The sequence below is a fragment of the Ranitomeya variabilis genome, chromosome 3 (assembly GCF_051348905.1).
Source record: "Ranitomeya variabilis isolate aRanVar5 chromosome 3, aRanVar5.hap1, whole genome shotgun sequence".
Classification (NCBI taxonomy): Eukaryota; Metazoa; Chordata; class Amphibia; order Anura; family Dendrobatidae; genus Ranitomeya; species Ranitomeya variabilis.
In genome coordinates, this window is record NC_135234.1 from 345,068,197 (window position 1) to 345,140,285 (window position 72,089).

A 72,089-nucleotide genomic window follows, 5' to 3' on the forward strand; every position below is an offset into this window, starting at 1 on the left:
AAAAGAAATCAGGAACAAAAAATGTGGTAGTCAGTAATGGTTACTTTTTTTAACCAAGCATAGGGGAAAAAATATGGAGTCACTTAATTCTGAGGAAAAAATTATGGAATCATGAAAAACAAACAAACAAAAAAACACTCCAAAACATCACTAGTAGTGATGAGCGAGCACTTAAATGCTCTGGTGCTCATTGCTCGGGTCAAGCAGATTGGAATACTCGGGTACTCGGCCAGAACAACGAGCCCTATGTAAGTCTGTGGGAGACCCGAGTATTTTTACCGCGATCCCCCTGGGGGTCCTTTTAAGGTCTAAAAATGTCTGAAAATGATGGAAAAACTGCTCAAAAGACACAGGGACATCATGGGGATCGTCCCTTGAAGCATTCCTGATTCCTAGTTCACAGCTGTAAACTTTTTTTCCGAGATTCATGCCATTTTTCCCGGTGCCACAAAAAACACACTAAAACGAAACCAAAATGGGTTTTGCTTGGAAATATGTCAAGGTACATCCTTTCTAGGTTAATGACTTGCCTGTAAGGCCAAATATTTAACCCCAGACAGAAAATTTCCTCCCCCACTTAGGCTTAGTTCAGACGCAGCGTTTTTCAACTTTAACATTGCTTTCAACCACTACAAATGCATTCACTGTGAAATGTCATTGTAACATTTAAAAACCCTAGCTGGCCATGTGGTGTGTGACATATAAGCAGACCCATCTTGTTTCATTTATGAAGGAGGGACTCTTAAAGTCACTGAGCCTATTTTTACTGGTGCATCAGGCGGCATTAATCTTCTTAAAGGGCCATTATTAAACAATGGGTCTCCTAAGCTGTCGTAGCCTAGGCAGTGAGTGGATGGGCTGCCAAGAATTACGACACAGCACAATACCCCTTTCATAAAATGCCCAGGGGGGATTCCTGAAAAAGTACTGCATTGAATTCAAGGCCTGCCCTGCTACCAATTCATATGCACCCCAATAAGCCTTTGAACAAACATACTGGATGGGCCCCTGAAAATCCACTTCATAATATGCATTTTGTACTCCATACTCCTTTGTTTTACACTTTGGCAGCAAAGCCAGCCCCGCTGCATAGTCAGTCATATGCACCCCATTACACCTTGGAACCGACATACTAGATGGACCCATGAAAATCCACTTCACAATATGCATTTTGTACTCCGTACTCGTTTGTTTTACACATTGGCAGCAAGGCCTGCCCTGCTGCATAGTCAGTCATATGCACCCCATTAGGCCTTGGAACCCACATACTGGATGGGCCCATGAAAATCCACTTCACAATATGCATTTTGTACTCACGTACTCCTTTGTTTTACACATTGGCAACAAGGCCAGCCCTGCTGCATAGTCAGTCATATACACCCCATTAGGCATTGGAACCCAAATACTGGATGGGCCCATGAAAATCCACTTCACAATATGCATTTTGTACTCCGTACTCCATAGTTTTACACATTGGCAGCTAGGCCAGCCCTGCTGCATAGTCAGTCATATGCACCCCATTACGCCTTGGAACCCACATACTGGATGGGCCCATGAAAATCCACTCGCATTGTTTAATAATATGATGGTTCCCTCTTTGCAGAAATATTTACAGGAAAATTTGGCAATTTTATTTGCCATGTTTTTAACACTAAGTTTCAGATACAGCTTTAAATAAGGCTAATACTTGCAATTTTATTGCAAACTACAAAATTCAAAGAATAATATGATTGAATAGTGAGTGCGTACAGTTTTGTATATGTTAACATAAAAATGTTAGTAAGTACATATAAGGATTAAATACATATAGTGATTACTAGGGTTGAGCGAAACGGGTCGGCAATTTTCAGAAGTCGCCGACTTTTAGCAAAGTCAGGTTTCATGAAACCCGACCCGACCCCTGTGTGGGGTCAGCCATGAAGTCGGCGATCTTCTGAATCTGGAATCGGAATTCCGATACCGATTCCCGATATGTTTAAGATATCGGGAATTGGTATCGGAATTCAGATTTAAGTGTAAAATAAAGAATTAAAATAAAAAATATCGCTATACTTACACTCTGATGCGCCCTGGAACTAAGCGCGAACCTTCCTTCCTTAGAATCAGCCTTCCAGGACCTTGCGGTGACGTGGCGGGGAAGTCGCGACTTGTGATTGGTCGCGCGAGCGGTCACATGGGCGGCCGCGCGACCAATCACAAGCCGCAACGTCGCCGTGACGTCACCGAAGGTCCTGGAAGGGCTGATTCTTAGGAAGGAAGGCTGCCGGAAAGAAGCAGGGCATGTCCGAGGGTGAGTATATACCTAATAGGAATATACTCACCCTCGGCTTCTTTCCGGCAGCCTTCCTTCCTAAGAATCAGCCCTTCCAGGACCTTCGGTGATGTCACGGCTTGTGATTGGTCGCGCGAGCGGTCACATGGGCGGCCGCGCGACCAATCACAAGCCGCGACGTCCCCGCGACATCACTGCAAGGTCCTGGAAGGCTGATTCTAAGGAAGGAAGGTTCCCGCTTAGTACCAGGGCGCATCAGAGTGTAAGTATAGCGATATTTTTTATTTTAATTCTTTATTTTACACTTAAATATGGATCCCAGGGCCTGAAGGAGAGTTTCCGCTCCTTCAGACCCTGGGAACCATTGGAAACCCAATGCACTGCATTGGGTTTCGAGTTTCGGCCGACCCCGACCCCGACTTTTTTATAGGATCGGCCGATTTCACTCGACCCGACTTTTGAAAAAGTCGGGTTTCGTGAAACCCGACCCGATCCTATAAAAGTAAAGGTCGCTCAACCCTAGTGATTACGTATATATGAAGATTAATTAGAAACAGTATACTTACATCATCCACTAGAGGCTTTTAAACATCATTCGTCTGGAATATCAGAGAAGCAACACCAAGACAGAGAACCCCTAGGAGATTAACTACACTGCATGGGTGTCCCCAATTATGCAGGTATCAGCACACTGTACATGTACGCTGCTGTGGGAGCATGGCAATTATGTGGTGCAGAGTGCTCCGCTGTTCCTGAGCACTTTGAAACAGGTCTTTTTAGGACCTCAAGTCACCCATGACACGGCGCTCCAACTGCTGGCATTAACTCAGGGTGAGTCCTTGGTAGGCCATTTTGCCATCCGCTTTCGTACTTTAGCTTCTGAGCTGGAGTGGTCGGATAAAGCCCTTATCCCCATATTTTGGAGGGGCCTGGCTGATCACGTTAAGGACGCTCTGGCCACTAGGGAGATTCCTGCCACTCTGGAGGAGTTAATAACTGTCTCTACTCGAATTGACCTCCGTTTTAACGAGCAGAGGTTAGAGCGAGCCCAGTATAGGCAGAGGTTTCGGCTGGCTCCCAAACCTCTGGAATCTCCAGTCCTGGTTCCTGAGTCACATGAGGCCATGGAAGTGTCACGAGCGGGATCTAAGTCCCGGACTGCTTGTGCACTCAAGGTCTGTCATGTTTGCCAGCAGTCAGGACATCTTGCCACCAGATGTCCCCAGCGGTCGAGGAAACGTCAGCGTCTAGTGGTAGTAGGTGGAGGTACACTAGACACGGCGACGTTTGCCTCAAAATTGTCCTTTAAGGGGACAATTATTATAGGCTCATCCACCCACTCAGTAGAGCTCTGCGTGGATTCTGCGGCGGAGGGCAATTTTATGTCTTCTGCCTTCACCCAACGTCACGCAATACCCCTGGTTATGCTAGCTCAACCAGTAACGGTACGAGTGGTGAATGGGTCGACACTGCCCTCACAGATAACACACCAGACCATCCCTCTTACTCTGTCCATGTCGCCATCCCATCAGCAGATCATATCTCTGCTCGTCATTCCTGAGGGAATTGATGAGGTCCTGTTGGGGATACCTTGGCTACGGTACCACTCTCCTCATATCGAGTGGTCCTCAGGCAGAATTCTGGGATGGGGTGAATCTTGTGGGGGTAGGTGTCAGAGGGAGTGCGTTCAGGTTGCGACTACAGAGGTACCCACAGATCTATCCTCTCTCCCCAAGCAATATTGGTCTTATGCAGACGTGTTCTCCAAAAAGGCGGCGGAGACCCTTCCGCCCCATCGCCCCTATGAATGTCCTATTGATCTCTTGCCTGGTGCTGAGCCTCCCCAGGGTCGAGTTTATCTGTTATCTCTCCCGGAGACGGAGGCAATGTCTCAGTACATTCAAGAGAATCTGGCAAGAGGGTTCATCAGGAAGTCAGTGTCACCTGCTGGGGCTGGGTTCTTCTTCGTGCAGAAGAAGAATGGGGAACTGCGTCCATGCATAGACTACAGCGGTCTTAACGCCATCACCGTTAAGAATAAGTATCCTTTGCCCTTGATATCAGAGCTCTTCGATAGGCTTCAGGGAGCAAGGGTGATTACTAAACTAGATCTGCGGGGTGCTTACAACCTGATTCGCATCCCTGAGGGGGACGAATGGAAGACGGCTTTTAACACCAGGGATGGGCACTATGGATATCTGGTGATGCCCTTCGGGCTCTGTAATGCCCCAGCCATTTTCCAAGACTTTGTGAATGACATCTTCCGGGATATGCTCACCACCTCGGTCGTAGTCTATCTGGATGATATTCTCATCTACTCTCCAGATATTGACTCCCACCGGAGAGATGTTTGCAAAGTCTTCGACCTCCTACGGGCAAACTCCCTCTATGCCAAGTTGGAGAAGTGTATGTTCGAGCAGGAGTCCTTACCTTTCCTAGGCTATATCATCTCCGCCCAGGAATTGGCTATGGATCCTGCCAAACTACAGGCTGTGATGGACTGGCAGGAACCCCATTCTCTTAAAGCGGTGCAGCGCTTTATGGGGTTCATTAATTATTATCGCCAGTTCATTCCGCACTTCTTAACTTTGGTAGCTCTCTTGGTTGCCCTCACCAAGAGGGGGGCAAATCCCAAATTGTGGTCTGAGGAGTTCTCCAAGGCCTTTATCTCCATAAAGTCACACTTTGCTAGCGCTCCCATCCTACATCGCCCCGATGTAGATAAGCCATTTATCATGGAGGTGGATGCCTCATCTGTTGGTGCTGGAGCAGTCCTCTTCCAAAAGGATGCTCAAGGTCGGAAGCATCCTTGCTTCTTCTTTTCTAAGACCTTCTCACCAGTAGAGAGTAATTATTCTATCAGGGACAGGGAGTTGCTAGCCATGAAGTTGGCTTTCTCAGAGTGGAGACATCTCTTGGAAGGAGCTCGTTTTCCCTTCCAAGTCTTCACAGATGATAAAAATTTGGTGTACCTGCAGACAGAGCAGCGGTTAAATTCTCACCAGGCCAGATGGTCCTTGTTCTTCTCTCGGTTTCATTTCACCCTCCATTTTCTTTGTGGGGAGAAGAACATTTGTGCCGACGCTCTCTCTCACTCTGTTGTGTCATCTGTGGAGGAGGAAGAGGAGCTTCGGCTTATTGTCCCCACCGAGAGCCAGAGGACTGTGTCCCCGGTTTTGCTAGAGTCTGTGCCTCCGGGCAAGACTTTTGTACCATCCAGTTTGTGACCAGAGGTTCTCTCTTGATCAGATACTGCAGCTAAGGCCATTGGTCCTTCAGGAAGGTCCTGTAGGTGCTCATGCTCTGTGGCAGCCTCTCATTGGTCCTTCTCGGAAGGTCCTGTACATGCTGCAACTATTTAAAGGGGTTGTCCACTACTTTCAATTATCCCCCCAATGTATCCCCCCGGGGCCCCTGATGAATTGTGTAAATACCTTGCATTGCCTTTTTCCCCTGTGAGTGGCGCTATGCTGGTGGCTGAGTCCGGGTCACGTGACCCCGAGGCTGCAGCCACCGCTAATTTCCGCTGACATCATGTCAATTTCCAGACTCTGGAAATTGACGTGACGTCAGTAACAGGCGTGTCCCAGCTGCACAGTCAGCAGTCACTCAAGAGTGACTGGGCTGTGGGCAGGACTGTGCTGTGCTGGGGGCGGGCGGGACTGTGCTGTGCTGGGGGCGGGCGGGGCTGTGCTGGGGGCGGGCGGGGCTGTGCACTGCAGGTTTCTGGTGCTGGGATCTGCTTGCCGAGATGTGCTGCGGCGGCGGCTGATCCCGTGGCTGCGGCCGGTCCCGCAGCAGCTGGTGCGGCGGCGGCCGGTGCCCTGGCGGCGGCCACTGGTGTGTCGACGGCCGGCCCCGCCGCGGCGGCGGCTGCCGGTGCTGAAGGTGGCTGTGCGGTGGTGGTGGAGGCGGCGTTGTCTCTGTGTGCAGGCATGTCCGATGGGACTACAAGTCCCATCGGGCTCTGCCTGCTACAGTGACAGTGAGTGACACATTAGCCAATGATGGGACAGTAGTAGTCCCATCATCCGGCTAATGTGTTGAATGTAAAAAAAAGAAAAAAAACAGATATACAGTACGTACATACATAGAACACATACAGAACATGCGCCATGCGACGACATGCTGCATGCGACGACATGCGCCATGCGACGACATGCTGCATGCGACGACATGCGCCATGCGACGACATGCACCATGCGACGACATGCGCCATGCGACGACATGCGGCATGCGACGACATGCTCCATGCGACGACATGCTGCATGCGACGACATGCGCCATGCGACGACATGCACCATGCGATGACATGCGGCATGCGACAACATGCGACGACATGCGCCATGGGATGACATGCGCCATGCGACGACATGCGCCATGCGACGACATGCGCCATGCGACAACATGCTGCATGCGATGACATGCGCCATGCGACGGCATGCGGCATGCGACGACATGCGACAACATGCGGCATGCGACGACATGCGACGACATGCGGCATACGACGGCATGCGCCATGCGACGACATGCGCATACAGTACATACATACAGTACATACATACAGTACATACATATAGACATGCAGTACATAAAACATAGAGTACATGCTCACCATCACTTGTCACTTTGATCTCCGAAGCCATTGTCATCTGTAAAAAATATTAAAATAATAAACAAACACTATACTCCCTGATCCGCAGAAATCCAATTAAAACGAGTGTCCCACGACGATCTCCAGTGGAGAGCAGGAGCATCAGCTGACGCAACCACTCTCCAGGGGCTCCAGGAACACAATGAGGGGAGGAAGGTATCCTTCCACAATGTATTCCCCACAATGTATTCCTACACCCCTGTGAGAAAATAGTCCCTAGTCTCACTTTATGGCATTACTGTATGAGAAAGTTCCCACGCAGCTTTTTGCCATAAAGTGAGACCAGTGAACTTTAGTAACCTCAGTGATGCACTACAGGAGCCATTGTCTCCTGTCAGTGTGTCACTGAGGATCCTATAGAGCAGTGACATCACCCGATGTCACTGCTCTATAGGGGAGATCGTCGTGGGACACTCGTTATTAATTGGACTACAGCAGACAGGTAGTATACAGTTTATTATGTTACGTTTTTTGCAGGCGCTGAAGTATGGTAAGTATGGTTAAATGAAGAATATTAAAATACTTTTTCCTAATGTGTGTGTGTTTTATTAACCCTTTTTTAGTATTGGATTAATAATGGATAGGCGTCTTATTGACGCCTCTCCGTTATTAACCCGGCTTAATGTCACCTTACAATAGCAAGGTGACATTAACCCCTTATTACCCCATATCCCACCGCTACACGGGAGTGGGAGTAGAGGGGCTAAGGCTGGTTTCACACTTGCGTTTTTATCTGCGTGCGTTTTTAAAAAACGCATGGGTGAAAAAACGCATGTAAACGCGGTAAAACACTGCGTTTTTTTAGACGCATGCGTTTTTGCATGTAGAAAAAAAACGCGGCGTTTTGCCGCGTTTACATGCGTTTTTTTCATGCGTTTGCGTTTTTAAAACGCATGCTGAGAAGTGTGTGACAGCTGCCAATCATCAAAATCCACAAGAAAACCCACTATAAATAGAAATAGCTATGATTAGGGGTAGGTTTAGGGCCTAACCCTAACCCTAACCCTAAACGTGACAGAAATATGTGGCACTTTAATACGTGACACTGAAATACGTGGCACGTGGCACTTACATATGTGGCACTTAAATCCGTGGCACTGAAATACGTGGCACGTGACACTGAAATACGTGGCACTTACATAGGTGGCACTTACATCCGTGGCACTGAAATACGTAACATGTGGCACTGAAATACGTGGCACTTACATCCGTGGCACTGAAATACGTGTCACGTGGCACTTAAATATGTGGCACTTAAATACGTGGCACTTACATACGTGGCACTTACATATGTGGCACTTACATACGTGGCACTTATATATGTGGCATGTGGCACTTACATACGTGGCACTTATATACGTGGCACTTACATACGTGGCACTTATATACGTGGCACGTATATACGTGGCACTGAAATACGTGGCACTGAAATATCGTGGCACTATGACTGTCAGAAAATGTTCATTAAACGGTTAGGGGTGAGGTTAGGGGTAGGGGTAGGGTTAGGGTTTGGATCCCTTTATCACCCTGATGGTGGTGGGTGGTTTTTCAGTGTTTTTTTCTATAAAAACGCATGCGTTTTTAACGCAAACAAACGCATGTGCTTAAAAACGCATGCGTTTACATAGACAGCAATACATTTTTTGCCGCAAATAAACGCATGCGGTTTTTTGCGGCAAAAAAACGGCGCTAAAAATTACTACAGGTTGCATTTCTGCAAATGAACGCGCACGTTCAAAAACGCATGCGTTGCCGAAAACGCGTCAAAACTCATTCGAAAAAACGCATGCGTTTTTAATGTTAAGTATAAGGGAAAAAACGCATGCGTTTTTTAGCGCTAAAATGCAGCGTCCAAAAACGCAAGTGTGAAACCAGCCTCAGTGCCGGAATTGGTGCATCTTACAGATGCGCCATTTCTGGGGTGGCTGCGGACTGGTATTTGTAGCTGGGGGGGACCAATATCCATGGCCCCTCTCTAGGCTATGAATATCAGCCCGCAGCTGTCTGCGTAGGCTTTCTGGCTATAAAATATAGGGGGACCCCACGTCATTTTTTTTGGGGGGGTCCCCCTATTTTAATAGCCAGTAAAGGCTACGCAGACAACTGCGGTCTGATATTTATAGCAGGCTACAAATATTGGCCCCCGGCCGTCGGCTTTCCCCCTCTTGCGCAGAAAATTGCGCGGGAGCCCATGCCGTTTTTTTCTGTTTTTTAGTAAATTAAACGCTCATTAAGGCCTGTTTCACACTTGCGTCGGCACAGGTCCATCGCTATGCGTTGGGCCGAAGTACCGACGCACGTTGTGAAATTTGTGCACGTCGTGGGCAGCGGATGCAGTTTTTCAACGCATCCGGTGCCCTTTCTGAAGTCCAGGGAGGAGGGTGCGGAGTTTTGGCCACTCATGCGCGGTAGAAAATGGCAGACGCGACGGACGTGCCAACGGTCCACCAAAACACGACGGATCCGTTGCACGATGGACGCGACATGTGGCCATCCGTCGCGATCCTTCACTAATACACGTCTATGGGTAAAAAATGCATCCTGCGAGCACATTTGCAGGATCCGTTTTTTTCCCAAAAAGACGGATTGCGAAAAACGCAAGTGTGAAAGTAGCCTTATAGAAACATCGGCCTTTCTATTATATATCTATGGATATATCTATCTATAGATATATTTATAGATAGATATATCTATAGATACATAGATGTATCTATCCATATATTTGGGTGCTTTCACACATCAGGTTTTTGCCGTGAGGCACAATCCGGCGAGTTTTGAAAAAATCGTCGGATCCGTTTTTTTCTCATAGAGTTTCATCCGTTTTTTGCCGGATCCGTCAAAAAAGCTGTTTCCGCCGGATGGAAAACACATACAGAGGAACGATTTTTCTGTCCAGCGAAAAAACGCACAGCGACGGATCCGGCAAAAAAACGTATGAAACTGAGCTGTGAAATGATGAATCCGGCCTTGGAATCCGTTTTTTCATGCATGTTTCCATTCAAATCATACACATTTTCCGTTTATTTACTTATTTCCAAAAACGTCATTAAAACCGCGCATAAACCGCACCAAAAAAAGCATCAAAACTGCACCAAAAACTGCACCAAAAACTGCATCAAGACCTGGTGCAGTTTTGCAGTTTTGGTGCGGTTTTGATACAGTTTTTGGTGCAGTTTTGATGCAGTTCTTGGTGTGGTTTTGGTGCGGCTTTTTATGCAGCATGTGCACAACAAGTCTGCGGCTCCCATAGACTTACATTGGTTGTACACTACACTGCGGATTTGATGCAATTCAGTGCAGCAAAAAACGCTGCGGATCTGCAATCAGATCCGCAACGGGTGCACACAGCCTTAGCATTTAGTGAACCTAGCCAAAAAGCCAAGCAAAAAACAAGTGTGGGATTGCACTTTTTTGCCATTTCATTGCACTTTGAATTTTTTTCACATTTTCTGCTACACGACATGGTAAAACCAATGGTGTCGTTCAAAAGTAGAACTTGTCCCGCAAAAGATAAGCCCTCACATGGCCATATTGACGAAAAAATGATGGCTCTGGATAGAAGGGGAGCGATAAATGAAAACAAAAAGCTCCAGGGGTGAAGGGGTTTAGAAACATGGATATGGACATACCTATGGAAATAGACATAGATATAGATATATCTGTATGTATTCATCTATCTATCTATCTATCTATCTATCTATCTATCTATCTATCTATCTATCTATCTATCTATCTATCTGTCCATCTATCCATCTATCTATCTATCTATCTATCTGTCCCTCTATCTGTGTGTAATGGAGTGTGGGTTGGACAAATGTAAAAGAGGAGGTTGGACAGAAATGACATCACAAATCTTTTTGAAGATAGAGGAGGGAGAGGAGGGAGGGGTTTGGGTGTGTTTTGGAGTGGGTGTGGTAGATTCGTGCTTAGTAGCAGTGCAATGCATCATGGAACTTGTAGTATTAGGGCACAGTAACTCAGGAGAAAGGAAGTTGTCGATTAACCCCATGAGAGCTGAATCCAGCACTAAAGATGTGCTGCTACAGCATGATAAAAGGTAATATTGCTAAAATAAACACAGTAGATGTTTTCAGTGGCCCATAATAGCAAGATTTATGAAAAAAAAAAAAAGGTTATAGTAGTGGACAACTTCTTTAAGGCTCGCATGGCCGCACGGCCATGCGCAAGTACTGTTCTTTGTTATGTGCTTTGCGCCAGTGTGGTCACATGAGAGTGTGTTCAGGGACCCGGCTGAAATAAGCCCCTAGAGTGCTGGCACCTCCGGCGAGGAGTTTGTGTTTGTATGTATTCAGGGACCTGGCTGAAATATTCACCTAGAGTGCTGGCACCTCCGGCGAGGAGTGTTGTGTGCATGCGTGACCACTGACTACTCTCTGTTTGGGCAGTTAGCCTGTGCCTCTGTGAATTCTAACAGGGCACAGTGCTTTGCTTTCATGGCTACTCGGTGTATTAACTGAGTTAGTCCATACCGCCATATAGTGCCGCCGTTTGCTAGCAGCAGGTACTCCTGCACGGTGGACCCCGGGCTGCGAACACACCAATATCAATAAAAACATCTCTATTTACTCGGTGCGTTCCGCTAGCCCTAACAGCATGAAACTGAGATATCATGGAGTCATCAGACGAGGGGCCATAAACCCCTAGAATATAAAAGCCACAAGGATTTAGATCAAACCACCACAGGCAGAGTTTCAGTAAACCTTAATGTTTTACAATGACAAACAGCAAACATATAGAGACTTAAGGTACCTTCACACGAAACGACTTTACAACGAGAACGACAACGATCCGTGATGTTGCAGCATCCTGGATAGCGATATCGTTGTGTTTGACACGCAGCAGCGATCTGGATCCTGCTGTGATATCGCTGGTCGTTGAATAAAGTTCAGAACTTTATTTGGTCGTCAGACCGGCGTGTATCGTCAGGTTTGACACCAAAAGCAACGATACCAGCGATGTTTTACGCTGGTAACCAGGGTAAATATCGGGTTACTAAGCGCAGGGCTGCGCTTAGTAACCCGATGTTTACCCTGGTTACCAGCGTAAAAGTAAAAAATACAAACAGTACATACTCACCTGCGCGTCCCCTGCCGTCCGCTTCCTGCTCTGACTGAGCGCCGGCCCTAAAGTGAAAGTAAAAGCACAGCGGTGACGTCACCGCTCTGCTGTTAGGGCCGGCGCTCACACAGTACAGGAAGCGGACGCCGGGGGACGCGCAGGTGAGCATGTACTGTTTGTTATTTTTACTTTTACGCTGGTAACCAGGGTAAACATCGGGTTACTAAGCGCGGCCCTGCGCTTAGCAACCCGATGTTTACCCTGGTTACCCGGGGACCTCGGCATCGTTGGTCGCTGGAGAGCGGTCTGTGTGACAGCTCTTCAGCGTCCAAACAGCAACGCTGCAGCGATCGGCATCGTTGTCGCTATCGCTGCAGCGTCGCTTCGTGTGAAGGTACCTTTAGAAATGTTTGTGAAGTGAATAAACAAACATTTTTCAAGGTTGTGTCACAATGAGCATTGTCTGTCACATCTGTAAATGTTTTACAAGAAATGCAGCTATGTGATTGTCTGAATGCATTCTGTATACAGTATTTTAATCTGGATTCCAAATTGCCATTTGTATATTCGCCATTTGTACATTTGAGGCAGCCAAATTTATGGCTCTCAAGGAGAGACAAGGAAATGTTTGTAATGAATGCAAATGTTTGTAATGAACTACTGAGCCAAACTAGCCAAACTAGCAGCATTGCTTTATCAAATTTATATGAAGTGTATTGTGTCCAATGTGAGCAACCCGGCAACACAAAAAGGAGCTTTTCAAGTCAGCTCTTTACAGTACACAAATGTTATGAAGTATTTGCCAACAAGGATGTGGTTTCACCAATGGGGGAACCTTTTTTAAAAATATACTATTGGCATCACAGCCCCCCTTGCTCAAAATTCTGGGTCCTATAAAAGTACAGAACACGTTCACCCAGGTCATGTCGTCTGAGATTAGGAAGAAACATTGCAGGAAACAGAGTTAAGAAGTAGGCCCATTGGAGGGGTGTGGGTCTTTGAGACTTGTAATGGAGGGCATGAGCTGACAAACAATTCTCCAATGTGGGGTCCTTTCTCTACTAAATAAAATAGTGCCATCACAGCCTCCTTGCCCAAAATGCACCATACAGAGCACGCTCACCCTGGTGATCTAGTGGCACTTAAAGGACACATTGCAGGAGACAGAGTTAAGAAGAAGGCCCAATGTAATGTCATGCCCAATTCCCCAATGTGGGGTCCTTTCTTTGCTAAATAGTGCCATCACAGCCCCCTTGCCTAAAATGTATCGTACAGAGCACGTTCACCCTGGTGATCTAATGGAAGTTAAAGGACACATTGCAGGAGATAGAGTTAGGAAGTAGGCCCAATTTAAAGTAATGCCAAATTCCTCAATGTGGGGTCCTTTTTTTACTAAATGAAATAGTGCCATGACAGCCCCCTTGCCCAAAATTCACCGGCCTATAACCGTACAGAGCACGTTCACCCTGGTCATCTAGTGGTTCTGAATGTGGAGGATGAGGATAAGAAGGAGGATAGCAAACAACAGACCAAATCTGGAAGTGTATACCCACGTGTGTTTGTGAAGAGGTGTATGAGAATACACCTCCCCAAAAGAAAGAATGTATTTGAGGTTATGTTTCAATGTTTTCACTTGGTGGTGTACAGAAGTCTTTCCCAATCCAGCCCATTTTTATAAGACTCAGCCTGTCAGCATTTTCAGTTGACAGGTGGATGCACTTATCTGTTGTAATTCCACCAGCGGCACTAAAAACCCGCTCTGACAGAACGCTAGCAGCGGGGCAGGTCAGGACCTCCAAGGCATAGAGAGCCAGTTAATGCCACGTGTCCATCTTGGATACCTATTAATTAAAAGGCACAGAGTAATCACGGAGAATGTTTGTACGATCTACAAGGTACACCCCCTCACCATCTTCCCAAACATTGCACTTCTTGTGACAGCACCCCTTGGTGAGGGGCACGATGGGAGGGTCTGAGAAAACTGTCACAGAACTTTGCTATTGTTCCCCTGCCTGAGCTGGATTGTACTTCTGTCTCTCTCGCTTGGACTCCTTAGTTGTAAACTCTGATGTCTGCTGCCAGCGTTCTCACATGGGAATTTTAAGTAATTCTGCTACAAGGGCCCTCTGGTACTGCAACATTTTAGTACACCTCTCTGCCTCTTGTAGAAGAGATTGAAAGTTCTCCTTGTAGCGCGGGTCTAGAAGTGTCACCAACCAGTAATGAGTGTCACCCAACATTTTTATAATGTGAGGGTCATGTGAAAAGCAGCGCAACATAAAGTCAGCCATGCATGCCAGACTGCTAACAGGCAAGACTTCTGTGTCCTCACCAACACGACAACTGTCCATGCTGTCCTCCTCCTCCTCTTCCTCCTCCTTTCTGTCCTCAGGCCATCCCCGCTGAACAGACAGTATGACAGCTGTGTTTGTAGTACCATCTATAGCGCATGAAAGTAGCTCCTGTTCTTCCTCCTCCTCCTCCTCATTGCCTACCAATCCACCTTGAGAAGACATGAGGCTGGGCTGAGTGTAACCCCCTGTATGGTTCCTTGCTCCATTTTCTCGTGCTCTGCCTGCAATGCATTCTCTTTAATTTTGAGCAGAGAGGTTTTCAGAATTCTGAGAAGGGGGTTGGTGATGCTAATTATGGCATCATCGCCGCTCACCATCTTGGTGCAGTCCTCAAAGTTTTGGAGGATGGTACATATGTTGGACATCCATGTCCACTCCTGAGGTCTTATGTGTGGAGTATGAACTGAATATCGATGGCCTTGTTGATGTTGGTAGTAAATATTGTCCCTATTCTGCTCACAAATCCTTTCCAACATATGCAGCATACAGTTTCAGCGCGTGGGGACATCACACACCAGCCGGTGAGCTGGAAGCTGCAAACGCTGCTGAAGAATGGCAAGGGCGGCTGAAGCTGTAGCTGACTTTCTAAAATGTGCCGACAGATGGCGTACTTTCACTAGCAGATCCGGCAGCTCCGGGTAGCTTTTCAGAAAACGTTGAACCACGAGGTTAAGCACATGGGCCAAGCAAGGTATGTGTGTGAGCTCACCTTCCCTCAAAGCCGCCACCAGGTTACGGCCATTGTCACACACGACCATGCCTGGCTGAAGGTTCAGTGGTGCCATCCAAACATCTGACTGTTCTTTCAGTGCTGTCCACAACTCTTCTGCATTGTGCAGTTTGTCACCTATGCAGATTAGCTTCAGCACAGCCTGTTGCCGCTTGACTGAGGCAGTGCTGCAGTGCTTCTATTTTCTGACTGATGGGTTGATTTCAGAGATGTAGGATGAAGAGGAGGAGGTGCAGGATCTGTAGATTGTGAGGGCAACCCTGACGTAGGACCAGCAGCGTGGGGAGGATGTGTTCCATCCCAAGGTCTGACTGGGTTCTGGCTTCTACTATGTTAACCCAGTGTGCCGTCAGTGAGATGTACCGTCCCTGCCCACAAGCACTTGTCCACATGTACGTGGTTAGGTGAACTTTCCCTGTAACAGCATTGCTTAGGACATGGGTAATGTTGTGGGACACGTGCTGGTGTAATGCTGGTACGGCACACCGGGAGAAATAGTGGCGACTGGGGACCGAGTACCTTGGGAGGCCGCCGCCACCATCAGGTTGTGGAAAGCTTCTGTCTCAACGAGCCTAAAAGGCAGCATTTCTAGCGCAAGCAAAAGAGAAACATTAGAACTTAGGAATGTGGCTGGGTATTTCCTCTTCCGTTCCAAAGACTGGGTTATAGACAACTGAAGGCTGTGCTGGGACAAGCACGTGGACGGGCTTGATGATGGTGCTGCTTGACTGTGGGTCACAACAGGTGCAGGGCTAGAGGCATCTTCACATGCAGGGTTTACTGGGGATTGGCTTATACGCAAAACAGTGGAAGAAGCAGTGATGTGACCTGCAGACAATGGTCCTGGAGCCTGGGGTTCGGCCCACAAAGTCGGGTGCTTTGCTGCCATGTGCCTGATCTTGCTGGTGGTGGTCAGGCTGGTTATAAATAGTGCTGTATATAATTACAGTAACAGACAGCAAAAAAAGTGGTCCACCGGCCTACAATGCCCAAACTTGGAACACACAGATATATGAGGGTTGTCATGGAAATACCACACTGGCAAATATATGGCCTTTTTATGTTTTTTTTATGCTAAATAGTGCTGTATATAATTAGAGTAGCAGACAGCAAAAAAAGTGGTACACCGGCCTACAATGATATATGAGGGCTGTCACGGAAATACCACACTAGCAAATATGTGGCCTTTTTATATTTTTTATGCTAAATAGTGCTGTATATAATTACAGTAACAGACAGCAAAAAAAGTGGTCCAACGACCTACAATGTCCAAACTTGGAACACACAGATATATGAGGCCTGTTTTTTAATGCCAAATAGTGCTGTATATAATTATCGTAACAGACAGCAAAAACAGTGGCAAAATGGCCTAAAATGCCAAAACTTGGAGCATGCAGATATACAAGGCCTTTTTGGTGAATTTAAAACAGCAAAAAATAAAAAAGTGGCACAAGGCTAGCACACACAATTATGCTACATGTGCCTGACAAACTATGATTTTTAAACAGGCCTCAGTCTCACAGAACACACTGTATATTTTTTTGGGGGGAGGTGAATTTTTGGGGAAAATAAAATGCAACTAGGTATATAGTAAAGAAGCTGCAGCAGCAGCAGACAGTTATGGAGCTTTGGGAGGGATGCAGTGGGAGCTATGTTCGCACATACAGTGCCTGCAGGCCTTGCACTGATGTGGATATGCTGTGCCCTGCCTACCTAGCGCTGCAATATCGGGACCCACAAATTAGTCCTAAAAAGAACTGTTGGTTTCTCTGGAGTTGTGGATTTAAGAGTTGCAGACCTACACTAACTCTAAAAACAACAATTTTGACCCTATCTCGGCAGCAGCTCTCCCTACTCTCACTGAATTCGGAGCAGAATGCGGCGAGCAGGGTGGCGCCAGGTCTCTTATACTCGGGATGATGCTGTGCGGCCAAGCCAATCACTGCACAACCACTACAAAGATGGCTGTGGCGTTTCATGGCCTGGCAGACAATTCCTGCAGCCTGATTGAGTCTCTAAAGTCCGCCAAAAATGCTGGGTGGAGACACCAGTTACCTCCAAATAATCCCAGAAATGCTCAGTGCTTGCCGAGTACACCGAGCATAGTGATACTCAGGCGAGTAATGAGTAGTGGCGAGCACGTTCGCTCATCACTAATCACTAGTATTTTGTTGCACCACCTCTGGTTTTTATGATAGCTTGCAGTCTCTGAGGCATGGACTTAATGAGTGTCAAACAGTACTCTTCATCAATCTGGCTCCAACTTTCTCTGATTGCTTTTGCCAGATCAGCTTTGCAGGTTGGAGCTTTGTCATGGACCATTTTCTTCAACTTCCACCAAAGATTTTCAATTGGATTGAGATCCAGACTATTTGCAGGCCTTGACATTGACCTTATGTGTCTTTTGTCAAGGAATGTTCTCACAGTTTTTGCTCTATGGAAAAATGCCTTATCATCTTGAAAAATGATTTAATCATCCCCAAACATCCTTTCAATTGATGGGATAAGAAAAGTGTCCAAAATATCAACATAAACTTGTACATTTATTGAAGATGTAATGACCGCCATCTCCCCAGTGCCTTTACCTGACATGCAGCCCCATTTCATCAATGACTGTAGAAATTTGCATGTTCTCTTCAGGCAGTCATCTTTATAAATCTCATTGGAATGGCACCAAACTAAAGTTCCAGGATCATCTCCGTGCCCAATGCAGATTTGCGATTCATCACTGAATATGACTTTCATCCAGTCATCCACAGTCCACAATTGATTTTCCTTAGCCTCATTGTAACCTTTGTTTTTTCTGTTTAGGTGTTAATGATGGCTTTCCTGTATGTAAATCTCATTTCCTTTAGGCGGTTTCTTACAGTTCGGTCACTGACATTGACTCCAGTTTCCACCCATTCGTTCCTCATATGTTTTGTTGCGTATTTCCTGTTTTGGAGACATATTGCTTTAAGTTTCCGGTCTTGATGCTTTGATCTCTTCCTTGGTCTACCAGTGTGTTTGCCTTTAACAACCTTCCCATGTTGTTTGTATTTGGTCCAGATTTTAGACACAGCTGACTGTGAACAACCAACATCTTTTGCAACATTGCGTGATGATTTACTCTCTTTTAAGATTTTGACAATCCTCTCCTTTGTTTCAATTGACATCTCTCGTGTTGGAGCCATGATTCATGTCAGTCCACTTGGTGCGACAGCTCTCCAAGGTGTGATCACTCCTTTTTAGATGAAGACTAACAAGCAGATCTAATTTGATGCAGGTGTTATTTTTGGGTATGAAAATTTACAGGGTGATTACATAATTTTTTCTTCAGAATTGAGTGACTTTAGTTTTGTGCCATGTCTGTGATCTGCTTTTTTTCTACAAAATTAAACAACTGAATGAACATTGTCCAAGGCCGGTGATTCCATAATTTTTGCCAGGGGTTGTATTCATTGTATCGTAAGTAGTGTTGAGCGATACTTTCCGATATCGGAAAGTATCGGTATCGGAAAGTATCGGCCGATACCGTCACAGTATCGGAATCCAATCCGATACCGATACCCGATCCCAATGCAAGTCAATGGGACTCATGTATCGGACGGTATTCCTGATGGTTCCCAGGGTCTGAAGGAGAGGAAACTCTCCTTCAGGCCCTGGGAACCATATAAATGTGTAAAAGAAAGAATTAAAATAAAAAATATCGCTATACTCACCTGTCCGACGCAGCCGGGACTTCAGCGAGGGAACCGGCAGCGTTGTTTGTTTAAAATTCGCGCTATTACTTGGTTACGTGAATTCCCGGCTTGTGATTGGTCAGGCCGGCCATGTTGCCGGGACGCGGACCAATCACAGCAAGCCGTGACGAAATTACGTCACGGCTTGCTGTGATTGGTCCGCGTCCCGGCAATATGGCCGCCCTGACCAATCACAAGCCGTGACGTCACGGGAGGCTGGACACGCGCTCATTTTAAAATGGGCGCGTGTCCAGCCTCCCGTGACGTCACGGCTTGTGATTGGTTGCGCCGCGGTCAACCAATCACAAGCCGGGAGGCTGGACGCGCTCATTTTAAAATGGGCGCGTGTCCAGCCTCCCGTGACGTCACGGCTTGTGATTGGTCAGGGCGGCCATATTGCCGGGACGCGGACCAATCACAGCAAGCCGTGACGTAATTTCGTCACGGCTTGCTGTGATTGGTCCGCGTCCCGGCAACATGGCCGACCTGACCAATCACAAGCCGGGAATTCACGTAACCAAGTAATAGCGCGAATTTTAAACAAACAACGCTGCCGGTTCCCTCGCTGAAGTCCCGGCTGCGTCGGAGAGGTGAGGATAGCGATATTTTTTTTTAATTCTCTCTTTTACACATTTTAACATTAATGTTGTTGCGATACCCGATATCCGATACCACAAGAGTATCGGAATCCCGGTATCGGAATTCCGATACAGCAAGTATCGGCCGATACCCGATACTTGCAGCATCGGAATGCTCAACACTAATCGTAAGCACTGCAAAAACTGAATAGATTGTCAATCATTAGAAATATGGCATATCAACAGAAAGCTACATGGAAAGAAAAATTGCTTTTACAGATTACATTGTTATGTGGACCTGCAGGTTTACCATATGAGTATATTCATATTTCTGCATGAATAATTCCTTACCTAATACCAGCTATAATAGAAAATAAGCTGCAAACTAGACGTTGGAAGTGGACCATAATATACCACTGGCCCAAACCATAAAACTCTAAGTAGAAGCAACTACTACATGCCGCTGAAATATGCTATCACTTCAGATTGGTGTGAATCTGATTGCCAGGAATGTACTGAGCCTCTAAATGAAGAGGGATCATTACTTTTCCATGCTTACCTCATCTGGCACTGGCTACCACCATTGCCTGCCTCCAAGGCCAGATCCCTGTTTAGAGATGAAAGGATTTATTTCCTTTACTGACTTACATAGCACCATTAATGCCACAGCGCTTTATAGGTATCAGTATCACGGTCCCTATTGGGGCTCATAAACTAGATTCTCTATCACTATGTCTTTAGAGTATCTGGAGGAAATCCACACAAACTCTTTACCGATGTTGCTTTTGGTAGGATTTTAAACCAGAACCCCAGAGCTAGAAAGCAATAATGCTACCCACTGAACCACTGTTTCTAAATATTGAAACCATTTGGGCTTTATAAACTTGTTACTGTAATGTTTTTGGTTGACTTATCTGGGTCCATAAAAGGAGTCTTTACAATGCTTTACATCCAGCTCTGGCAAAAATTAAGAGACCAATGACGTGCCCACAAAGCCGTGGGTACTCGGTATTGGGTCCTGCGGATCACAGGGGGATGTCACGGTGGCAACCTGGTCCGTGGCCTTGGACATTAACGTTAAAGGGAAAGGTCTTTAAAGGGAATAAAGTTCGTGTTCTGGGCCTGAGTTTGGGTTCAGTCTCCCCCCAAAAAAGTGAGATTGAAATTCTCACAAAGTGGATATACCTCAGTCCTTTTAGTTTGTGGTGTATCAGCCAGCCACTTGCTGCCACTCACATTGCGTTGTAAAATACACAGGGCCTGAGTTTGGGTTCAGTCTCCCCCCCAAAAAAAGTGAGATTGAAATTCTCACAAAGTGGATATACCTCAGTTCTCTTTGTTTGTGGTGAATCAGCCAGCCACTTGCTGCCACTCACAATGCGTTGTAAAATACACTGGGCCTGAGTTTGGGTTCAGTCTCCCCCCCAAAAAAAGTGAGATTGAAATTCTCACAAAGTGGATATACCTCAGTCCTCTTAGATTGTGGTGTATCAGCCAGCCACTTGCTGCCACTCACATTGCGTTGTAAAATACACACGACCTGAGTTTGGGTTCAGTCTCCATCCAAAAGAAGTGAGATTGAAAATCTCACAAAGTGGATAAACCTCAGTCCTCTTAGTTTGTGGTGTATCAGCTATTAGTATTAAAACAAATTACATTCTGGGAATTTATAATCAAAACTTAGTGAACATGTATCCCCTTAAAAAAAGATTTTATTACAAATTTTATCCAAAAAACACCACACCCAGTGTTTTTGGCAAAAATCTGCCTAAAAAGTACAAAATAAGAGACCAAGGTCTAGCACATACCCTACAATAACCTTTCCTGTCCCCTGCCTGGCTGTGGAGGTTGGCACCCTGGTAACGATTTTTTGGCGCCCCCACTCAACGTAGGCTATCCCTCACTGCCCTAGCCCACCCTATTATGCAGGTGAGAAAACAATAATATAAGAACAGAGATGAAGAAAGACAAAAAAAACGGTCAAAAAAAATAAAAAAAACTAATTATAAAAAATTAGCAAAAGAAGGACCACGGCAAAGAACAGGATAAATACTTCCATCTCCTTGCAGGGATACAACCCCTACAGTAGTCTATCACTATTGACTGCTAAATTGCAGTGAGTATGTTACCAAATATGCCACATACATAAAATGTTTAGCAAGGTATATAAACTATTGTCCATATCTCAAAATACATATCTTATAAGCTGTCAAACCACTTTTGATACAAATATCATTTATAGGGCCAGTACCTGCCCAACAATAAGGTTGACAGCATCAATAGTCATTATAAAATGCCCACACAGATACACTGGGTAACATTGCAAGATATGTCAATAGTAAGAAACACTGAAAATCACAAAGGCGCTGAACACATGTGCCTAGAAAGGAACAGCAGCAGGCAAACCAGCCAGTAAGGTGTGCAGAACTGTCAGAAGGTAATAAGCATATATAAAAAGTGGTTGCCGCGCTGAAGGCACTTACAATTTGAAGTGTAGTCCTATGTAGAAAATGTCCGTATTATACAGCAAAACTCTTCTCCACTATTCAGTGGTACTCAGCAATGGGAGCGTCCTCCCCGTGATTGCAGTCCCCCGAACGGTACCCGCCGCTGTGTATCAGCGGTAGCCTCGGCCGATGGCGCCGCTGTAGCGTGGCAAGGTTAGCGGGGGGCGTGGTGTGTTGGTGATGTCAATAGTGTTCGCGATATTGCATATTAGATATATACGTTACGCCTCAACGCGTTTCCCCGTGGTTCGGTTCATCAGGAGGCACATTACAGAGGATGTCAGTGTATCTGTGTGGGCATTTTATAATATAATAGTTATAATATAATAATAGTAATTTTAGATAAAATTTGTAATAAAATCTTGTTTTAAGGGGATACATGTTCACTAAGTTTTGTTGTGTATCAGCCAGCCACTTGCTGCCACTTACATTGTGTTGTGTTATACGCTGGGCCTGAGTCGTGGTGCAGTCTCCCCCCCAAAAAAAGGGAGAATTCAATTCTCAACAAGTTTATATACACCTTCTACCTTGTTTTACGGTACCATATAACAGTTGTTATTTTGGTAACATTTTCCCAAAAATGAGGAAGTCTGGTGGAAGAGGCCGTGGGCGTTCGTTGGCAGCTAGTACTGATGGTGGTGGTGGAGCATCTGGTGGCAGTGGGAAAAGCAAAATAGTAGCTAAGGCTGGAGGTGTTGAGCCAGAGTCATTGTCTGCCTACACAAGGCCTCGAAGGCTCCCTTATCTGGGAGTAGGAAAACCGCTTTTAAAGCCGGAGCAGAAGGAAAAAGTTTTGTCTTTCCTTGCTGACTCAGCCTCTAGCTCTTTCGCCTCCTCTTCCGACAGTTCGAAATATAAAAGCAGCGAGTTGTCAGTGGATGCTCTCGGTCAGGAACAAGTTGCTTCCTTGTGTCCTTCACCCAAACCTAAAGTGAAGGATGCGGCAGGCTACACTACAGTTTACTCCATGGAGCTCTTTACACATACCGTGCCTGGGTTAGAAAGGGAAATTGTTAACAGCCCATTACAAGATGAATCGGACATGGAGTGCACTGATGCACAGCCACACCTAGATTATTATGCAGTTCCATTGACTCAGATCACTACATTGCCCCCGCAGTGTACTGAGCCAGAAACTGACCCTGATGAGACTATGGTGCCCCGTCCCGAACGCTATAGCACCTTACACGGTGACACAGAGAAAGGTGCACATGACATTGAAGAGGAGGTGATAGATGACCCAGTTGTTGACCCAGAATGGCAGCCATTGGGGGAAGAGGGTGCCGCTGACAGTAGCTCAGAAGCAGAGGAGGATGATCCGCAGCAGCCATCAACATCACAACAGCTTTCATCTGGCAGGCCCGTCTCAGGCCAAAAAAGTTTGTCAACCAAAAAAACAGTTTTAGGACAGCGTGGCCATCCAGTGAAAGTAGCACACCATGCAATGCCTGAAAAGGTATTGCTTAGTAACATAGTTAGTAAGGCCGAAAAAAGACATTTGTCCATCCAATTCAGCCTATATTCCATCATAATAAATCCCCAGATCTACGTCCTTCTACAGAACCTAATAATTGTATGATACAATATTGTTCTGCTCCAGGAAGACATCCAGGCCTCTCTTGAACCCCTCGACTGAGTTCGCCATCACCACCTCCTCAGGCAAGCAATTCCAGATTCTCACTGCCCTAACAGTAAAGAATCCTCTTCTATGTTGGTGGAAAAACCTTCTCTCCTCCAGACTAAAAGAATGCCCCCTTGTGGCTGTCACCTTCCTTGGTATAAACAGATCCTCAGCAAGATATTTGTATTGTCCCCTTATATACTTATACATGGTTATTAGATCGCCCCTCAGTCATCTTTTTTCTAGACTAAATAATCCTAATTTCGCTAATCTATCTGGGTATTGTAGTTCTCCCATCCTCTTTATTAATTTTGTTGCCCTCCTTTGTACTCTCTCTAGTTCCATTATATCCTTCCTGAGCACCGGTGCCCAAAACTGGACACAGTACTCCATGTGCGGTCTAACTAGGGATTTGTACAGAGGCAGTATAATGCTCTCATCATGTGTATCCAGACCTCTTTTAATGCACCCCATGATCCTGTTTGCCTTGGCAGCTGCTGCCTGGCACTGGCTGCTCCAGATAAGTTTATCATTAACTAGGATCCCCAAGTCCTTCTCCCTGTCAGATTTACCCAGTGGTTTCCCGTTCAGTGTGTAATGGTGATATTGATTCCTTCTTCCCATGTGTATAACCTTACATTTATCATTGTTAAACCTCATCTGCCACCTTTCAGCCCAAGTTTCCAACTTATCCAGATCCATCTGCAGAATACTATCTTCTCTTGTATTAACTGCTTTACATAGTTTTGTATCATCTGCAAATATCAATATTTTACTGTTTAAACCTTCTACCAGATCATTAATGAATATGTTGAAGAGAACAGGTCCCAATACCGACCCCTGCGGTACCCCACTGGTCACAGCGACCCAGTTAGAGACTATACCATTTATAACCACCCTCTGCTTTCTATCACTAAGCCAGTTACTAACCCATTTACACACATTTTCCCCCAGACCAAGCATTCTCATTTTGTGTACCAACCTCTTGTGCGGCACAGTATCAAAAGCTTTGGAAAAATTGAGATATACCACGTCCAATGACTCACCGTGGTCCAGCCTATAGCTTACCTCTTCATAAAAACTGATTAGATTGGTTTGACATGAGCGATTTCTCATAAACCCATGCTGATATGGAGTTAAACAGTTATTCTCATTGAGATAATCCAGAATAACATCCTTCAGAAACCCTTCAAATATTTTACCAACAGTAGAGGTTAGACTTACTGGCCTATAATTTCCAGGTTCACTTTTAGAGCCCTTTTTGAATACTGGCACCACATTTGCTATGCGCCAGTGCTGCGGAACAGACCCCGTCGCTATAGAGTCCCTAAAAATAAGAAATAATGGTTTATCTATTACATTACTTAGTTCTCTTAGTACTCGTGGGTGTATGCCATCCGGACCCGGAGATTTATCTATTTTAATCTTATTTAGCCGGTTTCGCACCTCTTCTTGGGTTAGATTGGTGACTCTTAATATAGGGTTTTCATTGTTTCTTGGGATTTCACCTAGCATTTCATTTTCCACCGTGAATACCATGGAGAAGAAGGTGTTTAATATGTTAGCCTTTTTTCCTCGTCATCTACAACCATTCTTTCCTCACTGTTTTTTAAGGGGCCTACATTTTCAGTTTTTATTCTTTTACTATTGATATAGTTGAAGAACAGTTTGGAAGAGTTAGTAGGAAGAGTGGAGTGTGGCAATTTTTTAACCAAGATCCGAATGATCAGTGCAAAGCTATCTGTAAGAAATGCTCAAAGACCTTTAGCAGAGGGAATAATCCCCTTAATTTAAATACAACATGCATGCGTAGACATTTAACCAGCATGCACTTGCAAGCCTGGACTAACTATTAAACGTCCTGTACCATTGGTGCACCTGCTCAGAATGAAGGTAGTCAGCAACGCTATTGCTTCCCTCACTGTAAACCCACCAGTTAGGACACCACCAGCAGCAAATGTGGAGGTATCGTCGCAATGCCAAAGCAGTCAGGGTATCACAAGGTTTTTGGTAGGAAACACTGTATGTAGGTCAACATCAAGAATACCATCACCAACCCTCTCTCAATCGGCCATGTCCACCACCACCACCGCTAGTTTCACCATATGCACCTCTCCAGTCCAGCTCACCCTACAAGAGACTCTCGTTAGGAAAAGAAAGTACTCATCCTCTCATCCGCGTACACAGGGATTGAACGCCCACATTGCTATACTAATCTCGTTAGAGATGATGCCCTACGGTTGGTTGAAAGCGAAGCTTTCAAAACCCTGATGGCCTACTGTTGTGAATTTGCTTTTTGCTCCCTCTAGTGGTTACTAGTTTTTTGACTCTGGTTTTTCTGTCATTCCTTTTATCCGCACCTGGGTCGTTAGTTAGGGGTGTTGCTATATAAGCTCCCTGGACCTTCAGTTCTATGCCTGGCAACGTAGTTATCAGAGCTAGTCTGCTGTGCTCTTGTCTACTGATCCTGGTTCCAGTTATATCAGCTAAGTCTGCCTTTTGCTTTTTGCTATTTGTTTTGGTTTTGTATTTTTGTCCAGCTTGTTCCAAATCTATATCCTGACCTTTGCTGGAAGCTCTAGGGGGCTGGTGTTCTCCCCCCGGACCGTTAGACGGTTCGGGGGTTCTTGAATTTCCAGTGTGGATTTTGATAGGGTTTTTGTTGACCATATAAGTTACCTTTCTTTATTCTGCTATCAGTAAGCGGGCCTCTCTGTGCTAAACCTGGTTCATTTCTGTGTTTGTCATTTCCTCTTACCTCACCGTTATTATTTGTGGTGGGCTTCTATCCAGCTTTGGGGTCCCCTTCTCTGGAGGCAAGAAAGGTCTTTGTTTTTCCTCTACTAGGGGTAGCTAGATTCTCCGGCTGGCGCGTGTCATCTAGAATCAACGTAGGAATGATCCCCGGCTACTGCTAGTGTTGGCGTTAGGAGTAGATATATGGTCAACCCAGTTGCCACTGCCCTATGAGCTGGATTTTTGTATTCTGCAGACTTCCACGTTCCTCTGAGACCCTCGCCATTGGGGTCATAACAGTTTGCCAGGCCCGTATTAATTTTAATGCATTGCAGAAGAGGGATTATAAGAAAGAAGATTCTGAGTTTTTTTTTTTTTTTTTTTCTTCTTCCCCTTTACCTCAGAGTGGCTATGCTTGCTGCAGACATGAATGTCCAGACCTTGATTACAAGTGTGGACCAGCTGGCTACTCGTGTGCAGGGCATACAAGACTATGTTATCAGAAATCCTAGGTCAGAACCTAAAATACCGATTCCTGAACTGTTTTCCGGAGACAGGTTTAAGTTTAGGAATTTCATGAATAATTGTAAATTGTTTTTGTCCCTGAGACCCTGTTCATCTGGAGACTCTGCTCAGCAAGTAAAAATTATTATTTCGTTCTTACGGGGCGACCCTCAGGATTGGGCTTTTTCGCTGGCACCAGGAGATCCGGCATTGGCTGATATTGATGCGTTTTTTCTGGCGCTCGGTTTACTTTATGAGGAACCCAATCTTGAGATTCAGGCAGAAAAGGCCTTGCTGGCTATGTCTCAGGGGCAGGACGAGGCTGAAGTGTATTGCCAAAAATTTTGGAAATGGTCCGTGCTGACACATTGGAACGAGTGTGCACTGGCCGCTAATTTTAGAAATGGCCTTTCTGAAGCCATTAAGAATGTTATGGTGGGTTTTCCCATTCCCACAGGTCTGAATGATACTATGGCACTGGCTATTCAAATTGACCGGCGGTTGCGGGAACGCAAAACCGCAAATTCCCTCATGGTGTTGTCTGAACAGACACCTAATTCGGTGCAATGTGATAGAAAAACCGCAAATTCCCTCATGGTGTTGTCTGAACAGACACCTGATTTAATGCAATGTGATAGAATCCTGACTAGAAATGAGCGGAAAATTCATAGACGCCGGAATGGCTTGTGCTACTACTGTGGTGATTCTACACATGTTATCTCAGCATGCTCTAAACGTATAGCTAAGGTTGTTAGTCCTGTCACCGTTGGTAATTTGCAACCTAAATTTATTCTGTCTGTAACTTTGATTTGCTCACTGTCGTCTTATCCTGTCATGGCGTTTGTAGATTCAGGTGCTGCCCTGAGTCTTATGGATCTGTCATTTGCTAAGCGCTGTGGTTTTACTCTTGAACCATTAGTAAATCCTATTCCTCTTAGGGGTATTGATGCTACGCCATTGGCAGCAAATAAACCGCAGTATTGGACACAGGTTACCATGTGCATGACTCCTGAACACCGCGAGGTGATACGTTTCCTGGTTTTACATAAAATGCATGATTTGGTTGTTTTAGGGCTGCCATGGTTACAGACCCTTAATCCAGTCCTGGACTGGAAGGCTATGTCAGTCTCAAGTTGGGGCTGTCGTGGTATTCATGGGGAGTCCCTGCCTGTGTCTATTGCTTCTTCTACGCCTTCGGAAGTTCCTGAGTATTTGTCTGATTATCAGGATGTCTTCAGTGAGTCTGAGTCCAGTGCACTGCCTCCTCATAGGGACTGTGACTGTGCTATAGATTTGATCCCAGGCAGTAAATTTCCTAAGGGAAGACTGTTTAATCTGTCGGTACCTGAACATACCGCTATGCATTCATATATCAAGGAGTCTCTGGAGAAAGGACACATCCGTCCGTCTTCTTCCCCTCTTGGTGCGGGATTCTTTTTTGTGGCTAAAAAGGACGGATCTTTGAGGCCTTGTATTGACTATCGGCTTTTAAATAAGATCACTGTCAAATTTCAGTATCCTTTGCCGCTGTTGTCTGACTTGTTTGCCCGGATTAAAGGTGCCAAGTGGTTCACCAAGATAGACCTTCGTGGTGCGTACAACCTTGTGCGCATTAAGCAAGGTGATGAATGGAAAACCGCATTCAATACGCCCGAAGGTCATTTTGAGTACTTGGTGATGCCTTTTGGGCTCTCCAATGCGCCTTCAGTTTTTCAGTCCTTTATGCATGACATTTTCCGGAAGTATCTGGATAAATTTTTGATTGTTTATCTGGATGATATTTTGGTTTTTTCTGAGAATTGGGATTCGCATGTGGAGCAGGTCAGGTTGGTCTTTAAAATTTTGCGTGAAAATTCGTTATTTGTCAAGGGCTCAAAATGTCTTTTTGGTGTACAGAAGGTTCCCTTTTTGGGGTTCATTTTTTCCCCTTCTGCTGTGGAGATGGACCCAGTCAAGGTCCGAGCTATTCTTGATTGGACTCAGCCCTCGTCAGTTAAGAGTCTTCAGAAGTTCTTGGGTTTCGCTAACTTCTACCGTCGTTTTATCGCTAATTTTTCTAGCATTGTGAAACCTTTGACGGATATGACCAAGAAGGGCTCCGATGTAGCTAACTGGGCTCCTGCTGCCGTGGAGGCTTTCCAGGAGTTGAAACGCCGGTTTACTTCGGCGCCTGTTTTGTGCCAGCCCGATGTCTCACTTCCCTTTCAGGTTGAGGTGGATGCTTCAGAGATTGGAGCAGGGGCCGTTTTGTCGCAGAGAGGCCCTGGTTGCTCTGTTATGAAACCTTGTGCCTTTTTCTCTAGGAAGTTTTCGCCTGCCGAGCGAAATTATGATGTGGGCAATCGGGAGTTGTTGGCCATGAAATGGGCATTTGAGGAGTGGCGTCATTGGCTCGAGGGTGCTAAGCATCGTGTGGTGGTCTTGACTGATCACAAAAATCTGATGTATCTCGAGTCTGCTAAACGCCTTAATCCGAGACAGGCCCGCTGGTCATTGTTTTTCTCCCGCTTTGATTTTGTTGTCTCGTATTTACCAGGTTCAAAGAATGTGAAGGCCGATGCTCTTTCTAGGAGCTTTGTGCCTGATGCTCCTGAAGTCGCTGATCCTGTTGGTATTCTTAAAGATGGAGTTATCTTGTCAGCTATTTCTCCGGATCTGCGACGTGTGTTGCAGAGATTTCAGGCTGATAGGCCTGAGTCTTGTCCACCTGACAGACTGTTTGTCCCGGATAAGTGGACTAGCAGAGTCATTTCCGAGGTTCATTCCTCGGTGTTGGCAGGTCACCCGGGAATTTTTGGCACCAGAGATCTGGTGGCCAGGTCCTTTTGGTGGCCTTCCTTGTCAAGGGATGTGCGGTCATTTGTGCAGTCCTGTGGGACTTGTGCTCGAGCCAAGCCTTGCTGTTCTCGTGCCAGCGGTTTGCTCTTGCCCTTGCCTGTCCCGAAGAGACCTTGGACACATATCTCCATGGATTTCATTTCTGATCTTCCGCTATCTCAGGGCATGTCCGTTATCTGGGTGATATGTGATCGCTTCTCCAAGATGGTCCATTTGGTTCCTTTGCCTAAGCTGCCTTCCTCTTCCGATCTGGTTCCTGTGTTTTTCCAGAACGTGGTTCGTTTGCACGGCATCCCTGAGAATATTGTGTCAGACAGAGGATCCCAGTTCGTTTCCAGGTTCTGGCGATCCTTTTGTAGTAGGATGGGCATTGATTTGTCGTTTTCGTCTGCCTTCCATCCTCAGACTAATGGACAGACGGAGCGAACCAATCAGACTTTGGAGGCTTATTTGAGGTGTTTTGTCTCTGCTGATCAGGACGATTGGGTGACATTCTTGCCGTTGGCTGAGTTTGCCCTTAATAATCGGGCTAGTTCCGCCACCTTGGTTTCGCCTTTTTTCTGCAACTCTGGTTTCCATCCTCGCTTTTCTTCGGGTCATGTGGAGCCTTCTGACTGTCCTGGGGTGGATTCTGTGGTGGATAGGTTGCAGAGGATCTGGAATCATGTGGTGGACAACTTGAAGTTGTCACAGGAGAGGGCTCAGCGCTTTGCCAACCGCCGCTGCGGTGTGGGTCCCCGACTACGCGTTGGGGATTTGGTATGGCTTTCTTCCCGCTTTGTTCCTATGAAGGTCTCCTCTCCCAAATTTAAACCTCGTTTTATTGGGCCTTACAAGATATTGGAAATCCTTAATCCTGTATCTTTTCGTCTGGATCTTCCTGTGTCGTTTGCTATTCACAATGTATTTCATAGGTCCTTGTTGCGGCGGTACATTGTGCCTGTAGATCCTTCTGCTGAGCCTCCTGCTCCGGTGTTGGTTGAGGGCGAGTTGGAGTACGTGGTGGAGAAGATCTTGGATTCTCGCCTCTCCAGGCGGAGGCTTCAGTACCTGGTCAAGTGGAAGGGCTATGGTCAGGAGGATAATTCCTGGGTGGTCGCCTCTGATGTTCATGCGGGCGATTTAGTTCGTGCCTTTCATGCCGCTCATCCTGATCGCCCTGGTGGTCGTGGTGAGGGTTCGGTGACCCCTCACTAAGGGGGGGGTACTGTTGTGAATTTGCTTTTTGCTCCCTCTAGTGGTTACTAGTTTTTTGACTCTGGTTTTTCTGTCATTCCTTTTATCCGCACCTGGGTCGTTAGTTAGGGGTGTTGCTATATAAGCTCCCTGGACCTTCAGTTCTATGCCTGGCAACGTAGTTATCAGAGCTAGTCTGCTGTGCTCTTGTCTACTGATCCTGGTTCCAGTTATATCAGCTAAGTCTGCCTTTTGCTTTTTGCTATTTGTTTTGGTTTTGTATTTTTGTCCAGCTTGTTCCAAATCTATATCCTGACCTTTGCTGGAAGCTCTAGGGGGCTGGTGTTCTCCCCCCGGACCGTTAGACGGTTCGGGGGTTCTTGAATTTCCAGTGTGGATTTTGATAGGGTTTTTGTTGACCATATAAGTTACCTTTCTTTATTCTGCTATCAGTAAGCGGGCCTCTCTGTGCTAAACCTGGTTCATTTCTGTGTTTGTCATTTCCTCTTACCTCACCGTTATTATTTGTGGGGGGCTTCTATCCAGCTTTGGGGTCCCCTTCTCTGGAGGCAAGAAAGGTCTTTGTTTTTCCTCTACTAGGGGTAGCTAGATTCTCCGGCTGGCGCGTGTCATCTAGAATCAACGTAGGAATGATCCCCGGCTACTGCTAGTGTTGGCGTTAGGAGTAGATATATGGTCAACCCAGTTGCCACTGCCCTATGAGCTGGATTTTTGTATTCTGCAGACTTCCACGTTCCTCTGAGACCCTCGCCATTGGGGTCATAACAGCCTACGCAGTCAACACTTCTTTGCGAGAAAAGCCATCCCAGCCCTCCACCAGCATGTCAAAGACCACATTGTCCATGCACTGAGGCAATCAGTCAGTAGAAAGGTGCACCTCACAGCAGATGCATGGGCCTGTAGGCATGGCCAGGGACGTTACGTGTCCATCACGGCACACTGGGTTAATGTGGTGGATGCAGGGTCCACAGGGGACAGCCATAGTTGGACAGTTCTGCCTAGCCCACGGTCTAGGAAACAGTTGGCTGTAGGCGTTTGCCCCTCTTCTTCCTCCTCCTCCAGAAGCGAGAGGTCGTCCACATAGCGCAGTCGCTTGACCACTCCATCGGCAGCTGCCAGTGTTGCACACGAGGTGTCCCATTGTGGAACAGCTAGTGGTAAGCGTCAGCAGGCTGTGTTGACCCCAGTGGACAGGGTCTCAGAGGAACGTGTAAGTCTGCGAGATTCAAAAATCCAGCTCATAGGGCTGTGGTAACTGGGTTGACCAAATAGCTACTCCTAACGCCAACACTAGAAGTAGCTGGGGATCATGCCTACGGATCGCTAGATGACTCGCGCCAGCCGGAGAATCTAACTACCCCTAGGAGAAGAAAACAAAGACCTCTCTTGCCTCCAGAGAAAGGGACCCCAAAGCAAGATACAAGCCCCCCACAAATAATAACGGTGAGGTAAGAGGAAATGACAAACACAGAAATGAACCAGGTTCAGCAAAGAGAGGCCAGCTTACTAATAGCAGAATATAGCAAGATAACTTATCTGGTCAACAAAAACCCTATAAAAATCCACGCTGGAGATTCAAGAACCCCCGAACCGTCTAACGGTCCGGGGGGAGAACACCAGCCCCCTAGAGCTTCCAGCAAAGGTCAGGATACAGATTGGAACAAGCTGGACAAAAATACCAAACAAAACAAAAGCAAAAAGCAAGGAAGAAGACTTAGCTTGAAATACAGGAACCAGGATCATAGGACAAGAGCACAACAGATTAGCTCTGATTTCAACGATGCCAGGCATTGAACTGAAGGTCCAGGGAGCTTATATAGCAACGCCCCTGAACTAACGGCCCAGGTGAGGATATAGGAAAAGACAGAAGCTCCAGAGTCAAATCACTAATGACCACTAGAGGGAGCAAAAAGCAAAATCACAACAGTGTTGGAAATGAAGTGTTTGGGCGACAACAGACACACCGCGGAAGTTCTGGCTGAGTACTTGCAGCAAGAAACTCAGTCATGGCTGGGCAGTGTACATCTTGAGGCTGGCAAGGTAGTCAGTGATAAAGGAAGGAATTTTATGGCTACCATAGCCCTTTCAGAACTGAAACACATACCTTGCCTGGCTCACACCTTGAACCTGGTAGTGCAGTGCTTCCTGAAAAGTTATCCGGGGTTACCAGCCCTGCTTCTGAAGGTGTGAAGACTTTGCTCGCACATCCGCCGGTCACCCATACACTCCAGCCGTATGCTGAACCATCAGCGATCGCTGAGGCTTCCCCAGCACCACCTAATAATTGATGTTGCAACAAGGTGGAACTCCACACTGCACATGCTTCAGAGGCTGTGCGAACAGAGGCGTGCTGTAATGTATTTGTGGGGGGATACACATACACGGGCAGGCAGTTGGATGGCAGACATGGAGTTGTCAGGTGTGCAGTGGTCGAAGCTACAAGACCTCTGTCAAGTCCTTCAGTGTTTTGAGGAATGCACATGGCTGGTAAGAGCAGACGACGCCATCATAAGCATGAGCATCCCACTAATGTGTCTGCTGATGCAAAGTTTGATGCACATTAAGGAGCAGGCATCTGCAGCCGAGGAGGAGGGAAGCCTTGATGACAGTCAGCCATTGCCTGCTCAGGGAACTCTCCTGGACGAGGTGGTGGATGAAGAGGAAGAGGAGGAGGATGATGGGGATGAATGATTATGGGAGGATGCTTCTCAGGGGGCAATAGAAACTAGTGGCATTGCAAGGTCAGGTACAGGGTTTTTGTGGGAGACAAGTGATGTTGATTTGCAAGAAAGTGCTCCTCAACCCAGCACAAGTAGTGAATTGACACCTGGAACATTGGCCCACATGGCTGAGTATGCCTTGCGTATCCTAAAAAGGGCCCCCCCGCATTATCAAAATGATGACTGATGATGATTAGTGGTTGGCCTGCCTCCTGGATCCACGATATAAAGGAAAATTACAAAATATCATGCCACATGAGAACCTTGAGCAAATATTTGCTACCAAACAAGCAACTCTTGTAGACCGTTTGGTTCAGGCATTCCCAGCACACAGCGGCGGTGATGGTTCTCACACGAGCTATAGGGGGCAACATGGCAGAGGTGCTAGAGGTGCACAAATCAGAAGTGGCGTTGGACAGAGGGGTTTTATGACCAGGTTGTGGGGTGATTTCGCAATGACCGCAGACACGACAGGTACTGCTGTATCGATTCAAAGTGACAGGAGACTGCATTTGTCCAGTATGGTTACGAATTATTTTTCCTCCCTTATCGATGTTCTCCCTCACAGGTCATTCCCCTTTGATTACTGGGCATCTAAAATAGACACCTGGCCTGAATTGGCAGAATATGCATTACAGGAGCTCGCTTGTCCTGCTGCTAGTGTGTTATCAGAAAGAGTCTTCAGTGCTGCTGGTTCAATACTGACCGAAAAAAGGACTCGTCTGGCTAACCAAAATGTTGATGATCTAACCTTCATTAAAATGAACCAATCATGGATTTCAAATTATTTTGCACCACCTTCCCCTGCTGACACGTAGCTTGCCTGGAAAATGTCTTGCTTTTGGCCTCCTCTGACTGACTGACCCAATTCCTCCATTTGCAGCTGCTGAATGTCCACCATAGGCCATTTTTTTACCTCCCTAAATGGGCTGACTCCCCCCACAGGGCCGTGGTCACCACCTAGCGCAAGCACTAGTGTTGAGCATTCCGATACCGCAAGTATCGGGTATCGGCCAACACTTGCGGTATCGGAATTCCGATACCAAGATCCGATACTTACCGCATATCTGATACCGGAATCAGAAGTTCCCAGAATTCAAACAGCACGAATTCAGCCAATGAGGAATGATTACAAGTGTGGGCACATCCTGTTCAGCATGGTGGGCATGTAACTACTGGCAAGGCTGTGATTGGCTGCTGAAATGATGTCATGATGCACTATAAAAAACGCTGCCGCCCTTTCTGGCTCACTCTGCTGTGAATTCAGTTAGGCATAGGACGCTGTGTTCCGACTGAGGGCCAGTTGAGATAGCGAATTGCTTCTTTGTGCTTTTCCCAGGCTAATTTAGCAACCGCTGTGTGTTCACCTTGCTTTTGCCTTGCAGCGCTGTTTTCACAGTGATTTGCAAGGTCTCTGTGTGTGTGTGTGTGTGTGTGTGTGTGAGTGCAGCCCACTCTCTAGTCTGTGTGCAGCCATAGCCGGTTGTATTCAGCACAGGGTGGTTCACTGTCTCATACTTTTCTATCCATTCCATTGTCCTTTTTTGCAAATAGTGCAGCCCGCTGCACATTTTTTCATATACTTCCTATTAGTGGCTTTCCACCCATATCTAGCTAAATTGTGGAAAAACACTACACAGGATAACGTAGAGGAGGTTTTTTGGGCCTTGCAGCACCATTTAAGGCTGTCTGACGGTCTCCGTGTGAGTGCAGCTCGCCCTGTAGTCTGTGTGCAGCCACAGCCAGTTGTGTCCAGCTCAGGGTGCGTCACTGCCTCATACCGTAAAATACATTGTCCTTTTTTGCAAATAGTGCAGTCCGCTGCACATTTTTACAAATACTTCCTATTAGTGGCTTTCCACCCATATCCAGCTAATTTGTGGAAAAACACTACATAGGATAACGTAGAGGAGGTTTTTTTGGGGCCTTGCAGCGCCGTTTACGGCTGTCTGCACGGTCTCCATGTGAGTGCAGCTCACCCTGTAGTCTGTGTGCAGCCACAGCCGGTTGTGTCCAGCTCAGGGTGCGTCACTGCCTCATACCGTAAAATACATTGTCCTTTTTTGCAAATAGTGCAGCCCGCTGCACATTTTTTCAAATACTTCCTATTAGTGGCTTTCCACCCGTATCCAGCTAAATTGTGGAAAAACACTACATAGGATAACGTAGAGGAGGTTTTTTGGGCCTTGCAGCACCGTTTACGGCTCCCTGCACAGTCTCCGTGTGAGTGCAGATCGCCCTGTAGTCTGTGTGCAGCCACAGCCGGTAGTATCCAGCTCAGGGTGCGTCACTGCCTCATACCGTAAAATACATTGTCCTTTTTTGAAAATACTGCAGCCCGCTGCACATTTTTTCAAATAATTCCTATTAGTGGCTTTCCACCCGTATCCAGCTAAATTGTGGAAAAACACTACATAGGATAACGTAGAGGAGGTTTTTTGGGCCTTGCAGCGCCGTTTACGGCTGTCTGCACGGTCTCCGTGTGAGTTCAGCTCGCCCTGTAGTCAGTTCAGCCCCCAAAAAATAAATAAATAATAAAGTTCACCAAACACACCACTTTACAGTTGTGTAGGCCACATTAAGTCATATTAAAGTCTTGTCCACACTTTAGAAAATTAGTGTTTCTTATACCTGTTAGGAGCTGTTCAGGAATAAGCACACTAAACCGTTAGTACTTTTCTGCTTATCTTTTTCAGTCAACCAAGATAAAGAAGGCAGGGAGTAAGGCACGTGGGCGTGGGCGCGGAGCAGGGAGAGGACGTGGGGTTTCTGTGCCTGCTGCGGGCACCGGTGACTCATCATCACTCAGTTTCAGCAGGGAGCAGTCCTTCATGCGCAGCTTTGTCGGGGAGCGCCGTACACCGCTGCTGCGTGAAGACCAAATTGAAGCCATTTCGGATGAATGGCAGCTAACGCATCGACTTCAATTAGTGCCACATCCTCTCAGGCACAGAGCACTGGAGAGCACCCATCTGTCTCTTCACCACCTGCCAAATTGCCCAGGCAGTCAGAGAGCCCAGCACAGGAGCCGTCTCTACTTCTGTTCTCTGAATCTCTTGGCTTGGAAACAGGGTGCCAGCCAAGCAGCATTGGAGAAATGGAAGAAGATGCAGTGTGCAGTGATGCCCAACAGCTTTTTCTCTCTGAGTCTGAAGAGGCGAGTGGGCCAGTGCCTCCGGCCACCACACCGCAGTACGCATCCGCTGATGACACTCAGGTGCCACTTTCTGGTGCGTGCTTTGCTGCTGAGACTACCCAGGAGGAGCAGTTGGGGGCAGAGGGTAGTGTAGATGATGAGGTCCTTGACCCATCGTGGCGTGAGGGACAGGAAGGTGGTGGGAGCAGCTCTGAGGAAGAGATTCCCCGAACGGGCCAAAGAGGGACAGGGAGGGGGAAGACTGCAGAGCCTGTAGCCTCCACTTCGGCACCTGTTAGGAGCATGCCTCTTCCAACAGCCAAAAAGGGCGCTCCCAAGACTTGCAGTGCCTGGGCCTTTTTTGACACAGTTGCAGATGACATTTGCTTTGTCAAATGCAAGGTGTGTCATCAGAAAATCAAAAGAGGGAGAAATGTCACCAGCCTCAATACCTCAAATATGTGGAAACATGTGCGGACCAGGCACGTGGCGGAGTTACAAAAACACACTGAAGAGCTAGGCCAACCAACAGCGGCAGCTACCACCACTTCAGCTCGTGTTGCCGCTTCCTCCAGCTCACACACAGCTGGTTCGGCTTCCTCTCAGGATCGCCATGGAAGAACCTCTGGCACTGTTGTCCAGAGACCCACTGTAATTCCACCCGCAGCACCACGTTCCCAGTCATCCTCACACTCCCAGCCCAGTCTACAGCCATCGGTAGTACAGGCATGGGAGAAAAGGCGGCCATTCTCGGCAAAACCACCCACGAGCACAGGCTCTGAATGCAGGCATTGCCAAACTTCTGTCACTGGAAATGCTGTCATTCAGGCTGGTGGAGACTGACAGCTTCCGTGACTTGATGGCATTGGCAGTCCCACAGTACAATGTGCCGCTTTTATTTCAGCAGGTAAGCTGTCCCTGCCCTGCACAAGCATGTGGAGGGACACATAAAACACGTACTACTGAACGCCGTCAGTAGCAAGGTCCACCTCACCACCGATGCGTGGACCAGTCACCATGGACAGGGGCGATACCTTTCCCTCACTGCCCATTGGGTTAATGTTGTTGAGCCGGGTACAGATCATGCGAGTGGCGCAGGACGTGTCCTGCCCACTCCAAGGATTGCAGGAATCCAGTCTGTACGCATTGACTCCTCCTCATACACAAGTTCCTCAGAATCATCGCTGCAGGAGCCGTCACAGTCCACCTCCACATGGACCCGTGAACGTTTACCTGTTACGACCGACATGAACACAGCCGTGGCCAAACGTCAACAGGCCGTATTGAAATTAATTTCTTTGGGGAATCGAAGCCACACAGCGCAGGAGCTCTGGAATGCCATCAAGCAGGAGAGCGATGTGTGGTTTGTGCCAGCGAATCTCCAGCCAGGCATGGTAGTGTGTGACAATGGCCGAAATCTGGTGGCAGCTCTGGGCCTCGGCAACCTCACTCACATCCCATGTCTGGCACATGTGCTCAACTTGGTCATGCGGAGTTTTTTGAGGGACTATCCGGATCTTGATGCACTGCTGCACAAGGTCCGCCTAGAGGGTGCTCACTTGCGGAGTTCCAGCACGGCAAGATGGCGCATTGCAGCTCTGCAGTGCCGATTCCGCCTTCCGGAACATCGCATAATATGTGACTTACCTACCAGGTGGAATTCCACGTTACATATGTTGGAGCGGTTGTGTGAGCAGCAGCAAGCAGTAATGGAGTACCAGCTGCATCAGGCACAAAGAAGTCGCACACTGCGCCGTTCAGACTTCACAACCACAAAGTGGGCTACTATGAAGGACGTCTGCCAGGTTTTGCATCCCTTCGATTATTCCACGCGGATGGCGAGTGCAGATGATGCACTAGTCAGCATGACTGTCCCCCTTATCTGCCTGCTTCAACAAACACTGCAAGCACTAAGGGATGATGTTGTGGAAGAGGTGGAGGATGAGGACTCACCATTTCCATCAGCTTCTGGACAGTCAGCGCCACGTGGTTCCTCACAAACGCGTAGGCAGGGGACACTTTGTGAGGAGGATGAGGAGGAGTCAATGGAGGAGGAAGACATCCGTCCAGAGGAGGGAGTTACACAATTGTCCAGTAGTCAGTGTGTACAGCAAGGGTGGGGTGATGAAGAGCGGGCAGAGCTCACGCCTCAAGCAGGGGACAGCGTTTCTTGGCCAGTTGGCAGTCTGCAGCACATGGTTGATTACATGCTGCAGTGCCTGAGAAACGACCGGCGCATCGCCCACATTCTCAACATGGCTGATTATTGGGTGTACACCCTCCTCGTTCCTCGCTACCGGGACAATGTACAAAGCCTCATCACACCATGGAACCGGGATCGTAAAATGCGGGAGTACCAATACACACTGGTGAATTCCATCATCTTCTCTAGTCCAACTGAGAGAAGTGCTGCTAGTGCTTTACAAAGCAGCTCAGTGCGTCCAGGCAGTGGAGGAGGCTCTGCACAAAGAGGGAGCAGAAGCAGTGCCTCTGCCCAAGGCAAGACCAGTATGGCCCAACTGTGGCACAGTTTTGTGTGCCCACCACAAATGTCTACACCATCACAGGCGGCTCCAGTCAGCAGGAGGCAACGGTTCCGTCAGATGGTGACAGACTACATGTCTTGCCCTCTTACTTTACTCCCAGACGGCTCCTCCCCTTTCAAGTTTTGGGTCTCTAAGCTGGATACATGGCCAGAGCTAAGCCAGTATGCATTGGAGGTGCTGGCTTGCCCTGCGGCTAGTGTATTATAGGAATGCATCTTTAGTGCTGCAGGTGGTGTACTAACAGACCGTCGCATGCGACTATTCTCCGATAACGTTGACCGGCTTACTTTCCTGAAAATGAACCAGGCCTGGATCTCGCAGGAATTTGCCACTCCTCTTCCTGATTAAATAATTGGGTGACTGTCTACAGTATCCAGGTCTCCTGTTGTGTTCATCTTTCTACCACCTGAACTGTAATTCCTGGGCTCCAACACCGCCAGTTGAGGCTCAGAAGTGCCGTCTGCACAGTCAAAACATACGACCCAGTGATATTGGGTGTCAGTAAAGTCAGCTGATCCCCAGCTGTGTAGCCGGCAATGTGTCCTGCGACCACCACGCTGACACAACAACTGAAATTTCAGGGAACCTGTCCCCCCCCAGGCGTTTGTTACTGAAAGAGCCACCTTGTGCCGCAGTAATGCTGCACAAGGAAAAGGTAGCTATTTTTGTTTAGCTCCTTGCACACGCAGAACTTAACACTTATAAAATGTGTCCACCTGATACCGTAAAACCGTCCTGGAGGTGGGACTTTCCTTCGTAATGGGACGCAGCACAGCCATCATTCCTACCCCCTTGGCGCCATGCACCGCCTCCTCAGCATTGTTTGATTCTGTCCCGGAGTCTGCGCTGTTATGTTATCCCTTGTCCAGGCACACTTAGCGCTGCCCGTCTTCTGACATTATTTAATGTCAGGCTGACTGCGCCTGTGCTGCCGCGCTGGCCGAGATCCTGCCTCGCAGTGTCTTCTGATTTAATCACACTGCGGGCCTGTGATCCATGGGCATGCGCAGTGCATATCTTTACCTCCGCCTCTCACTCATCTCCCTCTGCCTTCTTCAGACTGTGCGCCATCAGCTGATCCCTAATAGCATGCCACGGCCGTAACGCCGCACAGTCTGAAGAAGCCAGATGGAGGGGAGTGAGAGGCGAGGATATGCACTGCGCATGCCCATGGATCCCAGGCCCGCAGTGGGATTACATTAGATGACACTGCGAGGCGGGATCTCGGGCAGCGCTGCCGCACAGGCGCAGCCAGCCTGACAACAAATGATGTCAGAAGATGGGCAGCGCTAAGTGCGCATGGCCAAGGGATAACATAAGAGTGCAGGCTCCCTGACAGAATCAAACAACGCTGAGGAGGCGGCGCACGACGCCAAGGGGGAAGGAATGACGGCTGTGCTGTGTCACATTACAAAGGAAAGTCCCACCTCCGGGACGGTTTTACGGTGTGAGGGGACACATTTCATAAGTGTCTAGTACAGCGTTTGCAAGGAGCATAATTAATAGAGCCACCTTTTCCTTTTGCATCCTTAGTGCTGCACAAGATGGCTCTTTCAGCTACAAATGCCTTGGGGGGGTTAAAAGTTCCCTTTCAACTTGCTCCAATCAGGCTTCGGCCTACACTCTGTTCCTCTGCTCCTCCTGCTGTCCCTGGGCTTCACCGCTAGTTGCTGCCCGGAAGTGCTGTCTGCACAGTCAACAGTCCCTCCTCTGTTATTGGGGTCCAGTAACGCAAGCTGCTCCCCTGCTGTGTAGCCGGCATCGTGTCCTGCAAACGCCACGCAGACACCAAGCTGCCGCCAGTGCAGGCTTCGGCCTACACTCTGCTCCCTCTGCTCCTCCTGCTGACCCTGGGCTCTAACACCGCCAGTTGGTGCCCAGAAGTGCTGGCTGCACAGAGAAAAACACCTGCCAATGTGTCAGTGGGGTTCAGCAATGCCAGCTGTTCACCTGCTGTGTAGCCGGCAACGTGTCCTGCAAACGCCACGCAGACACAAAGCTTCCGCCAGTGCAGGCTTCGGCCTACACTCTGCTCCCTCTGCTCCTCCTGCTGACCCTGGGCTCTAACACCGCCAGTTGGTGCCCGGAAGTGCTGGCTGCACAGAGAAAAACACCTGCCGATGTGTCAGTGGGGTTCAGCAACGCCAGCTGTTCCCTGCTGTGTAGCCGGCATCGTGTCCTGCAAACGCCACGCAGACACAACAACTGAAATTGAAGGGAACCTGTCCCCCCTCAGGCGTTTGTATGTATAACAGCCACCTTGTACAGTAGTAATGCTGCATTTGTACAAGGTGGCTCATTCAGTTATTGTCCTTGCACACGTCAAACTCAACACGTATTAAATGAGTCCCCTGAGACCATTAAACCGTCCCTGAGGTGTGACTTTCCTTTGTAATGACACGCTGCAACCCCCTTGGTAGCGCTGCCCGTCTTCTGACATCATTGGTTGGCTGGCTGCGCCTCTGCGGCCGCCCTGGCCGACACAACGCCCCTCGGTGTCTATTTATTTTGACTGCGAGGGTGTGATTGATGGGCATGAGCAGTGCATATCTTCCCCTGTCACTCATCTCCTTCCGCCTTCTTCAGACTGTATGGCTTCATTGCCGTGGCATGCGATAAGGGATCAGCTGATTCCGCACAGTCTGCAGCACGTGTAAGGACACGAGTGAGAGGCGCACATATTGACTGCGCAAGGCCATGAATCCCAGCCCCGCAGTGTGAATTAATGAAAAGACACTGCGGGGCTGGGATTCATGGGCATCGCTAACCGCACCGGCCGACATGAAATGATGTCAGAAGATGGGCAGCGCTAACAGCGCATGGCCAAGGGATAACACAACAGCGCAGACTCCTGTACAGCAAATAACGACTCTCGGGAGGCTGCGCCCAGCACCAAGGTGGGATTTTTGACAGCTGTGCTGCGTCTCATTAAGAAGGAAAGTCACGCCTCCAAGACAGTTTGACTGTATAAGGGGCTAAATTTTATACGTGTTTCATTCAGCGTGTGCAAGGAACAAAATTTAAAGAGCAACCTTTGACTTGTGCAGCACTACTGCTGCCCAAGGTGTGGCTCTTCTAGTTTGTAACACCTGAGGGGGGGTTAAATGTTACCTTTAAAATTGGTTCAAGTAGGCTTCGGCCTACTCTCTGCTCCTCCTGCAGACCCTGGGCTCTAACACTGCCAGTTGGTGCCTGGAAGTGCTGGCTGCACAGAGAAAAACACCCGCCAATGTGTCAGTGAGGTTCAGCAACGCCAGCTGTTCCCCTGCTGTGTAGCCGGCAACGTGTCCTGCAAACGCCATGCAGACACAAAGCTGCCGCCAGTGCAGGCTTCGGTCTACACTCTGCTCCCTCTGCTCCTCCTGCTGACCCTGGGCTCTAACACCGCCAGTTGGCACCCGGAAGTGCTAGCTGCACAGAGAAAATCACCCGCCAATATGTCAGTGGGGTTCAGCAACGCCAGCTGTTCCCCTGCTGTGTAGCCGGCAACGTGTCCTGCAAACGCCACGCAGACACAACAGACCTAAAACTGCCTCCAGTGCAGGCTTTGGCCTACACTCTGCTCCCTCTGCTCCTCCTGGTGACCCTGGGCTCTAACACCGCCAGTTGGCGCCCGGAAGTGCTGGCTGCACAGAGAAAAACACCCGCCAATGTGTCAGTGGGGTTCAGCAATGCCAGCTGTTCCCCTGCTGTGTAGCCAGCAACGTGTCCTGCAAACGCCACGCAGACACAACAGACCTAAAACTGCCTCCAGTGCAGGCTTCGGCCTACACTCTGCTCCCTCTGCTCCTCCTGCTGACCCTGGGCTCTAACACCGCCAGTTGGCTCCCGGAAGTGCTGGCTGCACAGAGAAAAACACCCGCCAATGTGTCAGTGGGGTTCAGCAACGCCAGCTGTTCCCCTGCTGTGTAGCCGGCATCGTATCCTGCAAACACCACGCAGACACAACAACTGAAATTGAAGGGAACCTGTCCCCCCAGGCGTTTGTATGTATAACAGCCACCTTGTACAGCAGTAATGCTGCATCTGTACAAGGTGGCTCATTCAGTTATTGTCCTTGCACACGTCGAACTCAACACGTATTAAATGAGTCCCCAGAGACCATTACACCGTCCCTGAGGTGTGACTTTCCTTTGTAATGACACGCTGCAACCCCCTTGGTGGCGCTGCCCATCTTCTGACATCATTGGTTGGCTGGCTGCGCCTCTGCGGCCGCCCTGGCCGACACAACGCCCCTCGGTGTCTTATTTATTTTGACTGTGAGGGTGTGATTGATGGGCATGAGCAGTGCATATCTTCGCCTGTCACTCATCTCCTTCCGCCTTCTTCAGACTGTACGGCTTCATGGCCGTGGCATGCGATAAGGGATCAGCTGACGCCGCACAGTCTGAAGCAGGTGTAAGGACACGAGTGAGAGGTGAACATATTGACTGCGCAAGGACATGAATCCCAGCCCCGCAGTGTGAATTAATGAAAAGACACTCCGGGGCTGGGATTCATGGGCATCGTGAACCGCACCGGCCGACATTAAGAGATGTCAGAAGACGGGCAGCGCTAACAGCGCAGGGCCAAGGGATAACATGACAGCGCAGACTCCTGTACAGCAAATAATGACGCTCAGGAGGCTGCGCCCAGCACCAAGGTGGTATTTTTGACAGCTGAGCTGCTTTTCATTACGAAGGGAACTCTGTTGTGAATTTACTTTTTGGCTCCCTCTAGTGGCTACTAGTGATTTGACTCTGGGGTTGTCAGTCATTCCTTTTATGCTCACCTGGGTCGTTAGGTCAGGGGTGTTGCTATATAAGCTCCCTGGACCTTCAGTTCAATGCCTGGCAACGTTGATATCAGAGCTAATCTGTAGTGCTCTTGTCTACTGATCCTGGTTCCTGCTTGATTAAGCTAAGTCTGCTTTTTTGCTTTTTGCAATTCGTTTTTGTTTGCATTTTTTGTCCAGCTTGTATATTATCTGTATCCTGACCTTGCTGGAAGCTCTAGGGCGGCTGGTGTTCTCCCCCCGGGCCGTTAGACGGTTCGGGGGTTCTTGAATCTCCAGCGTGGATTTTTGATAGGGTTTTTGTTGACCATATAAGTTATCTTACTATATTCTGCTATTAGTAAGTGGGCCTCTCTGTGCTAAACCTAGTTCATCTCTGTGTTTGTCATTTCCTCTTACCTCACCGTTATTATTTGTGGGGGGCTTGTATCCTACTTTTGGGGTCCTTTCTCTGGAGGCAAGAGAGGTCTTTGTTTTCCTCTTCTAGGGGTAGTTAGCTCTCCAGCTGGCGCGAGACATCTAGCGACCAACGTAGGCATGTTCCCCGGCTACTTCTAGGGTTGGCGTTAGGAGTAGATATATGGTCAATCCAGTTACCACTGCCCTATGAGCTGGATTTTTGTACTTTGCAGACTTGCTGATATCTCTGAGACCCTCGCCATTGGGGTCATAACAGTTTGCCAGGCCTGTACTAAATGTTAAATGCATTGCAGAAGTGGGATTATAAGAAAGAAAGTTCTGAGTTTTTTTTCTCTCTCTCATTTTTTTTCTTTTCCCCTTTACCTTTGAGTGGCTTGTGATTGCTGCAGACATGAATGTCCAGACCTTGATTACAAGTGTGGACCAGCTTGCTACTCGTGTGCAGGGCATACAAGATTATGTTACCAGAAATCCTATGTCAGAACCTAAGATACCGATTCCTGAACTGTTTTCCGGAGACCGATTTAAGTTTAGAAATTTCAGGAATAATTGTAAATTGTTTTTGTCCCTGAGACCCTGTTCCTCTGGAGACTCCGCTCAGCAAGTGAAAATTGTTATTTCTTTTTTACGGGGCGACCCTCAGGATTGGGCTTTCTCGCTGGCGCCAGGAGATCCGGCATTGGCTGATATTGATGCGTTTTTTCTGGCGCTCGGTTTGCTTTATGAGGAACCCAATCTTGAGATTCAGGCAGAAAAAGCCTTGCTGGCTATGTCTCAGGGCCAGGACGAGGCTGAGGTGTATTGCCAAAAATTTCGGAAATGGTCCGTGCTGACCCAGTGGAACGAGTGTGCATTGGCTGCAAATTTTAGAAATGGCCTTTCTGAAGCCATTAAGAATGTGATGGTGGGTTTTCCCATTCCCACAGGTCTGAATGATTCCATGGCCCTGGCGATTCAAATTGACCGGCGGTTGCGGGAGCGCAAAACCGCAAATTCCCTCATGGTGTTATCTGAACAGGCACCTGATTTAATGCAATGTGATAGAATCCTGACTAGAAATGAGCGGAAAATTCATAGACGCCAGAATGGCTTGTGTTACTACTGTGGTGATTCTGCACATGTTATCTCAGCATGCTCTAAGCGTCTTACTAAGGTTGTTAGTCCTGTCGCCATTGGTAATTTGCAACCTAAGTTCATTCTATCTGTAACTTTGATTTGCTCACTGTCATCGTATCCTGTCGTGGCGTTTGTAGATTCAGGTGCTGCCCTGAGTCTTATGGATCTGTCATTTGCCAAGCGTTGCGGTTTTGTTCTTGAGCCATTAGAAAATCCTATCCCTCTTAGGGGTATTGACGCTACGCCATTGGCAGAAAATAAGCCGCAGTTTTGGACACAGGTTACCATGTGCATGACTCCTGAACATCGGGAGGTGATACGTTTTCTTGTTCTGCATAAGATGCATGATTTGGTTGTTTTGGGGTTGCCATGGTTACAGACCCATAATCCAGTCTTGGACTGGAAGGCAATGTCAGTGTCAAGTTGGGGCTGTCATGGAATTCATGGAGATTCCCTGCCCGTGTCTATTGCTACTTCTACGCCTTCGGAAGTTCCGGCGTATTTGTCTGATTATCAGGATGTCTTCAGCGAGTCTAGGTCAAGTGCATTGCCTCCTCATAGGGAATGTGACTGTGCAATAGATTTGATTCCAGGCAGTAAGTTTCCTAAGGGAAGACTGTTTAATCTGTCGGTACCTGAACATACCGCGATGCGTTCATATATCAAGGAGTCTCTGGAGAAGGGGCATATCCGTCCTTCTTCTTCCCCTCTTGGTGCGGGATTCTTTTTTGTGGCTAAAAAGGACGGATCTTTGAGGCCTTGTATTGACTATCGGCTTTTGAATAAGATCACTGTCAAATTTCAGTATCCTTTGCCGTTGTTGTCAGACTTGTTTGCCCGGATTAAAGGTGCCAAGTGGTTCACCAAGATAGACCTTCGCGGTGCGTACAACCTTGTGCGCATTAAGCAAGGAGATGAATGGAAAACCGCATTCAATACGCCCGAAGGTCATTTTGAGTACTTGGTGATGCCATTTGGGCTCTCTAATGCACCTTCAGTTTTTCAGTCCTTTATGCATGACATTTTCCGGAAGTATCTGGATAAATTTTTGATCGTTTATCTGGATGATATTCTGTTTTTTTCTGATGATTGGGACTCGCATGTGGAACAGGTCAGGATGGTTTTCAAGATTTTGCGTGAAAATTCTTTGTTTGTTAAAGGCTCAAAGTGTCTCTTTGGTGTACAGAAGGTTCCCTTTTTAGGGTTCATTTTTTCCCCTTCTGCTGTGGAGATGGACCCAGTCAAGGTTCGAGCTATTCATGATTGGACTCAACCCTCGTCAGTTAAGAGTCTTCAGAAGTTCTTGGGTTTTGCTAACTTCTACCGTCGTTTTATCGCTAATTTTTCTAGCGTTGTTAAACCGTTGACGGATATGACCAAGAAAGGCTCTGATGTGGCTAACTGGGCTCCTGCTGCCGTGGAGGCTTTCCAGGAGTTGAAGCGCCGGTTTACTTCAGCGCCTGTTTTGTGCCAGCCTGATGTCTCACTTCCCTTTCAGGTTGAAGTGGATGCTTCGGAGATTGGGGCAGGGGCCATTTTGTCGCAGAGAGGCCCTGGTTGCTCTACTATGAGACCTTGTGCCTTTTTCTCTAGGAAGTTTTCGCCGGCAGAGCGAAATTATGATGTGGGCAATCGGGAGTTGTTGGCCATGAAGTGGGCATTTGAGGAGTGGCGTCATTGGCTCGAGGGTGCTAAGCATCGTTTGGTGGCCTTCCTTGTCAAGAGATGTGCGGTCATTTGTGCAGTCCTGTGGTACTTGTGCTCGAGCTAAGCCTTGCTGTTCTCGTGCCAGCGGGTTGCTCTTGCCCTTGCCTGTCCCGAAGAGACCTTGGACACACATCTCTATGGATTTCATTTCGGATCTTCCGGTGTCTCAGGGCATGTCTGTCATCTGGGTGATATGTGATCGTTTCTCCAAGATGGTCCATCTGGTTCCTTTGCCCAAACTGCCTTCCTCTTCTGATCTGGTTCCTGTGTTCTTCCAGAACGTGGTTCGTTTGCACGGCATTCCTGAGAATATTGTGTCGGACAGAGGATCCCAGTTTGTTTCCAGGTTCTGGCGATCCTTTTGTGGTAGGATGGGCATAGATTTGTCGTTTTCGTCCGCTTTTCATCCACAGACTAACGGACAAACGGAACGAACTAATCAGACTCTGGAGGCGTATTTGAGGTGTTTTGTCTCTTCTGATCAGGATGATTGGGTGACCTTCTTGCCGTTGGCTGAATTTGCCCTTAATAATCGGGCTAGTTCTGCCACCTTGGTTTCGCCATTTTTCTGCAACTCTGGTTTCCACCCTCTTTTTCCTCGGGACATGTGGAGCCTTCTGACTGTCCTGGGGTGGATTCTGTGGTGGATAGGTTGCAGCGGATCTGGAATCATGTGGTGGACAACTTGAAGTTGTCACAGGAGAAGGCTCAGCGTTTTGCCAACCGCCGCCGCGGTGTGGGTCCCCGACTTTGTGTTGGGGATTTGGTACGGCTGTCTTCTCGATTTGTTCCTATGAAGGTCTCCTCTCCCAAATTTAAGCCTCGATTCATTGGTCCTTACAAGATATTGGAGATCCTTAATCCTGTATCCTTTTGCCTGGATCTTCCGGTGTCGTTTGCCATTCACAACGTATTTCATAGGTCCTTGTTGCGGCGGTACGTTGTGCCTGTGGTTCCTTCTGCTGAGCCTCCTGCTCCGGTGTTGTTTGAGGGCGAGTTGGAGTACGTGGTGGAGAAGATCTTAGATTCTCGTCTCTCCAGGCGGAGGCTTCAGTACCTGGTCAAGTGGAAGGGCTATGGTCAGGAGGATAATTCCTGGGTGGTCGCCTCTGATGTGCATGCGGCCGATTTAGTTCGTGCCTTTCACGCCGCTCATCCTGATCGCCCTGGTGGTCTTGGTGAGGGTTCGGTGACCCCTCACTAAGGGGGGGGTACTGTTGTGAATTTACTTTTTGGCTCCCTCTAGTGGCTACTAGTGATTTGACTCTGGGTTTGTCAGTCATTCCTTTTATGCTCACCTGGGTCGTTAGGTCAGGGGTGTTGCTATATAAGCTCCCTGGACCTTCAGTTCAATGCCTGGCAACGTTGATATCAGAGCTAATCTGTAGTGCTCTTGTCTACTGATCCTGGTTCCTGCTTGATTAAGCTAAGTCTGCTGTCCTCCAAGACAGTTTGACTGTATAAGGGGCTAAATGTTATACGTGTTTCATTCAGCGTGTGCAAGGAACAAAATTAAAAGAGCAACCTTTGACTTGTGCAGCACTACTGCTGCCCAAGGGGTGGCTCTTCGAGTTTGTAACACCTGAGGGGGGGGTTAAAGGTTACCTTTAAAATTGGTTCAATTAGACTTCGGCCTACACTCTGCTCCTCCTGCAGACCCTGGGCTCTAACACCGCCAGTTGGTGCCCGGAAGTGCTGGCTGCACAGAGAAAAACACCAGCGTATGTGTCAGTGGGGTTCAGCAACGCCAGCTGTTCCCCTGCTGTGTAGCCGGCAACGTGTCCTGCAAACGCCACGCAGACACAAAGCTGCCGCCAGTGCAGGCTTCGGCCTACACTCTGCTCCCTCTGCTCCTCCTGCTGACCCTGGGCTCTAACAACGCCAGTTGGTGCCCGGAAGTGCTGGCTGCACAGAGAAAAACACCCGCCAATGTGTCAGTGGGGTTCAGCAATGCCAGCTGTTCCCCTGCTGTGTAGCCGGCATCGTGTCCTGCAAACTCCACGCAGACACAACAGACCTCCAAATGCCTCCAGTGCAGGCTTCGGCCTACACTCTGCTCCCCCTGCTGACCCTTTGCTCCAACACCACTACTTGGGGCTCTAGGAAGACAAGCTTGAATAGGTCCCCATCCTGGTTCCAATACCGTCAGCTGGTTCCAGGTAGAGCCTTTGGCTTAGGTGCCTCCTTCTGGGTATCCGAGTACCACCAACGTCAGGTGGTCCTTGGTAGTGCTTTCAGGCACGGGTACCTCCTGCTTAGTAACCGGGTTCCAGTAACGTCAGCTGGTCCTCGGTAGTTTTTCATTGGCTCTTGGACCTTCAGCTACCCATCCGGGTTCCAGTACTGTCAGCTGGTTCTCGGCAGTGTCGTTTGCTCTTGTACCTTCTGCTCCCCATCCTGGTTCCAGTACCGTCAGCTGGTTCCGGGCAGAGCCTTTGGCTTAGGTGCCTCCTTCTGAGTATCCGAGTTCCACCAACGTCAGGTGGTCCTTGGTAGTGCTTTCAGGCACGGGTACCTCCTGCTTAGTAACCGGGTTCCAGTAACGTCAGCTGGTCCTCGGTAGTTTCATTGGCTCTTGAACCTTCGGCTACCCATCCGGGTTCCACTACCGTCAGCTGGTTCTCGGTAGTGTCTTTTGCTCTTGTACCTTCTGCTCCCCATCCTGGTTCCAGTACCGTCAGCTGGTTCCGGGCAGAGCCTTTGGCTTAGGTGCCTCCTTCTGGGTATCTGAGTTCCACCAACGTCAAGTGGTCCTTGGTAGTGCTTTCAGTCACGGGTACCTCCTGCTTAGTAACCGGTTTCCAGTAACGTCAGCTGGTCCTCGGTAGTTCCATTGGCCCTTGGACCTTCGGGTAGCCATCCGAGTTCCAGTTCCATCAGCTGTTTCTCTGCATTTTCTCAGCCTTCTTGTACCTTCTGCTACATTTCCAAGTTCAAGACCCTAAAGACGATGACCCGGAAGACCACCCCTAAGATGACGACGACACCAGAGACGACAACCACTGAGATGACGACGACCCTGGAGACGATGACCCTGAAGACCACCCCGATGACGATGACCCCGGAGACGACGACCCTGGAAAGGACGACGACATGGGAGACCGAGAATCAGAAGAACAAGAGGCTGCAGAACAAAGAGCAGAAGAACATTAAGCATAACACTAAATATCAGAGCAAAAGATATTATCTAAATTATAAGCAGAAGAAGACTAAGCAGTGTATGGGGGTGAGTCCTTTCCTCCTCGTGGTGCCCCTGGATAAAGCCTGATGCTGCAGGCCAAACTGAACGCGGACAAATGTAACTCTTTTGTGACAGGCAGAACGGAAGGTGTAATCTTCAAACTTTTATAGATAACAACTACGGGAATGCCTGTCACAAATAAGAATATGATGAAGAAGTTGAATATGAAGAGGAATAATAGTTAAATAAAAAGAATATGAACAATGTAACAAAAAAAATAGGTAGAAGATGAATAAGAAGATGAATAAGGTGAAGAAGAAGTTGATGTCAAAGATGCTGATGATGATGAAGAAGAAAGTGTCGGAGAAGTAAAAAAGAGGGTGAAGGGCGTGGAAGTAGTGAAACATCAATATCTGACAAAATAAAAAAAATCATAACATAGTCAATATCTTTGTAACTCCGAACGTCTTAAAAAAAAAATTAAAATTCCTGCTATTCTATTTGATTGGACTAAACCTCTATGCCTTTAATGTCTCCGCCACCTCCCCCAATACATCCTACATTATTCTTATTTATTTTCCTTCATATAGAATGAACCTACAAGGACAGAAAGGGTTTATTTTAATTCCGATATTTTCGTCCCATTGAATTGCATTGGTATCGGGTATCGGTAACGGCGAGATCCGATATTTTGCCGGTATCGGACGATCCAATCCGATACTTTCCGATATCGGAAGGTATCGCTCAACACTAGCAAGCACCCGTGCGAGTGCCGTTTGCCTGGACAGGTGGGTGTGCCCACTCTTGGGCGACAGCACTGGCACAGGGTCCCTCATAGTACAATGAAGTGTCTCTGACAGTGGTGGTGCAAAACCAATGTCAGACACACTGTCGTAATATGAGGGGCCCTGTGCCAGTACCGCTGCCCACGAGAGAGTGTTCCCCCCCAGTTCGAACAGTGCTCTACCACTTGCCAAACTTACCTCTTCCTGCTCCACTACTGTGTAGTCTGTGCTGTTAAATCCTTCAATGGCACTGCCAATACAAATTTTTTGAAATGATAGATGATAGCAAAAATATACAGGGGCCCTGGCCTCCATTTAGACCAGTTAATACTTTGCGCCAACTACCACTGTCTGCTACTCAGCAGAGGAGCCCACCCCTGTACCTAGCTATGCCACCTGTTTATTTATGAACATTTTTTGGGCAGACATTTACCTCACTTTATTATTTTGGCCTACTAACTGTGTCAGCCACTCCTTACAGTTGTCCTCCACTGAAAAAAGCTGTGCCGCCTGTGTACTCCTGTAACCAATTTTGAACTGCATGTAGCCTACTTTTTTACTTTAGGCCTACTACGTCAGTCTGTGCCACTCCTTACAGTTGTCCTCCACTGAACAAAGCTATGCCGCCTGTGTACTCCTGTAACCAAGTTTGAACTGCATGTAGCCTACTTTTTTATTTTAGGCCTACTAAGTCTGTCTGCGCCACTCCTTACAGTTGTCCTCCACTGAACAAAGCTGAGCCGCCAGTTTACTACTTTTTCGAATATTAAACTGCATTTGGCCTACTTGTTTGGTTGTGCCTACTAACGGTGTCTGCTGCTGCTTGTTGTTCTCCTCCAATGAACAAAGCTGAGCCGCTACTTTACTCCTGTTTCGAATATTAAACTGCATTTGGCCTACTTGCTTGGTTGTGCCTACTAACGGTGTCTGCTGCTGCTTGTTGTTCTCCTCCAATGAACAAAGCTGAGCCGCTACTTTACTCCTGTTTCGAATATTAAACTGCATTTGGCCTACTTGCTTGGTTGGGCCTACTAATGGTGTCTGTCGCTGCTTGTTGTTCTCTACTGAACATAGCTGAGCCGCCACTTTACTCATGTTTTGAAGATTAAACTGCATTTGGCCAACTTGTTTGTTTGGGCCTACTAATGGTGTCTGCCACTGCTTGTTGTTCTCCTTCACTGAACAAAGCTGAGCCGCCACTTTACTCCTGTTTCGAATATTAAACTGCATTTGGCCTACTTGTTTGGTTGGGCCTACTAACTGTGTCTGCCGCTTTATGCTTTTCTCCTCCACTGAACAAAGCTGAGCCGCCACTTTACTCCTGTTTTGAATATTAAACTGCATTTGGCCTACTTGTTTGGTTGGGCCTACTAACGGTGTCTGCCACTCCTTGCTTTTCTCCTCCATTGAACAATGCTGAGCCACCACTTTACTCCTGTTTCGAATATTAAACTGCATTTGGCCAACTTGTTTGGTTGGGACTACTAACTGTGTCTGCCCCTCATTACAGCTGTCCTCCTCTGCACAAAGCTATGCCGCCTGTGTACTCCAGTTACCAATTTTGAACTGCATTTAGCCTACTTTATTATTTTAGGCCTACTAATTCTGTCTGCGCCACTCATTACAGCTGTCCTCCATTGAACAAAGCTATGTCACCTGTTTACTCCTGTTACCAGTTTTGAACTGCATTTAGCCTACTTTTTTATTTTAGGCCTACTACGTGTATCTGTCTGCGCCACTCAACACAGCTGTCCTCCACTGAACAAAGGTATGCCGCCTGTGTACTCCAGTTACCAATTTTGAACTGCATTCAGCCTACTTTTTTATTTTAGGCCTACTAAGTCTGCCTGCGCCATTCATTACAGCTGTCCTCCATTGATCAAAGCTATGCCGCCTGTTTACTCCTGTTACCATTTTTGAACTGCTTGGAGCCTACTTTTTTAGTGTGGGCCTACAAACTGTGTCTGCGCCACTCATTAATGCTGTCCTCCATTGAACAAAGCTTTGCCGCCTGTTTACTCCTGTTACCAGTTTTGAACTGCATTTAACCTACTTACTTTTCTGGGCCTACTAACTGTGTCTGCCACTCCTTACAATTGTCCTCCGCTGAACAAAGCTATGCCACCTGTGTACTCCTGTAACCAATTTTGAACTGCATTGAGCCTACTTTTTTATTTTAGGCCTACTAAGTCTGTCTGCGCCACTCCTTACAATTGTCCTCCGCTGAACAAAGCTATGCTGCCAGTTCACTCCTGTTACCAGTTTTGAACTGCATTTAGCCTACTTACTTTTTTGGGCCTACTAATTGTCAGCCTCTCATTACAGTTGTCCTCCGCTGAACAAAGCTATGCCGTCTGTTTAGTCATGTTACCAGTTTTGAACTGCATTTAGCCTACTTTATTATTTGGGCATATATCTGTGTTTCCTCATCATCCTGCCCATTGCAAAGCCACTGCTAGATGACTCTGCTGGTACATTGACCCAGACCACTACATTCCCCTTGCACTACACAGCCAGAATCTGACCCTGCTGAAAGTCAGGTTCCCCTTCCCGCATACTATACCACCTTACACGGGGACAAAGAGGAAGGTGCAGATGAAAGTTCAGGTTCCTTCATCAGGTGGGGGGGCATACTCGTTGGCAATGTCACTGGCACAGGGCCCCTCATAGAACGCAAAAGTGTCTCTGCCGGTGGGAGGCGCCTCGCCGTAATACACAGCGCTGTACTTTGAGGGGCCCTGTGCCAGTGCCAATGCGAACGAGTGGGCCCCCCCTTCTTGCTCAGGATCACAGCACTTGCAAAGTTTAAATGCTTACCTCTCCCTGCTCCACCGCCGTGACGTATTCCGCGTTTCCTGGGCCAACAAAAAACTTGAGCCAGCCCTACCCCCCCACAAATTTAGCCAAATGACCCCCAGTTTTCAATGCCTAACTATTATTATAAAGTAAATTAGGATTGACAAGCTTCAGTAATAAGATAAAAAAGAGAAAAAAATGATCAGCACTCACCATTCCTGATGCTATAAAAAGTCTTTATTAGGACATGGACACGGACAGGGAGAGCATGGTGTCCAGGGATGACAGCTGTTTCGCGCTACATGCGCTTCCACAGATCCCGATTCGGGATCCCAGTTCGGGATCTGTGGAAGCGCATGTAGCGCGAAACAGCTGTCATCCCTGGACACCATGCTCTCCCTGTCCGTGTCCATGTCCTAATAAAGACTTTTTATAGCATCAGGAATGGTGAGTGCTGATCATTTTTTTCTCTTTTTTATATTATTACCTCTTTTTGGTTGAGCACCCCATACGCCCATGCACTGAGTAGGGGGTATAGGAGCTGGTACAGCGTATTGTAGCACGCTAATAGGTGATCGCATGGGACAGCAGTGCCAGTATATTATCTTTTGTTTGGACCTTCAGTAATAAGAATTTATGTTTTTGGCATTAAAATGGGAACTGTAGGTGTTTTCCTGTCCTCCACTCTCTGCCGACTTTGATTCCCCATTGACTTGCATTCGGTTTCGTGTTTCAGTCAGCCCCCGAATATTCGCAATAATCGGCCAATTTCACCTGACCCGACTTTTGAGAAAGTCGGGTTCGCGAAACCCGACTCGATCCTAAAAAAGTAAAAGTCGCTCAACTCTAATAACCCGCATGACTGGTGGCTTGAGGCTGTTTATAGGGACTCTAGCACGCCCCGGCCTCTGAGGGGTGCCACCGTGCCTCCTGGGTGTTAGATCGGACAGGTAACTAAAAGTTCGGCTGTCCTGCCAGTCTCTGATGTAAGTCATTGAGGTCCTTTCAACCTCGGTGTTTCGGCTACTGGTCTCTGCGCTTCAGAAGGAGGCAGCCTGCTCGGGGCTGGTCTCCCCCTGGTATTCTCTTCTGTGCTTTGCTCTCCTGCACGTTCACTGCAACCAATTTGGCCTTCTAAATGTCTCTTTCCAGGACCTGCTGCACTGAGGCTACACAGCTCCGTAAAACCCTCCTCTGCCTCAGACTGATAAAGTCTGTTTCCTGGCAAGACTGTTCTCCTTCTCCCTCTGTGTCTCTGGCAGGATCTGACTAACTTTTCCTCCAAAATTACCTTATATGTTGCGAGTCATCTAGCAAATAGGATTAAAAGCTCCCCCTGGTGACCTGGAGTGTGAATGCATGTGTGTGGTACCTGGTTGCGGTTATCCCTTCTTGCCCTCAAGCGTAACATCACTCTCCCCATGAGGAAAGCAATGCTACTGTAATGACCAGGACCCTGGGGGCGCCACACCACCACATCAAACCCCTGTCATGGGCAGGCAAATCCCCAGACCTAAACCCCATTGAAAACCTCTGGAATGTAATCAAGATGATGATGGATAGTCACAAGCCATCAAACAATGAAGAACTGCTTATATTTTTGCACCAGAATCAGTGTGAAAGACTGGTGGAAAGCATGCCAAGATGCATGAAAGTTGTGATTAAAAATCATAGTTATTCCACAAAATATTGATTTCTGAACTCTTCCTAAGTTAGAACATTAATATTGTTGTTTCTAAATGATTATGAACTTGTTTTCTTTGTATTAATTAAGGTCTGAAAGCACTGGGGGATTTTTTTGTAATTTTTTTTAAGGAAAAAAATACAAAATTTATTGCTTGGAAATTCGGAGACATGTTGTCAGAAGTTTATAGAATGAAAGAACAATTAACATTTTACTCAAAATATACCTATAAAGTGAAAAATCAGACAAACCGAACATTTTGCAGTGGTCTCTTAATTTTTGCCAGAGCTGTATAGCAAGAGAAATAAAACACATAAGTTCAGTATAAAATCACATTAAATACAACAACCCATTTGTTCTTTGAAAAACAGACCTCCGTGCCTAGCACTTATGTCTTTAGGACACGAGTTATCTGGCAGTAAAAATCACATTAAATTGAAAGCAATTAGTGCTGTTTTTATGAATTACACAAAACATTTTTTCCTTATAAAGTGACACATTTTCTCAGTGCTTTTCTTTCCGACACAGTTGTTGACAAGGAAAGAAAATGTTGCAAGTCACAAGTACAATCTTAACATTTATTAAATCTGATTACATTTTCCTCCCAGTTCCATTTTTATACATCTTCCCCACTGTGTCTTTCTGTGAATCACACAAACTAAGTAGACAGAGGGGTGGAAATCCGTGAAAATCTTTCATCCTGTGCTGTATAGAACTGGAAAGATGGAGATGGACAGCAGCCAGCCAGATACTGGAATGTTAATGGAGGGTTTCAGACCTCCCTTCAGTTTTTTAACATAGATTGTTAAAGTGGTAGAGTCTTTGGAAAATATATGTTGTGAAGTGCATGTGGAGGACTATGCTGAGCTGCTTATTAAGTTCTGTGCCCCTCAGTGCACTTCAATTCACCGCTGAGGGTTTTGCTGACAGGAGAAAACAGAAAACAATGCTGTTATTCAGCTTTTACGGTAGTTATTCTATCCATTGCATGTATAATGCTTGCATTCTTTTCTATTTATACACACAAGAGCATTGCAGAATCATTTCCATATGTTGTAAATAAGTATTTCATGGCTATTATTGTGAGTCGCCCCGCGGGCAAGGGGTACTTGGTACTGGGTCCTGCTGTTTCACAGGAGGATGTCACGGTGGCTGCGACCCGGTCCGTGGCCCAGGGCGCCCATGTAAAAGGGAAAGGTCTTTAAAGGGATATAGTTTATGTTCATGACGCCACCTGTGGTATTTGGTCTGGGTGACCGACGCTGCTTTAAGGGGTCCGCTGGGGTGATGTTATGGGAGCTAGATGGTATACCTTCCTACAGGTGAAGTATGTCCCCAGGGTTTCCCGGTGTGTAGATGGTGGTATGGTGAGAGGCGCAGAGAAGAACGAGGACACAATGTTGCTGTCTGTTTACCTTTACCGAAGACTACAGCATCCACAGTCTAGAGCACCAGATCACAGGACAGGCAGAGTCTGGCCGGTTTGGAGGCAAATCCAGAGTTCCTTTGTCCAGGTGGAAATCAGTAGCCTTCCCTTGTGCTGCGGTGGTGTAGTCCCTTACTGCCTATGGCTTCACATAAGGGTCTCACAGATGTGGTGTTTCGTTCTCTCTGTCCCCCATATAGGATAGGACAAAACCCATATGACTGGTGACTTGAGCCTGTTTATAGGGTCTCTTAGATAACCCGGCTCTTTAGGTGTCACCGTGCCTCCTGGGTGTAGGTGCGGACAGGTAACCTGCAATTATCTGTCCTGCCGGTCTCTTAAATAAGGCGTAGAGGTCCTTACTCCCTCGGTTTTCCGGCTACCGGGATTTTGCGCCTCAGAAGGAGGCCGCCTGAGCGGGGCTGGTCCCCTCCTGGTATTCTCTCCTTTGCTTCGACTTCCTTCAGGCTCGCTGCAATACAATTCGGTCTTTCAATATCTCTTCCTGGGAGCTGCAGCTCTGAGGGCATGCACAGCTCTGTTAACCTTCTGTCCTCCTCAGACTCTGGTCTGGAACTAACTGAGCTGAGCTCAGCTAGCAACAAACTTCTGTCTGGAACTGACTGACTTTCCCTACAGACTACCAGTTATATATATGGGGAGTGACCTAATAAATAGGAGCAGACGCTCCCCCTGTTGGTCTGGAGTGTGAAATGTGTTGCATGTTTGTGATACCTGGATGCAGTCATCCTTCCTTGCCTCCAAATGTAGCATCACTCTCCTTGAGAGGAAAGCAATACCACTGTGAAGACCAGGACCCTGGGGCGACGCATATGCATCTATTTGAGAAAGAATCAATGGTTGTATGCAGTCTAATGGGCTAATTTTGTGTTATTTCAACAAGCTGTTGTGTCATTAAAGGGGTTTTCTGGAACCTAAGTGTTTATAGCCTATCTATTAAAAAGGCCATGAATATTTGATTGTTTAGGATCTAACACTTGGAACCTCCAGCATCCAGCAGAATGACACTGAATGTTGCATCCTTACCAAAAACATAGAGTTGTGGGTGCTCCGTGTGTGGCAGCTTAGTATCTTGATTCTGATGATTACTGGAAATGATAACTTGAAGCTCATGGGCTACAATGCGAAGTATTCATCTTCTCATATAGTTCAAAGGGACCTTTTGGGCTTCTCTCGGCTGTAGTGACTGCAACCCTGCATCACCTATAGTTATGCCACTGATTAGCAGTGGTCATGGGGTCAGACATACTACGGTTTATGACTTATTATAAAAAAAATCTTTAAAGGGAGTCTGTCGACCCTAAAACTGTAATTTAATTATTTAAACCTTCAGAAAGGTGACTTAGCACGTATAAAAAAAATCTGTAGCTTTTATTAAAAATGTTTGTTATAGAAAAACAGTTTTATGTAAACAAGTGGGCTTTGGACCGAGGTCTCAGTGATCTTTTCTGCCCTCTAAATTACAATATTCCGCATCTTCACTCATGGTGATGAGCAGCAGCTCTCTAGATCTGAACATACTGAACTGGAGTTGGCAAGCACCTGCATATGAAAAATTTCAGTGTGTGGAGGAACCAAGCTCTAATTATCTTGCCCTTTTCTTGGTGGCCGCACACTGCACAATAGAATAAGCAGCAGCATGCAGCTACTATACGCATGAGATGGAGATGAGAGTGTGCAAACACTGACATTGTGTCCCCTCCTGTCAGCATCACTTTGTAATCCTGTGTGCAACAATCTATTGCTATACACTGTGTGTAAACCTGTGTGCAACAATCTATTGATATACACTGTGTGCAATTCTGTGTGCAACAATCTAATGCTATATACTGTGTGTAATCCTGAGTGCAACCATCTATTGTTATACACTATGTGTAATTCTGTGTGCAACCATCTATTGTTATACACTGTGTGTAATCCTGTGTGCAACCATCTATTGTTATACACTGTGAGTAATCCTGTGTGTAACAATCTATTGCTGTACACTGTGTGTAATCCTGTGTGTAACAATCTATTGCTGTACACTGTATGTGAACCTGTGTGCAACAATATATTGCTATACTGTCACGGGGATACAAGGAGGGCGAGAGCTAATAACCCAGGCCCCTGCAATTTCCCTCAGACTAGGGAAACCCTGTCTGGCCCTCTACCTGAAGTTTACACTGAAAGTGTGCATGTTCAGGCCTCCAACCTCACCCTGACTCCTGATTCAGCCCTAGACTGAACACCACCGCCCACCACCCAGTGAATGCAATAGACCAATACCCACAGTTATAACTAACAAGGATAAAGGAAAATATACACCACGCCGCAGTCAATCAGGAATACACTATAAAGGTGCAGGGCAAAATAAATACAAATATAGGAAGGAGTAAATAAGACAAAGGAAAATACACCACCAGCAACGATTCTCCAACAACCAGCTCTCCACTCCGGACCGAGATAACTACGGATAAGACAGAAGCTATAATCGGCGACGCCCAAAGATCAGGAGAACCATTTAAAGGAAATGGGCATGGCCCAGCTTCCAATCCGAGGATCAGTTAAATTAACCCCGGAGCAGCCAGACGAAAGCTAGCCAACGCCAAAGAGCAAACAGTGGTCAAACGCGGAATTACCGCTGTCTGTCAGACGACCTGGTCTGGACAGTGTCCGACATGACATATACACTGTGTATAAACCTGTGTGCAACAATCTAGTGCTTTAAACTGTGTGTAATCCTGTGTGCAACTGCAGCGCCCCAGAGTCCTGGTCATTGCAGTAATGTAATTCTTCCACCAGGGGGAGTGATGTTACTCTGAAGGCAATAAAGGATATCTCTTCACCAGGTAAACTCAATGCATGCAACATGTTCACACTCCAGACCAGAAGGGAAAGCTCTAAGCCTGTTTAAGGTGAACTCCCCTATAAAACATCCTGATCTGGAGGGAAAAGGGGTTCAGAGTTCAGTTCCTGTCAGGAAGACAGAGGGAGAGGAAGGAGACCTGGAGCCTGAAGTGCTGCAGCTCCTGGAAGAAGACACAAAAGTGAATATATTGCAGGGAATGTGCAGGAAAGCAGAGCACAGGAGAGGATTATCAGAGAGAGATCAGCCAGGAGCAAGCTGCTTCCCTCTGAAGCGCAGGAATCGGGTAGCCAGAATACCGAGGGACTATTCGTCTCTACACTTGACTTCAGAGACTGGCAGGACAGATAATTCCATGTTACTTGCCCGACATATACCCAGGAGGCACGGTGGCAACTTGTGGGGGCTGGGGCGTGCTAGAGTCCCTGTAAAAAGCCTCAGGCCATCAGTCATGCGGGTTGTTCCTATCCATCTGGGGGACAGAGAGAAAGACATAACATCTAGAACATCTACAGCAGTTGTGAGGACCTTATGAGAGGCTCAGCAGTAAGGTACTACAACATCCAGGCGCTAGAGGAAGGCTACTGATTTCCACCTGGATAGGGGGACTCTGGATTTACCTTCAGACCGGCCGGTCTCTGCCTACTCTGTGGTCTGTACCCTGGACTGTGGATGCTGAAGCCATCAGTAAAAAAAGGTAAAGAGACTGCAACCTTGTGTCCTCGTTCTTCACTGCAGCTCACACCATGTACCATCTACAGTCTGGGAAGTCCTGGGGATACACTTCACCTGTGGGAAGGTATACCATCTAGCTGCCATCACATCACCCCAGCGGACCCCTTAACCCCTTCATGACCCAGCCTATTTTGGCCTTAATGACCTGGCCATTTTTTGCAATTCTGACCAGTGTCCCTTTATGAGGTAATAACTCAGGAACGCTTCAACGGATCCTAGCGATTCTGAGATGGTTTTTTCGAGACATATTGGGCTTCATGTTAATGGTAAATTTAGGTCGATAATTTCTGAGTTTATTTGTGAAAAAAACAGAAATTTGGCGAAAATTTTGAAAAGTTCGCAATTTCCACATTTTGAATTTTTATTCTGTTAAATCAGAGTTATGTGACACAAGATAGTTAATAAATAACATTTCCCACATGTCTACTTTACATAAGCACAATTTTGGAAACACATTTTTTTTTTTTTTGCTAGGAAGTTATAAGGGTTAAAATTTGACCAGTGATTTCTCATTTTTACAACAAAATTTACAAAACCATTTTTTTTAGGCACCACCTCACATTTGAAGTCATTTTGAGGGTTCTATGTGGCTGAAAATACCCAAAATTGACACCATTCTAAAAACTGCACCCCTCAAGGTGCTCAAAACCACATTCAAGAAGTTTATTAACCCTTCAGGTGTTTCACAGCAGCAGAAGCAACATGGAAGTAAAAAATGAACATTTAACTTTTTAGTCACAAAAATGATTTTTAGCAACAATTTTTTTATTTTACCAAGGGTAAAAGGAGAAACTGGACCATGAACCTTGTTGTCAATTTGTCCTGAGTATGCTGATACCTCATATGTGGGGTTAAACCACTGTTTGGGCGCACGGCAGGGCTCAGAAGGGAAGGAGCGCCATTTGACTTTTTGAATGAAAAATTGGCTCCAATCTTTAGCGGACACCATGTCGCGTTTGGAGAGCCCCCGTGTGCCTAAACATTGGAGCTCCCCCACAAGTGACCCCATTTTGGAAACTAGACCCCCCAAGGAACTTATCTAGAAGCATAGTGAGCACTTTAAACCCCAAGGTGCTTCACAAATTGATCCGTAAAAATGAAAAAGTACTTTTTTTTCACAAAAAAATTATTTTAGCCTCAATTTTTTCATTTTCACATGGGCAACAGGATAAAATGGATCCTAAAATTTGTTGGACAATTTCTCCTGAGTACACCGATACCTCACAGCTTAGAGATGCCCTTAATCTGGTAGACTGGGACAATATCCTCAGAAATAAGAATACAGATAATAAATGGAAAATGTTTAAGAACATCCTAAATAGGCACTGTAAGCGGTTTATACCTTGTGGGAATAAAAGGACTAGAAATAGGAAAAACCCAATGTGGCTAAACAAAGAAGTAAGACAGGCAATTAACAGTAAAAAGAAAGCATTTGCACTACTAAAGCAGAATGGCACCATTGAAGCTCTAAAAAACTATATGGAGAAAAATACTTTATCTAAAAAACTAATTAAAGCTGCCAAAAAGGAAACAGAGAAGCACATTGCTAAGGAGAGTAAAACTAATCCCAAACTGTTCTTCAACTATATCAATAGTAAAAGAATAAAAACTGAAAATGTAGGCCCCTTAAAAAATAGTGAGGAAAGAATGGTTGTAGATGACGAGGAAAAGGCTAACATATTAAACACCTTCTTCTCCACAGTATTCACGTTGGAAAATGAAATGCTAGGTGAAATCCCAAGAAACAATGAAAACCCTATATTAAGGGTCACCAATCTAACCCAAGAAGAGGTGCGAAACCGGCTAAATAAGATTAAAATAGATAAATCTCCGGGTCCGGATGGCATACACCCACGAGTACTAAGAGAACTAAGTAATGTAATAGATAAACCATTATTTCTTATTTTTAGGGACTCTATAGTGACGGGGTCTGTTCCGCAGGACTGGCGCATAGCAAATGTGGTGCCAATATTAAAAAAGGGCTCTAAAAGTGAACCTGGAAATTATAGGCCAGTAAGTCTAACCTCTACTGTTGGTAAAATATTTGAAGGGTTTCTGAAGGATGTTATTCTGGATTATCTCAATGAGAATAACTGTTTAACTCCATATCAGCATGGGTTTATGAGAAATCGCTCCTGTCAAACCAATCTAATCAGTTTTTATGAAGAGGTAAGCTATAGGCTGGACCACGGTGAGTCATTGGACGTGGTATTTCTCGATTTTTCCAAAGCGTTTGATACCGTGCCGCACAAGAGGTTGGTACACAAAATGAGAATGCTTGGTCTGGGGGAAAATGTGTGTAAATGGGTTAGTAACTGGCTTAGTGATAGAAAGCAGAGGGTGGTTATAAATGGTATAGTCTCTAACTGGGTCGCTGTGACCAGTGGGGTACCGCAGGGGTCGGTATTGGGACCTGTTCTCTTCAACATATTCAATAATGATCTGGTAGAAGGTTTACACAGTAAAATATTGATATTTGCAGATGATACAAAACTATGTAAAGCAGTTAATACAAAAGAAGATAGTAATCTGCTACAGATGGATCTGGATAAGTTGGAAACTTGGGCTGAAAGGTGGCAGATGAGATTTAACAATGATAAATGTAAGGTTATACACATGGGAAGAAGGAATCAATATCACCATTACACACTGAACGGGAAACCACTGGGTAAATCTGACAGGGAGAAGGACTTGGGGATCCTAGTTAATGATAAACTTACCTGGAGCAGCCAGTGCCAGGCAGCAGTGCCAAGGCAAACAGGATCATGGGGTGCATTAAAAGAGGTCTGGATACACATGATGAGAGCATTATACTGCCTCTGTACAAATCCCTAGTTAGACCGCACATGGAGTACTGTGTCCAGTTTTGGGCACCGGTGCTCAGGAAGGATATAATGGAACTAGAGAGAGTACAAAGGAGGGCAACAAAATTAATAAAGGGGATGGGAGAACAACAATACCCAGATAGATTAGCGAAATTAGGATTATTTAGTCTAGAAAAAAGACGACTGAGGGGCGATCTAATAACCATGTATAAGTATATAAGGGGACAATACAAATATCTTGCTGAGGATCTGTTTATACCAAGGAAGGTGACGGGCACAAGGGGCATTCTTTGCGTCTGGAGGAGAGAAGGTTTTTCCACCAACATAGAAGAGGATTCTTTACTGTTAGGGCAGTGAGAATCTGGAATTGCTTGCCTGAGGAGGTGGTGATGGCGAACTCAGTCGAGGGGTTCAAGAGAGGCTTGGATGTCTTCCTGGAGCAGAACAATATTGTATCATACAATTATTAGGTTCTGTAGAAGGACGTAGATCTGGGGATTTATTATGATGGAATATAGGCTGAACTGGATGGACAAATGTCTTTTTTCCGCCTTACTAACAATGTTACTATGTTACTATGTTACATGTGGGGGTAAACCATTGTTTGGGCACATGGTAAGGCTCGGAAGGGAAGGAGCGACATTTACCTTTTTGAATGAAAAATTATCTCCATCACTAGCGGACACCATGTCACGTTTCTGTGTGCCTAAACATTGGAGCTCCCCCACAAGTGACCCCATTTTGGAAACTAGACCCCCCAAGGAACTTATCTAGGTGCATAGTGAGCACTTAAAACCCCCAGGTGCTTCACAGAAGTTTATAACGCAGAGCCGTGAAAATAAAAAATAATTTTTCTTTCCTCAAAAATTATTTTAGCCCTGAATTTTTTATTTTCCCAAGGGTAATAGGAGAAATTGGACCCCAAATGTTGTTGTCCAGTTTGTCCTGAGTACGGTGATACCCCATATGTGGGGGTAAACCATTGTTTGGGCGCACGGCAGGGCTCGGAAGGGAAAGCACGCCATTTGGCTTTTTGAATGGAAAATTAGCTCCAATCATTAGCGGACACCATGTCGCGTTTGGAGAGCCCCTGTGTGCCTAAGCATTGGAGCTCCCCCACAAGTGACCCCATTTTGGAAACTAGACCTCCCAAGGAACTAATCTAGATGTGTGATGAGCACTTTTAACCCCAAAGTGCTTCACAGAAGTTTATAACGCAGAGCCATGAAAATAAAAAATAATTTTTCTTTTCTCAAAAATGATTTTTTAGCCCACAATTTTTTATTTTCCCAAGGGTAACAGGAGAAATTGGACCCAAAAAGTTGTTGTCCAGTTTCTCCTGAGTACGCTGATACCCCATATGTGGGGGTAAACCACTGTTTGGCACACGTCGGGGTTCGGAAGTAAGTAGTGACGTTTTGAAATGCAGACTTTGATGGAATGCTCTGTGGGCGTCACGTTGCGTTTGCAGAGCCCCTGATGTGCCTAAACAGTAGAAACCCCCCACAAGTGACCCCATTTTGGAAACTAGACCCCCCAAGGAACTTATCTAGATGTGTGGTGAGCACGTTCAATCCCCAAGTGCTTCACAGAAGTTTACAACGCAGAGCCGTGAAAATAAAAAATCATTTTTCTTTCCTCAAAAAAGATGTTTTAGCAAGCAATTTTTTTATTTTCACAAGGGTAACAGGAAAAATTGGACTGCAATATTTGTTGCCCAGTTTGTTGTGAGTACGCTGATGCCCCATATGTGGGGGTAAACCACTGTTTGGGCGCACGTCATGGCTCGGAAGGGAAGTAGTGACATTTGAAATGCAGACTTTGATGGAATGGTCTGCGGGCGTCACATTGCATTTGCAGAGCCCCTGATGTGCCTAAACAGTAGAAACACCCCACAAGTGACCCCATTTTGGAAACTAGACCCACCAAGGAACTTAACTAGATGTGTGGTGAGCACTTTCAACCCCCAAGTGCTTCACAGAAGTTTATAACGCAGAGCCGTGAAAATAATAAATGTGTTTTCTTTCCTCAAAAATATTTTTTTAGCCCAGAATTTTTTAATTTTCCCAAGGGTATCAGGAGAAATTTGACCCCAAAAGTTATTGTACAGTTTCTCCTGAGTACGCTGATACCCCATATGTGGGGGTAAACCACTGTTTGGGCACATGCCGGGGCTCGGAAGGGAAGTAGTGATGTTTTGGAATCCAGACTTTGATGGAATGGTCTGCGGGCATCATGTTACGTTTGCTGAGCCCCTGATGTGCTTAAACAGTAGAAACCCCCCACAAGTGACCCCATTTTGGAAACTAGACTCCCCAAGGAACTTATCTAGATGTGTGGTGAGCACGTTCAACCCCCAAGTGCTTCACAGAAGTTTACAACGCAGAGCCCTGAAAATAAAAAATAATTTTTCTTTCCTCAAAAAAGATGTTTTAGCAAGCAATTTTTTATTTTCACAAGGGTAACAGGAAAAATTGGACCGCAATATTTGTTGCCCAGTTTGTTTTGAGTACGCTGATGCCCCATATGTGGGGGTAAACCACTGTTTGGGCGCACGTCATGGCTCGGAAGGGAAGTAGTGACATTTGAAATGCAGACTTTGATGGAATGGTCTGCGGGCGTCACATTGCATTTGCAGAGCCCCTGATGTGCCTAAACAGTAGAAACACCCCACAAGTGACCCCATTTTGGAAACTAGACCCACCAAGGAACTTAACTAGATGTGTGGTGAGCACTTTCAACCCCCAAGTGCTTCACAGAAGTTTATAACGCAGAGCCGTGAAAATAATAAATGTGTTTTCTTTCCTCAAAAATATTTTTTTAGCCCAGAATTTTTTAATTTTCCCAAGGGTATCAGGAGAAATTTGACCCCAAAAGTTATTGTACAGTTTCTCCTGAGTACGCTGATACCCCATATGTGGGGGTAAACCACTGTTTGGGCACATGCCGGGGCTCGGAAGGGAAGTAGTGACGTTTTGGAATGCAGACTTTGATGGAATGGTCTGTGGGCATCATGTTACGTTTGCAGAGCCCCTGATGTGCCTAAACAGTAGAAACTCCACACAAGTGACCCCATTTTGGAAACTAAACCCCCCAAGGAACTTATCTAGATGTGTGGTGAGCACGTTCAACCCCCAAGTGCTTCACAGAAGTTTACAACGCAGAGCCGTGAAAATAAAAAATCATTTTTCTTTCCTCAAAAAAGATGTTTTAGCAAGCAATTTTTTATTTTCACAAGGGTAACAGGAGAAACTGGACCCCAATATTTGTTGCCCAGTTTGTTGTGAGTATGCTGATACCTCATATGTGGGGGTAAACCACTGTTTGGGTGCACGTCGGGGCTTGGAAGGGAGGGAGCAACATTTGACTTTTTGAAAGCAAGATTGGCTGGAATCAATGGTGGCGCCATGTTGCGTTTGGAGACCCCTGATGTGCCTAAACAGTGGAAACCCCTCAATTCTAACTTCAACACTAACCCCAACACACCCCTAATCCTAATCTCAACTCTAGCCATAACCCTAATCACAACCCTAACCCCAACACACCCCTAACCACAACCCTAACCCCAACACACCCGTAACCCTAATCCCAACCCTAATCCTAATCCTAACCCTAATCCCAACCCTAACCGCAACTGTAACCCCAACACACCTATAACCCTATCCGTAACCCTAACCACAAGCCTTATCTTAACCCTATTTCCAACCCTAGCCCTAATTCCAACCCTAACTCTAATTCCAACCCTAACCCTAAGGCTATGTGCCCACGTTGCGGATTCGTGTGAGACTTTTCCGCACGATTTTTGAAAAATCCGCAGGTAAAAGGCACTGCGTTTTACCTGCGGATTTACAGCGGATTTCCAGTGTTTTTTTTATTTCACCTGCGGATTCCTATTGAGGAACAGGTGTAAAACGCTGCGGAATCCGCACAAAATTGACGTACTGCGTAAAATACAACGCAGCATTTCCGCACAGAATATTCCGCACCATGGGCACAGCGGATTTGGTTTTCCATAGGTGTACATGGTACTTTAAACCTGATGGAAAACTGCTACAAATTTGCAGCTGCCAATCCGCTGCGGATCCGCGGCCAATCCGCTGCGGATCCGCGGCCAATCCGCTGTGGATCCGCAGCCAAATCCGCACTGTGTGCACATGCCCTAACCCTAACCCTACCCCTACCCCTAACCCTAACCCTAACCCTAACCCTACCCCTAGTTCTAACCCTAACCCTAGTGGAAAACGAAAAAAATTTTTTTTTTTTTTATTTTTGTCCCTACCTATGGGGGTGATAAAGGGGGGGTTATTTACTATTTTTTTTTATTTTGATCACTGTGATAGGTTATATCACAGTGATCAAAATATACCTGGAACGAATCTGCCGGCCGGCAGATTCGGCGGGCGCACTGCGCATGCGCCTGCCATTTTGGAAGATGGCGGCGCCTATGGAGAAGACGGACGGACACCGGAAGGCCCGTAAGTATGAGGGGGGGTATTTGAGCATGCAGGGTGGATCGGAGGATGGGGGGGTGGCATCGGAGCACCGGGGAGCGGGCAGGAGGACGGGGGAGCAGACAGGACGATGGAGGGGAGCGGAGCACCGGACGGAGGACCGGGGAGGAGATCGGTGGTGGTGGGGGGGTACATAAGTGTTTCCAGCCATGGCCGATGATATTGCAGCATCGGCCATGGCTGGATTGTAATATTTCACCAGTTTTTTAGGTGAAATATTACAAATCGCTCTGATTGGCAGTTTCACTTTCAACAGCCAATCAGAGCGATCATAGCCACGGGGGGGTGAAGCCACCCCCCCTGGGCTGAAGTACCACTCCCCCTGTTCCTGCAGATCGGGTGAAATTGGAGTTAACCCTTTCACTCTATCTGCAGGGACGCGATCATTCCATGACGCCACATAGGCGTCATGGGTCGGATTGGCACCGACTTTCATGACGCCTACGTGGCGTCATGGGTCGGGAAGGGGTTAAAGCAGCATCGGTCACCCTGACCGAATACCACAGGTGGCGTCACGAACATTATCCCTTTAAAGACTTTCCCCCATTTATCAACAGACGTCCCTAGGGCCACGGACCGGGTCAGCCACCATGACATCCCCACTGAAAACCGAAGGGCCCAGTACCGAGTACTCCACTGCCCTATGGGGGCGCTCCAACCTTTTGGCGTCATGAACAGGATCTACTTAACCCCTTAGTGACAGAGCCAATTTGGTACTTAATGCCAATTTTTACAATTCTGACCACTGTCACTTTATGAGGTTATAACTCTGGAACACTTTATCAGATCCCGCTGATTCTGAGACTGTTTTTTCGTGACATATTGTACTTCAAGATAGTGGTTGCATTTCTTCGATATTACTTGCGATTATTTATGAAAAAAACGGAAATATGGCGAAAATTTTTAAAATTTTGCAATTTTCAAACTTTGTATTTTTATGCCCTTAAATCACAGAGATATGTCACGAAAAATAGTTAATAAATAACATTTCCCACATGTCCACTTTACATCAGCACAATTTTGGAAACAACATTTTTTTTGTTAGGGAGTTATAAGGGTTAAAAGTTGACCAGCAATTTCTCATTTTTACAACACCATGTTTTTTTTAGGGACCACATCACCTTTGAAGTAATTTTGAGGGGTCTATATGATAGAAAATAACCAAGTGTGACACCATTCTAAAAACTGTACCCCTCAAGCTGCTCAAAACCACATTCAAGAAGTTTATTAACCCTTTACGTACTTCACAGGAACTGAAACAATGTGGAAGAAAAAAATGAACATTTAACTTTTTTTTGCAAACATTTTAATTCAGAACCATTTTTATTAATTTTCACAAGTGTAAAAACAGAAATTTAACCACAAATTTTGTTGTGCAATTTCTCCTGAGTAAGCCGATACCCCATATGTGGAGGTGAACCACTGTTTGGGCACACCGCAGAGCTTCGAAGTGAAGGAGCGCCGTTTGACTGTTTCAATGCAGAATTGGCTGGAATTGAGATCGGATGCCATGTCGCGTTTGGAGAGTCCCTAATGTGCCTAAACAGTGGAAACCCCCCACAAGTGACACCATTGTGGAAACTAGACCCCTTAAGGAACTTATCTAGATGTGTGGTGAGCACTTTGAACCCCCAAGTGCTTCACAGAAGTTTATAACGTAGAGCCGTGAAAATAAAAAATCGCATTTGTTTTCACAAAAATGATTTTTTCGCCCACAAATTCTTATTTTCACAAGGGTAACAGGAGAAATTAGACAACAAAAGTTGTTTTGCAATTTCTTCTGAGTACGTCGATACCCCATATGTGGGGGTAAACCACTGTTTGGGCGCACCGCAGAGCTTGGAAGTGAAGGAGCACCGTTTGACTTTTTCAATGTAGAATTGGCTGGAATTGAGATCGGACGCCATGTCACGTTTGGAGAGCCCCTGATGTGCCTAAACAGTGGAAACCCCCAACAAATGACACCATTTTGGAAACTAAACCCCTTAAGGAACTTATCTAGATGTGTGGTGAGCACTTTAAACCCCCAGGTGCTTCACAGAAGTTTATAACGTAGAGCCGTGGAAATAAAAAAATCACATTTTTTCTACAAAAATGATTTTTTTGCCTCCAAATTTTTATTTTACCAAGGGTAACAGGAGAAAATGGACACCAGAAGTTGTTGTACAATTTGTCCTGAGTACGCCGACACCCCATATGTTTGGGCGCATGGCTGAGCTCGGAAGCAAAGGAGCGCCATTTGACTTTTCAATGCAAAATTGAATGGAATTGAGATCAGACGCCATGTCGCGTTTGGAGAGCCCCTGATGTGCCTAAACAGTAGAAACCCCCCAAAAGTGACCCCATTTTGGAAACTAGACCCCCCATGGAACTTATTTAGATGTGTACCCCCATATGTGGGGGTAAACCACTGTTTGGGCGCATGGCTAGCTCAGAAGGGAAGGAGCGCCGTTTTGGAATGCAGACTTTGATAGAATTGTCTGCTGGCGTTATGTTGCGTTTGCAGACCCCTAATATACCTAAACAGTAGAAACCCCCAACAAGTGACCCCATTTTGGAAAATAGACCCCCCCAAGGAACTTATCTAGATATGTGGTGAGAACTTTGAATGCCCAAGTGCTTCACAGAAGTTTATAATGCAGAGTAGTGAAAATAAAAAATATATTTTTTTCCCACAAAAAAGATATTTTAGCCCCCAAATTTTTACTTTCACAAGGGTAACAAGAGAAATTGGACCACAAAAGTTGTTGTCCAATTTATCCTGAGTATGCTGGTACCCAATATGTGGGGGTAAACCACTGTTTGGGCGCACGGCAGAGCTCGGAAGGGAAGGAGCGCCATTTTGGAATGCAGGCTTTGATAGAATGGTCTGCGGGCATTATGTTGCGTTTGCAGAGCCACTGATGTACCTAAACAGTAGAAACCCCCGACAAGTGACCCCATTTTGGAAACTAGACCCCCCAAGGAACTTATCTAGATATGTGGTGAGAACTCTGAATGCCCAAGTGCTTCACAGAAGTTTATAATGCAGAGTAGTGAAAATAGAAAATATTTTTTTTTCCACAAAAAAGATTTTTTAGCCCCCAAGTTTTTATTTTCACAAGGGTAACAAGAGAAATTGGACCCCAAAGGTTGTTGTCCAATTTGTCCTAAGTATGCTGGTACCCCATATGTGGGGGTAAACCACTGTTTGGGCGCATGACTGAGCTCGGAAGGGAAGGAGCGCCGTTTTGGAATGCAGACTTTGATAGAATTGTCTGCTGGCGTTATGTTGCGTTTGCAGACCCCTAATATACCTAAACAGTAGAAACCCCCAACAAGTGACCCCATTTTGGAAAATAGACCCCCCCAAGGAACTTATCTAGATATGTGGTGAGAACTTTGAATGCCCAAGTGCTTCACAGAAGTTTATAATGCAGAGTAGTGAAAATAAAAAATATATTTTTTTCCCACAAAAAAGATATTTTAGCCCCCAAATTTTTACTTTCACAAGGGTAACAAGAGAAATTGGACCGAAAAAGCTGTTGTCCAATTTGTCCTGAGTATGCTGGTACCCAATATGTGGGGGTAAACCACTGTTTGGGCACACGGCAGAGCTCGGAAGGGAAGGAGCGCCATTTTGGAATGCAGGCTTTGATAGAATGGTCTGCGGGCATTATGTTGCGTTTGCAGAGCCACTGATGTACCTAAACAGTAGAAACCCCCCACAAGTGACCACATTTTGGAAACTAGACCCCCCAAGGAACTTATCTAGATATGTGGTGAGAACTTTGAATGCCCAAGTGCTTCACAGAAGTTTATAATGCAGAGTAGTGAAAATAGAAAATATTTTTTTTTCCACAAAAAAGATTTTTTAGCCCCCAAGTTTTTATTTTCACAAGGGTAACAAGAGAAATTGGACACCAATATTTGTTCTCCAAATTGTCCTGAGTATGCTGGTACCCCATATGTGGGGATAAACCACTGTTTGGGCACACGGCAGAGCTCGGAAGAGAAGGAGCGCCATTTTGGAATTCAGACTTTGATAGAATTGTCTGTGGGTGTTATGTTGCGTTTGCAGAGCCCCTGA